General features: G+C 42.7%; 1 protein-coding gene across 1 annotated transcript; it reads right to left on the bottom strand.

Annotated features, from left to right (window-relative positions):
• Window positions 1-35,933: 35,933 nt before the first annotated feature.
• LOC147620211 (uncharacterized) lies at window positions 35,934-67,869 on the bottom strand. The gene is made up of 5 exons (XM_086772600.1): window positions 67,669-67,869; window positions 38,613-38,632; window positions 37,708-38,080; window positions 37,402-37,607; window positions 35,934-36,054 (listed from the first exon to the last, which is right to left on the bottom strand). Exons 1-5 carry the CDS (start codon window positions 67,867-67,869, stop codon window positions 35,949-35,951), a joined length of 906 nt encoding a protein of 301 aa, XP_086628726.1. The 3' UTR covers window positions 35,934-35,948.
• Between the last annotated feature and the right edge of the window lie 4,220 nt (window positions 67,870-72,089).

Below are 72,089 nucleotides of genomic sequence, written 5' to 3'. Positions count from 1 at the left end.
TACGCATGTACCTTATCTGGTCTGGGGCAGCATGGGTGTCCATGTAGCTATACATGTGGACCACACAGTGGGCGGTCGTCCTTTGGTTCTTGTGCGGCCATCGTATGGGGCACCCTTTATTTGCGTATAAGCTTGATCTGATGTCCGTTTTGGATGCTGTAAAATCCTATATTACGATAAAATCGCGTGCAGATTTCAAATTTGGGCTTAGAATTTGAAGATTATAAGTAGAAATGACTCAAATAATAAAATCATTGATTTTTATACCATAAAAACTCATAAATTTATCTATTACATGGACATTTCTTTATTAGTGAAGATGGGTATGTTACATCCTTCCCCCCTTAAAGAAATCAAGATGTCCTCATCTCGTCATGAATTGGGGATAATCCTTTAGGAGTATAGCTTACTTCCCAAGTTGCATCCTCTTCAGGGTAATCTTTCCACTGTACTAGATGTTCTACAAGAGTTCTATTTCGGAGTTGCCTTTCCCTAGAATCTATGATGCTACTGGGCTGTAATTCAAGGACTCCTTAAGTAGGGATTACAACTTGTTCATCATTTTTAAAGGAATATTCTCATGTGAAATCCTTAGAGGGCCCCAAAATGAGCTCAAACTTGCTCTAATGTTGCCCTTGCGTTGGCATGAAATGGTTGTTTTTTTTTTCTCACCCAAAATTATAAGGGTCCTTTGCTCGAGCCTGGGCAGCTCAAAATGTTTGTAATGTGGTGTGCATTGAGTTGTGCACACATCTCACATCCACATCTATCCACATCACATCTCATTCATTCCATCCACATTACATTCCATCCACATTACATCACATCCACATCTATCCATATCTCATCACATCCATTCACATCTCATCACATTCATCCACATCCATCCATTCATTCACATTCACATCCATCCATTCATTCACATGCACATATATCCACATCCATCCATTCATTCACATGCACATCCATCCATTCATTCACATGCACATCTATCCATGTCTCATCACATCCATTCACATTCCATCACATTCATCCACATCCATCCATTCATTCATATTCACATCCATCCATTCATTTTCAAATGCACATCTATCCACATCCATCCATTCATTCACATTCACAACTATCCACATCCATCCATTCATTCACATTCACATCCATCTATATCCATCCGTTCATTCACATGCACATCTATCCACATCCATCCATTCATTCACATTCACATTCCCCACATCCATCCATTCATTCACATCCATCCACATCCATCCATTTATATCCATCCACATCCATCCACATTCATCTATCCACATCCATCCATTCATCCATCCACATCCATCCATTCATTCACATGCACATCTATCCACATCCATCCATTCATTCACATGCACATCTATCACATCATATCTCATTCTCATCCATTTACATCACATCACGTCCTTTCACATATCATCACATCTCATCACATTCTCATCCACATTCACATCCACATCTCATCACATTCTCATCCACATCTCACATCTCATCACATTCACATCCACATATCATCACATCTCATCACATTCTCATCCATTTACATCACATCACATTCTCATCCATTTACATCACATCACGTCCTTTCACATATCATCACATCTCATCACATTCACATCCACATCTATTTACATCTCATCAAATCCACTCACATCGCATTCACATCGCATCACACGCATTCACATTTAGTACCATTTTCTACTTTCAATACCGATGGAACTTTTCTAAGTTTCTTCCAATTGCTTGGCCTAGTTAAAGATACTTTTTCTCGATGGATATTTTCATATTCTTTCTCAAATTTCTCAAGTGATATAATCAATATTCTTCTTCATGGGATTTACAAAAATCAATTCTACCCATATTTTTCAATAAAATTAATAATGCTCAAAATTTCACTTTTGATAAATACTCATAATTTGAATTATGAGTATTTATCAAAATTTTACTTTTGATAAATACTCATAATTTGATAAATACTCATAATTTGAATTATGCCAAAAATTCCTCTTTTACCATTTAATTTCTTGGATCTGAATTATCATGAGAATTCCTCTTTTTGCATAAAATTAATTTATGAAAAATTTCTCTTTTACCATTTAATTACTTGGATCTCAAATATCATGGGAATTCTTCTTTTTGTATAAAAATAAATTTACCAAAATTTACTCTTTTCTCATAATCAATTAATTATGCATAATTACCAAAAAAATTATTTCTCATGAATATAATGAAAATCATTCTTTTTGCATAGGATGTCTAATCCTAGAATATGGTAGGAAGTCCTCTTTTAGCATTATGCATAAAAATAAGATATGTATTATTTTCTAAAAATTTTGCCATAGCTTCGCTGCTGCTATTGCTGATAATTCTCAAATTTCTCTAACGAATAAAAACTTGCAATGGAAATATGATAGTAGTTTCTCTTTTATGCTTAAAATTGAATTATTAATTTAAATCATAATTTTAACCATAATCATAAACTTAATTATGATTATCCCACTAAATTAAGCTAATTCCATTATTTCTCTTTTTCCAAATTGATAGGATAATCTATTTCTCGTTTAGAATCAATCAAAGTAGTTTTTAACTACTTATAAATAATCTAAAAGAAATAACCATTTTTTTGTTAACACAAAATCATAAAAATATCATTTTCTTAATCTCTAGCTTATCAAGCCTAGAGTTTAGCTTTGAATTAAGAGACTATCATTGAGAAGCATCCTTTTTCAAGGGATTTAGCCATAAAGATGGCTATTCTTTAGAGAGAGAGAGATTTACTTAAATAAAGCATTATAATTAAGCATAAAGATTAACTTTCTCTTAATTAAGCATTAAGACTTTAAGGAAAAGCTTGATTTGAATTCAAACAATTATTTAGAAAGCTTCTCAAGCTTGAGAGGGGTTGAGAAGAAGAAAGTCATTGAGATAAATTGGAAAAAACCATAAAATTTGATTTTACCTCCAAGTTTGTATTGATTCTCTATTAGCAGCCAGTGAAGTCCCCGGCCAATCAATTGGTCGACCAAGAGGAGAAGAGTAACTCCAAGAGTTGTTGTAGAGAGAGAGAGAGAGAGAGAGAGAGAGAGGGGGAGCTCCAACCTCCTAAGAGACAGGGAAATTTTAGGGCTAATAGAAAATATAATTATTTTAATATAATATTAGCATGGTATAGCTCCCATATTTTTTTTACAAAAGACTAAGGGTCTATTTATAGGTGAGGGAGGCTACTAACCAAGTCCAACTGGGTTCTATAATTTTCCAGGTTTAGTTTGACTCAATTTGGACAAGATTTGGACCAGTTTGGCTCCCTTTTTTATTTGGTTTAATCCAAGAGAGAGGAGAGATAAAAATATCACAATTTTTTTGAATTAAAAACCCTTCCACATGTGAAAAAGGCTCCTACCTCAAGAGTCCCCCTCTCCTTTACCAAGGTGTCAAAAATATATCATTATTCTAAAATATCTCATCTTTTTAGTAATATCTCATAATTTTTAACTAATAAACCTTGTACTCAGTCAACTCTTCATCTTATGTGAGCATTTACTCATTTTTGGGTATTTTCTTTTATTATTTTGGATTTATCTCATCCCAACACTTAGATCAATCCAATTGGCCCATTGGAACCTTAATTGGACCATAATCTAAAAATTTCTAAAAATGTAAACTCTTAAGCTAAGGTCCCTTATACCATTTTCAATTAATTTCTAATGCACATTGGAAAGTTCATTTTGAACTTCTATGTCAGGGAAATCTATTTTAGACATAGGAGGATTTTTATATCCAAAGATATCTAAATTTTAGATTATCTCTCTCTAGATATTTTCTCTCTCTAGGCTAAAACAGGGTAAAACAAGATCTTTCTCCTATTTCAGAGAGAGGGGAATAATTTCAAGAACAGAAGGGGAGGTTCTTACACCTTTACACCTCAAATGCTGGAGAGAGGAATCTTACATCGTATGACTATGATCAAGTGTACATGAGGAGGTTTTATTGAACCATGATTGGACCATAGGGGTGTGTTGGAAGATAGTTCACCTATGGCCATACTCACACTCATTAAAGAAAAATTATTTGGTGCATTAGGAAGTTTGACATTAGTCATGGGATATTAGTTGTATTTTACACATTAATTGTATTTAGAACATTTGATATATTTAAAGCATTAGGAGTCATTAGATATGTCTAAAGTCATTTTGGGTGAGTAAACATGAGAGAATCTGTTGAAATGTGCAATATGAAATGAATGGGTTATTTGGTTGAGTGTGTGAATATACCCTAGAGGTGCAAGATATTGTGGAAAGATAAGAATGCCACATAAGATATTGTGTGAATGGTAAGAACCACATACAAGAATGTGGAAAAGGAGTTGCCACATGGCATGATGATGTGTAAAGGAGATTAGGTCAATGGCTTTCTATATTAGAAGCCTTACTTTGTATGATTCATATCATATATAATAGAGTACACTATTACAGACGGGTTAATTTTTGACATTTTTTCCAACGGATTTGAACATGTAAAAAAACCACGAAAGTTTCGATATGCACGTCAAAAAAGTGTCGATATAGAACCATCGATATGTGGATCGATATACACGTCGATTTGTGCGTCGATATACTCGTCGAAAAACAATAGTTATTTTTCGACCCACGATCTCGACGCTTATTGACACAGGTTTCGACGCTAACCAACGACACTTATTTCGATGATTATTAGGACACGGGGTTTCGATGGTTATATCAACGGATGTAGGTTTTATTTTTATTTTCAATAATGGTACACTTAGGTGCAGTCCTACACCTCGTGTACCTGTATAATAGTTTTACAAATTACATCACTGTTCTCTACTAAAAGGTCATGAAATGGTAATTTTATTAACTAACAAAAGTTACATAGCTCATAATGGAGCCGATAAAAAGTATACAAAAAGAGACATAGAGCCGAAAAAAAGTACACAAAAAAGGCACGACTCCTATACATTGGACCTAATCATCATCATTGTCGCCAGGGTCTAGCAGTGGTCCCTAGAAAAGAGTATTCAAGGGGCCAAAACTTAGAAATAACAAGTGAGGAAAAAACTAATTGATGGGTGGAAAATGTAGAGGTTTACCATATTCACACACATCTATCCAATTCACGTTGTGGCCCTCTCACTCAAGTTGCTCGAGAGTGGCATACATCCCATGCATTAGGGCATACCTTTCCTCCACATCACTCATAGCACGATCGACCACTCGCGCAGAGCTAGAAGCATGAAGCATGTGTACTTATTTTAAAAAATGAAATGTCCACTATGCCAAAAAAAGTGAGTGATAATATGCTCTCCATTCGCTTCGATGTGCGACCTCCTACTGCTTATACCTTTGGGGATTTACATGGTGCTTTCTACACTCCTCTTCCCAAACCTCTTGTGAGCAATTCCAAGGCTTTTGTCCCCCCTGACTTTACCTTGCATGTGATGTCACTACGCTAGTGCTTCATAATGTTCCATGTGATCTTTTATCCATCTAGGATGGACCTCTTCACTACCTGGTGTTGGCATAAACTCACTTTTGATTTGAATCATGACTCGTTCCTTCTTGATGCTATCAAGTTTATGCCATGTAGTCATGCAGTTCGTGAGCAAAGGCTACATGGCATAACTCGCGGATTTGAGACTTCATCTCGTTGCCAACGTCATCCGAGACCACATTTTCATCCACTACTTGATAGCGGGAAACAAGCCAGGATTGGGGTAGAGAGATTTGTGTCGAAGAGAATGGGATGAGCATGAGCGTGGTGTCTCCTCACAACTCGCAATGGGTGGGCGCTCGTGACGCTGAGGGGAAGAAGTGTCTGTGGAGTCACCACCACGGCAACAACCCGTCGAACGATCTCCTCTTCTACGACTGGAAGTAGTCGAGCGAGCTGTAGGCGGGGTTTGTGTGACATGCCGTGGAGTGTCGGAGAGCGTAGCCACCTACTCGCCGCAGATAACCACTCCTAACTTGGCTTAAACAGCATTCTAGATGGCCTACAATAATGCCCCATATCTCTATGCATAAGCTTAAACCCTAAACCCGGCAGCCAAGGGTGCAATAAACATGAGGTGTCATGAATAAGAGAGCTTACCTTGATAATGTCAAGCTGAAGGAGATGACAACAATACATGAATTTTCTAACAGACGAATTCTTAAAGCTTAAACAAACAAGGCAACATGTGATATTAGAACATTGTTGATACCTTCCACAATATTGCTTAGACAAGCAGGGTGGACAATGCTCCTTTTGGATGATAGCTTCTGAGGACTTTCTACACGCTCCCTACTATTAAAGCCAAAGACAACTTCTCTTTTACAAGATAAGGATAGTGAAAAGATTGAGGGCTCCCCCTCCACTATAACCACCTAATCATGGATAACCACACCTAACTTGACTTAAACAACATTCTAGATGGCCTACAATAATGCCCCATATCTCTATGCATAAACATGAGGTAATAAACATGAGGTTGCATGAATAAGAGAGCTTACCTCGACATTGTTAGCCAAAGGAGAGGAGAACAATGCAAGACCTACAAAACATAACATGAGAAAAATTGATTAATTACACATTTAAACTTCATGCATGCATAGCCTATGCATAAGGCTGTTGCATAAGGCTATTGCATAAGTCTATGAATAAGGGCTTACGCATAAGCCTATTGCATAAGGGCTTATACATAAATCCTAAACCCTAAGCCTATATATAACCCTAGATGCATTAAGCATATATGCATAGAGCAGCATGCATTAAGCCACCACCTGCAATGCTAGATAAGTATGCGAGAAGCCATTCAGCAGTGCTGATAAGCTAATGAAAGAGTGCAGTCTCATACCCGATTAAAGAAGGTTACCGGACAACCAGTCCCCACAAGTAATTCTAGCAACTCCCTTGGGCGACATTCGTTTGAGACATCATTTCAGCCAGTTCACCTCGTGAGGTTACTTCCCATTGAAGACATCATGAAAAAACTTCATGGAATTGCGGCTGTAGGTGATACCTGTAAAACCCACCTTGATATTTTTTTGGTAGGTAGTCGGAGGACTCAAAGTACCCCGCCACACCTGAAAGGGGCCCCGTGAGGGGAAGACGCTAGTTTGAAGGAAAGAAAGAGCTTGCATAGAGGTGAAAACCTAACCAAGAGCTTGCAAGGCTATGCAAAAAGCTTGCATTGAGGTAAACCTAATCAAGAGGCTTCATAGGCCTCTATTGCATAATGGCTTATGCATAAGGCTATTGCATTAAGCCTATTCATAAGGGCTTATAACACTGTTGCGAGCAAAATAGGTAATTGACAAGGGTTACCTAAACAGATTCCCTCCCAAAATGCATGAAATCTAAAAAATGGCTTAAAAACATAGTTTTTTGAAAACACATCTAGAATTCCATGGCGTAAAAACATAGTTTTTCTTATAGCCCTTTTGCTCTTGCATATAGGCAAGAGCTTCCAAGAAAATCCAATGTACAGGAATACGAGTTTCTCAATTATCCTGCACAGTGCGTGCAATGTGCAGATATGTACTCTTGCAAGAGGAATATCTAGCACATGTCGGAAGTTTGGATCTTTCTCATGCCTATTAGGGGCCCATGGCCAATTTGTTTAGTCCATCGTACTTGCATGTTCCATGTAGTATCGGAATGTGTCATTCTCTTAATACAAGCCATACCTACCATATGCCATTCCACGTGAAAATTCCTATATCTTCTACATGAAGTGTTTCTCCTTCATTTTGCCTCCTAATTATGTTAGGTATGTTTGTATTATGGAACACCCAATGGAGGATGTATGTCATGGTCCTCTGTCATCACAACCTACATGATCAAATTGAAAGTGAGATTTCTTTAATGACAAAGTTCATGAAACCAAAAATAAAAAGAATAAATTCATACCTCAAATGACCCAAGGCACCAAATATTGTTCTCTGATTGCACACTAAAATACTTGGGACTTTTTTTTTGTATTGTGTTATCCAATGCCCTATTCATTAATGTGATTGCTATTCTCTTAGTTTTTTTTTGCTTCACATTCATCAAGTTTGATAACAAACTTGAGGACTCCTCTAGCCTCTACCAAGGTCGTTCCAAAAAATTGGACCATTGCATTAGGACCTCAATGGAAGGCTTCTTGGGCCCTTTTATTTGGCAGTTTAAGGAGTCAAACCTTTTCTCTTAAGAAGAAACGTTTTCTAATTAGAAGCTTCAAAACGGCTACTTTATTCGAATTTGAATTTTGGGGGGAAAATGGAATTTAAAATCTAGCGGCGGACAAAACCATATCATGTAACATATCTATGGAAAGCTCTTGATGCGTAGATCACGGATCTATAATCTCCGCTCAAATCGGAGCTTGTATGTAGAAGTTATGGAGGTCCGAAAATTGTAAAATTGCCTCCCCCCCTTTTTGGGGGAAAAAGTGCACCCTTTGACCACTCTTACACCTCTCTTACAAAACCAACATTTCAGTCCACATGGCAACCCCCCATTTGGCTATTCCTTAATCACCTTGATTAGGCTTGGGCAAATTAAAGGGCCCAAGAAGACCCCATTCACTTCCTAATGCCTTTTGTAATATTTTCAAATCAAAGAAAATATTATTGGTCTTATCATATCTTATTTCTTCTCGCCATTATTAAGATAGGTGTCTTCGATGTGAAAAGGCTGACCAAGCTAAGTTCTGATTAGCTTATTGAGCACCACACATTCTCTCCTAACATGATATGGTTTTGGAAGAAGTATAGCCCGAATTCCGTTTTCTTTGTATTTTGAGTTTATTAGCTTGAAAATCTCGAAATACCCCTTTCTCCCTATGCCAACATCATCAAGACATTTTTGTATATCAAGATCTAACACTTGGCTTTTTTTTGTAAACTGTTCTATGAATATTCGCGTACTTTCTTATACTTCTTCTCCCTGAGCATCTGGCCTACCATCTTTAAAGACAAAAGCATGGACTATTGTCTGGCTACTAAATCAAATTCCATGTTTTCTTTATTTGGATGTAGGAGACATCTGAAATGAATTCGTCTTGTAATAAATTTACAAGTTACATGAACTAAATGTTGTATCATAGAAATGTAGAAGTTTATTACCTTGCAACTTGTATTCTTTTCTTGACTCCTCCACCACTCGGATTAAGTTGCTCTATGTTCCTCAGATTCCTTTTTCTTGCTCTCATGCCAATGGGTGTTGCTTTAACATGTGCAACTTGTAATTTCTGGTCAAGCTCATGTATTGTTTTAGATTGAGACTCTATTTTGCACAAGAGTTGTGAACTTCTTTCTTGAAGAGAGGTGTATATTTGTTGCAAATGACTATAATCCAACTATGCTGCACAGTTAAAGTCTTTTAGAACGCTATTAGATTGGCTTAGTGCATTGCAATAACCAATCAGGGTGACCATCGCCAACATATCTAATCAATGAGGTTGGATTTGAGAATGAGGTTGGATTTGAGAATGAGGGTGTGCTTGAGGTTAGAGGATTATTTTGGATGCTTTGATCCATCACACCATAGGTCTATATGCTTTGAGCCTGAAGCTCTCATCTCTTCCTTCTCTCTTCCATTGATTGAAAGCTGGGGATGCTTTCTTTTCTTCAAAGGTGCATATTCTTCTTCAAGATCAATATGCATATGATATGGCTTCCTCTTCTCTCCCATATCAACGCGATGTAACTAAGTTACAATGTAGCACAATGATGAGCTCGCAATAACATGATTTCATGAGAAATGCACTTAAATGCCTAAAATGGAAGGGAAAAGTCACTAGAAGGGAAATCCTTCGCCACAAGGAAATAAACACACTCAAAAAGTGCATTAATGAGAGCTCGTTTACCTATAGATACATATTGCGCCTTTATTCCTTTGATATTTATTATGCACCCATAGGACGACAATATATTCTTGAGCATTAAAGAAGGTCCGGACCACCGTGTTGATTATCTCTCTCTACTAAAATACACAAAAGGGGTTGAAATTCCTTCCTTTTTCTAATTTTTGTGCCACAAAAATAGGGTGACGTGGATTATCTTACAGGGCCCCAAAATAAGTCCCGATTTTCCCTAATGGTAGTGTCATACTAGCTCCTTAGAATCAACCAAGTTTTTGAAGTATAATTTATGTGCTGAATCAAAGTCATAAAAATAGAATTTGTGATGCTAGTGACAATGGCACATAGAGCATTTCAATCCTTTTTGCTCTACGCCAAAACAAAACAAGATATGGTTTTGGTAAAATTATTTGTGTTAGGGATCCGTAATACACTATAGCCTCCTATCAAGCCCAATAACGACAACACTATGGTACGTTGATCTTAACTTGAGCTTCTAGAGTGTATAATCAGGTCCCATCTAACTTTTCTTCAACAATCAGTTATGGTGGTGAAACCCTTGTGATTGTGTTATTTGTAGGTTGAGCTATTTCTCAAAATCTATTACCACAAAGCCACTTGCAAACAAGCCTTGTCTAGAGCTTGCACTCAATACCATGTTTTAAAAATATAACTTGTGCTTTCACACAAACACAAACCAATCTTCCAAGAGACAAAAAACTTAAAGCAAGACAGATGGATAACAATATTGAATTACAATTGCAAACTAAATCACAAATTGATGGTGTGTACCCACATGTGCTCTTTAGCAAAAAGCTTTGATATCGATCCTGGTAGACGTTGCACACGATACTTTCTTAAATGGGTGCTATTATCTATAGAAGGTCCCTTTCATTATAGCATCTACGTGAGAAATGGAACTTTGTATCTCTTATTTATCAATATGCTAGTTTGTTTTCCATCTCTATGTAGTTGGAAATAGCTATTTTTTTACAAGTGTTCAACGATCTAGTGTATGTGGAAGAAGGTCGTTGTGTGATCCGTAGTCATCATGCCATGCATAGTTACTTTTTTATGGGCGTCATGCCAGTTTTTGAGCATTTTAGCAATAAAATACTTGCAAAATTTTAAAATGCCAGTCAAAAATTACACTAAAATACAAAACTACTTGCTATATTCAATTTTGAAGGGCAAGGGTGCCCATCAAAAATCAAGCATGATGCCATGCATTTGGGGTTGTTGCCAAATCTTCCTAGTGGTGGTTTAGTCGGGTCTCTAGAGATGAGGTTTTTCACTATACTACATATACTGTTGCAGACTCTTCTTTAGCCTTTCACCTCAGCAAAGCTCACATAACCTAGTTTGTAGTGTAAAAATCCTAGTTATAATTGAGAAATCCTGGTTAAGGACAAGATACGCTTTTTTTCGGTAAGGGCCAAAATATTAAGGTAGCCTTTATATTGAAGGTGTACATTATAACATACTTTATACGAAGGGTTAGGAATGTGAAGAGTCTTTAAATTAAAGTTTTATTTAAATAATGTCTTTATTTAAATATACATATATATATAATTATTAACATCATTATATCATGTATATAATATATATTATTAGTAGTTACATTTAACATATTAGTAGATAGTAAACTTTAATTACTAATTACAAGGGCACACCCGGGGGGGCCTCAGGAGTTAGCCTGCTACCTTGGGTGCTAGGCTCCTAGCCCTTGAGGCTTGAGGACCCACTCGGCCGAGGCTTGAGCCTTGAAGCTTTGAATCGTTATTCATGACTTGTAAATTGTCAACTTTATTGTGGGCCACGGGCGGGCGGGCGGCCATAGGTTCTGGTTCTTGTAGTCGCGCGACTGCAAGGTCTAGGCTACGACTGGCAAGTCTGCGAGACAGAGAGCAAGGGTGAACTGAGAGAGAGAGAGAGAGAGGGAGAGAGGGATTGATTTAACATTGGTGTTTTAAACATTTCCAAGTTTCGCCTGGGTTGCCCATGGCCTCATGTTCTAACTTTTGCCGCCTACAAATTTGCTACGTTTCTCATGCCCACCGACTGCCGTTGTCAGGTGAAAATCTGAAAAGTGTTTTGGGTCTATGTACATATGGTGTGCATGGTTTACGAATAAGCTTTGCCCTAAATGCCCTGGCAATTGTACAGACTGGGTGGTTTTATGGTTTTTTTTACGAGCTGATGGTGATGCTTGCACGTGAAAGTGTTACGGGAATCCCGAATGTGATGATGGTTGGTCAAATTGGGCTGATTCTGGATGCAGAGATGGCGCTCCATTTTTAGCAAGCGGGTGGTTACTAATTGCAGGGCACCAACTGTGATTGTCTTGTTTGGTAAGTGATGATGCTGCTGACTATGAGCTGTGGGCAGATATTGCAGCATTGATGACCTGAAGTACAAGGAAAAGAAGAGCCCTTGTAGCATGGTTGTGGCCATCATTTTGAAGCTTTAAAAAATATATATATATAATACATGTGGCCACCTTATAAAGAGCCAAGTGGAAGCCTTTGTAGCTGCCAGCGCACCATCGAGAAGGTGGTGGCGAAGACGCGAGAAGGTGAAGAAGGGTCGCCGAGTAGAAGGAGTGAATCGCCTTGCAAGAGAGTCTGCAGCAGCTAGTGAAGAAGGACAGGTAGCCGCCGTGTACCAGGCCAGGTGATCAAAGAGGGCTGCTGGGGCGGCCTTGGGTGTGGGCAGAGCCTGGCTGGGGGTGATCTACAGACACGCGAGAGGGCTGGTGGTGACGAAGAGAAAGTTGCCGCCTAGTGTGAAGGCGGGTGGTACTGCAGGCGCCGACCATGAGGAGAAGCTGGCAGAGATAGAGCGTGGAGCAGTCGAAGGTTGGCCGCCTTATGAAAGGGAAGGCTCTCGGGGGTATGAAGGGAGAGGCCCGCTACAGGTAACCGCCTGGTGACAAAGACAGTGGAGGCGCTACGGAGACAGACGCGCCGAAGGGAAGGCTGTTAGAAAGGGAGTCGGGCGAAGAGGTGTGGTAGCCGCCAGGTGCGAGAGCAGGATAAGCCGTCGTGTGGATGTGCAGGCGCCCTGGTGATAGATGCAGTGAGTGTGGAGAGCAAAACAGAGGCTGAAGGTAGTCGCCTTGGGCTGGTGTAGGCCTTGGGTGATCGTGGCAGAGCTGCAGGCGTAAGGGAACCGCCAGAGAAAGCTGCCTTGTGCACGAAGGCGCTGGTGGATATGCAGGTGCCCTGGTCATAGAAGGCTCTGGGGTGATCGTGCAGGCGCAAGGCGCAAGAGGGAGGGCTCACGACTGGAGGAAGCTGGCGGCTGGGAGACGCCAATTCAGCGAGTACAAGGGCTGATGATTGGAGCAGCAGAGAGAGGGCTGCTGTTAGCAAGGGACTGAAGTTGATGTGGCTTGGACTGGATGCAAGAGGAAGAGGGTGCTGCGTTGAGCAGTTGATGTTGGTGCTGAAGAGATTGTGCAGAGGCTTTGGTGTTAGCGAAGTTGCTGGTCACGACACACAGAGAGTGGGAGCTGCTGAAGTTGAGGGTTAGCTGGTGTGGGCGCCCTCCGAAGAGAGAGGTAGCTGGTTTTGTGTGGGCGATGATTGCAGGCAGAGAGTGGATGCTGAAGAGAGAGAGAGCCTTGGTTTTTTGTGTGTTGGCTGCAGTAGAGGTGCTGATGTGGGCTGGAGACAGGTCGGACTCGCCTACGACACTTGGCAGGCAGCAGCTGGACAGAGAGTAGCCGAGCTACAGAGGAAGTGAAGAAGGGTTGCTGGTGGGGCGCCCTCTGGAGAGTGCAGAGACCGGGAGACAGAGGCTTGGTTGTCAGACGCAAGGGTGTATTTCCTTGGCAGTAAATCCTGGCCAGAGTCCTGGTTTTTGGTGTAATTGCTGAGTTGTACATGGTGTATGGTGCTGTGTATGTTTTTTGCTAGATAATCTATTGTCTATCGTGGTTTTGAGCTATCTTTCTGGTGTGGGTGGGTGGCGAATTGTGGAAAGTGTTCCAGCCGGTGGCTGGTGGTGCCTCCGTTCGTGTGTTGTATTCCAAGTTTGGGAGGTGAAGGGCTATAGAGGCAGGTTCTTTTCTTCTTTTTTTCACCTCACATTCTTCTGGCGCCCCCACAGAGGATAGCTCAGGGATTTCTCTTACGAGGGTGTATGCCCCAGAGTAAGAGATTGAAGGAAGGTGTTTCTGGTTTTTCTTGGGATTTGAAGTGAAGCTTGGGGATCAAGATGATGTTGTATCCAGAGTTTTTTGGTGGTCCAAATGAAGATGTGGCTGATTTTCTGGAAAGGATGGAGGTTGCATGCATAAGCAACCATATCAATGAGCCGGCACAGGTATTGCGGCTGCTGAATATATGTTTGAAGGGAGATGCGAGAGCATGGTCCAGAGCTTATGAGGAGTCATTAAAGGATGCTGAGCCACGCATTGAGATGATTGAGGATGGATTAAAGACTGCACTTTTGAACAGGTTCAAGAAGATTGAAGATCCGGACAGAGTTTGGCATGAGGTGCAAGGGTTGATACAGGGCGAATTGGAGCCAATTGATGATTATGTGAAGAAATTCTCTTTGCTGTGGGAGACTTTGTGCAGGGCTTTGGGAGATGATCAGGTACCTCCGGACATGATGAAGAAGGATCGTTTTATTGCAGGATTGAAGGGAGGCATTTGCTGGAAGGTTGAATTAAAGAAGCCCAGGTCTTATGAGGATGCGGTGGAGATAGCCAAATCAAAGGATTGGAAATTGCAACGGATGAACTAGCTGGGTGGGGATGGTTCCAGTGGGGGCAGTGAGGCCTGAAATGAGAAGGGTAGAAGCAATACCGATGAGAACCGTGCTGGAAAGAGTGCAACCAACAGAATTTCAGGTGAATAATGCCATACCACAGGGGACAAAGGTAGCACCTACAGCTGTTACAACTTCTGATGAAAAGCTTCAACAGGACATGAGGCAAATGGTGGATTGTGAATATTACTTTTGGGCAATTGATAGAGTTAGCTTCCAATTTGAAGCGTCAGTGGAAAAGACTTGTGAACCCGAGAGAGGAGCCCGTCAAAGGGATAGTGACTATTTTATTTGTTCAGGAGTTGCCTGATATATGTCTTGTGGTGAATGTGTGGTACAAAGGGAAGAATCTGGGAGAGGCATACATAGATGGTGGTGCACAAATTTGTGTAATCACACTAGCAGCTGTGGAGAGGCTTGGTCTTAATATTACTGAAGCGTCTGGTTTCCGTATTCGGCTGGCCAATCACCAGAAGGTCAAATGCTTAGGTATGATCAAAGAGTTAGAACTACAGGCTTTTGATGTGAAGGTGCTTGTGGATTGTCATGTTATGCCGGCAGGAATGGGTGCATTCCCCATTATTTTGGGAAGACCATGGCTGAAAGCGGTGAAGGCTGTTCAAGATTGGAGGAAAGGGGGTCATTACTCTGTATGACAGGAGAGGGGATAAAAAGCAGTTTAATATGGATAACCAGAAGCCTGTTAATGATGAAGAGGAAAGTGAAGCTGATTCGAGTGTTGATGATACGACCAGTAGCACCACCACTAGTGAGGGAACAGAAGATACTTCATCCAGTGAGGAGGATGCAGAGATGGATGCCCTGGTTATTGATGAAGAAGTGCTTGGTGATGAGGTTGCCCAACAAGAAGAGGCCATACAGGAAGAATGCGAGGAGGTACAAGTGAATCATGAGCAAAGGTATGCATGTGATGTGAAAGAGTCTACTTTTGAGTCTTTGGATAATGAACCTGTGTGGGATGAGTGGGATATAGAAAGTCTGCAGGATGATGAACCTGAGTTGGAGTTGGATGATCAGATGTGCATTAATGTCAAGAAAGCCACAAGCAGAATTGAGGCTATGAAGGAAGAGCAACACCAGAAGACTATGGATGATGTTGATGCTATGGATGAGACTATGGATGCTGTGATAGATGAATTTCTTATTGGCCTTGATAAAGATGAGGATACAGGAACTGAGGTGGATGCTTTGGCAATGGTGCCTGTTGAAGAGGAGTTTGTTTTTCCCGTAGTGGTTGGCTTTGATGGTGATGCTTCTTATGTTGATGAACAAGAGAGTGTTATGGCACAGCAGGTTTTTCTTGATGAAGCTTTCATCAATTTTTACCCTCAGCAGGAATTGTTTCACTGGTTCTCCAATATTGGTGTTGACCACATCAGTGATTTTGGAATTGAGACGAGGCAGGATGGTGTGTATGTCAAGAGCTTTGTTTCCAGAAGTTCTGGTGATATGTTGTGGGATGTGGGATGGCAAACTATGCCTGTGGAATGTGCGATGGCAAACTATGCCTCTGGAAGATGACAGTGTTTCTTTGATCACATGGAACAGAGATGTTTTGATTACACTGTATGATGCTCAAAGGATTGATGGAGGGAAACGTGGTCGTATGTTTTCTGCTGATCATAAATGATTCAGCAGGCTAGGGGTTGGGCAAAGTATGTCAGGTGAAAATCTGAAAAGTGTTTTGGGTCTGTGTACATATGGTGTGCGTGGTTTACGAATAAGCTTTGCCCTGAATGCCCTGGCAATTGTACAGACTGGTAGTTTTATGGTTTCTTTTACGAGCTGATGCTGATGCTTGCACGTGAAAGTGTTACGGGAACCCCGAATGTGATGATGGTTGGTCAAATTGGGTTGATTCTGGATGTAGAGATGGCGCTCCATTTTTAGCAAGCGGGTGGTTACTAATTGCAGGGCACCGACTGTGATTGTCTTGTTTGGTAAGTGATGATGCTGCTGACTATGAGCTGTGGGCAGATATTGTAGCATTGTATTGGAAAGTTGTAGGCGCGGCGTGATGACCCGAAGTACAAGGAAAAGAAGAGCCCTTGTAGCATGGTTGTGGCCATCATTTTGAAGCTTTAAAAAATATATATATATATATAATACATGTGGCCACCTTATAAAGAGCCAAGTGGAAGCCTTTGTAGCTGCCAGCGCACCATCGAGAAGGTGGTGGCGAAGACGCGAGAAGGTGAAGAAGGGTCGCCGAGTAGAAGGAGTGAATCGCCTTGCAAGAGAGTCTGCAGAGCAGCTGGTGAAGAAGGACAGGTAGCCACCGTGTACCAGGCCAGGTGATCAAAGAGGGCTGCTGGGGCGGCCTTGGGTGTGGGCAGAGCCCAGCTGGGGGTGATCTGTAGACACGCGAGAGGGCTGGTGGTGACGAAGAGAAAGTTGCCGCCTAGTGTGAAGGCGGGTGGTACTGCAGGCGCCGACCATGAGGAGAAGCTGGCAGAGATAGAGCGTGGAGCAGTCGAAGGTTGGCCGCCTTATGAAAGGGAAGGCTCTCGGGGGTATGAAGGGAGAGGCCCGCTACAGGTAACCGCCTGGTGACAAAGACAGTGGAGGCGCTGCGGAGACAGACGCGTCGAAGGGAAGGCTGTTAGAAAGGGAGTCGGGCGAAGAGGTGTGGTAGCCGCCAGATGCGAGAGCAGGATAAGCCGCTGTGTGGATGTGCAGGCGCCCTGATGATAGCTGTAGCGAGTGTGGAGAGCAAAACAGAGGCTGAAGGTAGTCGCCTTGGGCTGGTGTGGGCCTTGGGTGATCGTGGCAGAGCTGCAGGCGTAAGGGAACCACCAGAGAAAGCTGCCTGGTGAGCGAAGGCGCTGGTGGATATGCAAGTGCCCTGGTCATAGAAGGATCTGGGGTGATCGTGCAAGCGCAAGGCGCAAGAGGGAGGGCTCACAACTGGAGGAAGCTGGCGACTGGGAGACGCCAATTCAGCGAGTACAAGGACTGGTGATTGGAGCAGCAGAGAGAGGGCTGCTGTTAGCAAGGGACTGAAGTTGATGTGGCTTGGGCTGGATGCAAGAGGAAGAGGGTGCTGCGTTGAGTAGTTGATGTTGGTGCTGAAGAGATTGTGCAGAGGCTCTGGTGTTAGCGAAGCTGCTGGTCACGACACACAGAGAGTGGGAGCTGCTGAAGTTGAGGGTTAGCTGGTGTGGGCGCCCTCCGAAGAGAGAGGTAGCTGGTTTTGTGTGGGCGATGATTGCAGGCAGAGAGTGGATGCTGACGAGAGAGAGAGAGCCTTGGTTTTTTGTGTGTGCTGGCTGTAGTAGAGGTGCTGATGTGGGCTGTGGAGACAAGTGGGACTCGCCTACGACACTTGGCAGGCAGCAGCAGCTGGACAGGGAGTAGCCGAGCTACAGAGGAAGTGAAGAAGGGTTGCTGGTGGGGCGCCCTCTGGAGAGTGTAGAGACCGGGAGACAGAGGCTTGGTTGTCAGACGCAAGGGTGTATTCCCTTGGTAGTAAATCCTGGCCAGAGTCCTGGTTTTTGGTGTAATTGCTGAGTTGTACATGGTGTATGGTGCTGTGTATGTTTTTTGCTGGATAATCTATTGTCTATCGTGGTTTTGAGCTATCTTTCTGGTGTGGGTGGGTGGCGAATTGTGGAAAGTGTTCCAGTCGGTGGGGGCTGGTGGTGCCTCCGTTCGTGTGTTGTATTCCAAGATTGGGAGGTGAAGGGCTATAGAGGCAAGTTCTTTTCTTCTTTTTTTCACCTCACACCGTCCTCCTCACACCCTATCACCTGTGGTGTAAAACCATTGTTGCTGCCTACACAGTGTACTCACTCAGGTAAATGCTCTTGGGTCTCCATCTCTTTTCAAATTTTGCACATGCATGCGCATTGCCATTATCAATATGTATCTTGCTAATGTATGTATATGAAAGATACATATTGATAGCATTAGGTGTAAGAAAGATGCATATTGATGTTGAAATTTCCATTCCTAATTGGCATGTTTAAGGCCATGTTGTATTTATTAATATGCATCTTGCCATTATCAATATGCATCTTGCTTATGTATGTGCATGCTCCCATATGCAAATGTATACATGCACATAGGTATTTTGACCCATATGCTTTGATCACATAAGAAGTTTTTTTCATAATGGAAAATCAGGTTTCTATTGCGATCCGCACCCACATCAAACCTGAGCTATTGTGGTGTTTCTGAGAAGCCATCATCACTTGTTTTCTTCTTCTAATTTTGTGAGTCTCTTTCACTTTTAGGTAATGCTCTCCATTGTCTCTTCTGCACATGCATGATCAAAATTTTACATTATCAATATACATCTTGCTTATGTATGTGTATGAAATATGCATATTGATAATGAAATTTCCATTCCTATTTGGAATGTTTATGGCTATGTGGTATTTATGGATATGTAGTGTGTTACTTGCATCAAGATGACTGTTAGGTCTAATACACATTCTATCCTCTTGTGCTGGTGGATAAAGATCAATGCTAGGTTATCATGCATGCTGTTGGTGATATCCTTGTGGTAGATGCAACTGATCTCATCTGTTGATCCACTCACATCATGCCTTGCAATCATATCTCATGTGTCTCCATGCTAAGATTCTACCTCATGGCTCAATCGTTCCTTGTGTGTTCATATAACTATCCATAGCATCTATAATGAGGAGGCAGTAATCTACAATGAGATGGTATTTCTCTTTCTAGTGATTGGATGGTGTAGATGCATGGTGCACCTCCTAGCAATGACTAGGGTGGTCACCTATACTGGGGTGCCATACTCATCACAAATGTTGTGCATCCTATGTCATTGGTGCATTGGACCTATGCTCTACTATATACTTGCATTTGATGTTGAAATTTATGTTCCTATTTGGCGTGTTTATGGCTATGTGGTATTTATGGATATGGATTATGTTGTCTTGCATCAAGATCAATGCTAGGTCATAATGCATGCTCTCCTTGATATCTAATACACATTATATCCTCTTGTATTGATGCATAAAGATCAATGCTAGGTTATCATGCATGCTCTTGGTGATATCCTTGGTAGATGCAAGTGATCTCATGTGTTGATCCACTCACATTATGCCTTGCAATGATATCTTGTGTGTCTCCATGCTAAGATTATGCCTTGCCATGGCTCAATTGTTCCCTGTGTGCTCATATAATTACCCATAGCGTCTACAATCAGGAGGTAGTCCTTTACAATATGAGATGATATTTCTCTTTCTAGTGATTAATATGGCGTAGATGCATGGTGCGCTTCCTAGCAATGACCAAGGTGATCACCTTTATTGGGGTGCTTGACTCATCACAAATATCGTGCATCCTATGTCATCGATGCATTAGACCTATGCTCTACTGTATACTTGCATTTGATGTTGAAATTTTCATTCCTATTTGGCATGTTATGGCTATGTGGTATATTTAGATATGGATTGTGTTGTTTTGCATAAAGATGAATGCTAGGTTATAATAAATGGTCTCCCTAATATCTAATACACATTCTATCCTCTTGTGTTCGTGCATAAAGATCAATGCTAGGTTATCATGCATGATCTTGGTGATATCCTTGGTAGATACAAGTGATCTCATGTGTTGATCCACTCACATTATGCCTTGCAATGTCTCTTTTGTTTCTCCTCTCTCTCTCTCTCTCTCTCTCTCTCTCTCTCTCTCTCTCTCTCTCTCTCTCTTACCTTCCATCCTTCTCTTGGCTCTCCTTATCTCTTTCTATCTCTCTCTTGTTGAGAAATTGAGCTCATCCAGTGAGGCGGTGGACACTGATGACCCGCCTGGGAGATAGGCCCCACACTTACACCACTGGCATGGTTGGTGAGATCTTGAGTGATATGCGGCCAGTGGGATAACAGGCTGTGTGACAGCCATTCTAGAGACTGGCATAGTTATAGCGCCAGCTCATTTAGTTGGGTTCACACTATAGAGAACCCGTGTATGTATTGGTTGAGTACCTTTCATATTATGAGTACTCTTATCTTGTATATGGCGTGTTGAGTGTTGAGTGAAGAAGAAGAAGATTTTCAGTCTCACCTTGTGTGTTCTCTATTAGGGTTTTGTGACTGTGTGTGTGTGCTTGCAACAGCTCAAGCTCTCTTTCCCCCTGCATCTATTCATGGTATCAGAGCCTGGTTCGTGCTAAGGGCTGAGCTGCAAGCAAGAGAACCACAGGAAGCAGTACGAGGATAAGAGCTTCAACTACTCTTCCCTATTTGTGTTGGTGACTACACCCTTGTCGGGAGCTCTACGGGAGGCACCGGCAACGATCTCTGATTGAGGAGCTTTCTTCGCGGGAGTAAAGCTATAGGGCAACTATACTGTCCTATCTGTCCTATCGGACACAATTTTCTAGGATGAAAACGCGTTTCGGGCGCGTTTGGACCTCCGTTTTTCAGAAAGCACGCGATTTCGAGCACTGCGGGTAAGTCATCGATTCTCTGCAGAACTCTGTTTTAAGAATTGCAGGAAGACAGATTGACTGTGCAGACACTGTGGGTGCTGCAAAGAGGTCAACAGTTGCCATTGGGTGTATGTATGCACATTGAAGTCACTGGTTGTGACATTTGAGAGTACTACAGTACCGCTGCAGAAAATATAGCAGTTTGTGCAGAAAATCCAAAGTACTGTTTCTGGTAAAATTGTGTGTTTGGCAAGATGTCAAATGATGGGATAACCCAGATTGTGGCTGAGAAGCTTAATAAGAATAACTTCCATGCTTGGACGTTCAGGTTGACGAATTTCCTAATGGGAAAAGGCTATTGAGACTACATAGAAGATAAGCATGAAGAGGCACCGGAGATACCGGACATAAATCCGACTGCTACAGATGTCAAAGAGTTTAAAGACTGGAACCAAGGAGCCAAGAAAGTAATGTATTGGCTCTCCATTAGTATACAGGACACCATGATTGGGCATATTCAGGATGCCAAGTCCCCCAAGGAGGCGTGGGACACCTTGGTTAAACTCTATGAAACAAATACCAAGGCACGCAAGATACAGTTGAAGAATGAACTTCATACTGTGGAAAAAAAGAGCATGTCTGTGAATGACTATGCATTGAAGATAAAGGGTATTGTGGAATCCCTTGCATCTATTGGTGTGTCAGGAGCACTAGGCTACCAGACTCCTCTCTCTCTCTCTCTCTCTCTCTCTCTCTCTCAGCGCGTTGCGGACCTCCGAGCCAGACGGAGACCGAGAGCACTACGCTACATCAGCGCGAGATCGTAGAGATACGGGCTCTCTCTCTCTCTCTCTCAGCGCGCTACGGACCTCCGAGCCAGACGGAGACCGAGAGCACTAGGCTACATCAGCGCAAGATCATAGAGATACGGGCTCGATATCAGCACCATATCCAAGAGCGGCTAGCTCACTTACACTCACATGCTCCGAGGTATTTTTGCCTCGCCCATCGCCTATGTATCACATATTACACCCCCATTATGGTACTAGTTGGAACTAGACAGATCTGCATTGCATTCTTGTATACCCTACGCATATAGGTTGCATACTGAGCCTCTAGCAGTAGTGCTCCATCCATCACACCCCCCCACTAGCTCAGTACTTTCATACTCTATTTCATGTTCATTGTCCTTTTTTTTTTATGGACATCCAGAAGACATTGACAGTTGTACATTGATTTGTCTCATAGGTCAAGTTGCATCATCAAAATATCAATGCTGCCACCAACCAGGCATCTCTGAAGCTCCTGCTTCAAGCAACCACGATAGCATATAAAATGTGCTCCGCCAAGGCCCTATACATTCCATGAGATGATCCTCATGGATGACCTGCTGAGGTGGATGCTATCTCAGCCGTACGGCGGGCCTTCGCAAGCGGCTTGGATGGAGAGTAGTCCCCATCCGAGCGGCTGCGAATCTGCCCACCCGGTGTACTGCAAGAATCACGGATCAGGTGCCAGTGGCTGTGGCCCATGGCGACTGCCTCCCGCTCTGACAGAGCAACCTCGTGTATACATACATATCCAGGGTCGCGTGCTGAGTCTGCCACTATGCGAACGACCAAATGACGAATCCCTGAGGCATCCACACTCCCGGGATCCAAGAAAAAATGAGCCAACTCCCATAGTCGGCCTATCACATCTGTCACCTCCAGATCGCTCACATGATGAGAAAACTCAACTGCCTGAGTCTTCAAAGTGCTAAGAGCGAGCTCTAGAGTCCACTCTCGGTCGCAAGGGCCACATAGAGGGAACGAGAAGGCCACCGCTGAATCAAGTGCCTCCTCCCCGCGGGCCGGAGGTATCACTACATGAACTCGGATGGGTGCTTGCTCATGGGGGCCCTCTGCTCCAAAAAGCCATGTGAAGGCGTAATCAAAAGCCTCCGAGCGCTGTCTAATGCCGAGGCGACTCAGCCGACTGCGGATATATGATATCCGTGAAGCCCGAGTCGGCATGGTAGGTCTCCTCTGAGGTGCTCGAGCGAGGTCGGTGCTCAGCGCGCTCCGGACTACAGGTGAACGCCAGGGGACTGCCAGGGCCTCCCGGGGAGGTGAGGCGGGCGGGGGGGGGAGGAGGGGGGTGGAGAGGGAGCCGCTGCCGAAACCGGAGCGGGGGCGGGAGGAGGCGAAGGTGGAAGCGAGGCGGTGGGAGGGGACAGGGGTGGGGGGGGTGAAGGAGGGGGTGCTGGCATATCCTGGTCCTCGGTCGTCGTCGCAGGGGTCTCCTCTTGGAGGGGAGCAAAGCTATTCCTCACGGGAACCCATTGAGGCTGAGACTGTGGCTGCTGCTGCAGCGGTCTCTGGGCATGTTGCTGTGGCTGTCTCCCTCGGCGGCGCCCCTGTCCAGGCTGCCACTCCAAGGTCTCTGTGGCCTGAGTAGGTGTCCCGGAGGCAGCCTGCCGAGCCGCATCTGTGGGCGGGCCACCAGGGGCCTGCTGCTGTGGTGAGGGTCGGGGTCTCCTACGAGGGCAGGCCTTGGCCAGATGCCCGACTTGCCTGCAAATGAAGCACTGGTTTGGGAGCCCCGAGAACTCCACTCTCTGATCAATCCATCCCCCCCCTATCCTAGGTAGCTGAATGACCTTAGGAAGGGAGGAGATGTCAGACACCAAAACTCTGACCGAAGGTAGCCCAGCTGCTCTGGCCACCACTGAAGCTACTGTGGGGCCAGTCTCTAGTACCGAGCCCACCAATGCTCCTAGCCTAGAGAAGAGCGGAAGATACTCCCGACCGAGTCCAGGGAAGCAGACTGTAACATGGAAAAGGCGCTCTCCCTGCTCAGCCGCTACTGTGTCAAAGCCATGCTGCCAAGGTCTGAAGAAAGCCCGGGCACCCCTGATGTCAAGGGGACTCATGGCAAGGACCTTGGCCACGCTCTGGGCGGTCTCGAACTCGATCTGGTAATGTCCACGGCCCAGTAGCTGTACGTCCAGGATCTTGCCCACATCTGCAAGAAGGCGGGCCTGGAGAAGATCCCGGATCTCCCCTCTGCTGGGGCGAGTGCCAACTATACGGCAGATGGTGGAATGAGCCTGGAGGCGTTCCACCTCTGCGGTGAGGCTCGCTTCCTCTTCTGGCGAAAGAGAAAGCCTGATGGGGGTGTCCTCAGGGGCGGGCGAGGGGGCTGCGGGGGAGTCCCTCTGAGGCGAGGCGGGAGGAGCCTCCATCAGAGTCTGAAGCTATGGCGAAGGCGAGGCGAAAGCGGAGATCCTGCAAGAACCGAGCTGCACACAGCGAGGCGGAAGACGAAGGCCGGAGAAAAAGGAAAAAACCCCCCTGGGGGCGGAAGTCAACAAGAAAAGGGAAGGGGAGGTGAAGCGGCGGAGGAGAAGCCCAAGGGGGGGGGGGGGGGAAGCTGCGCGCAAGAGGGGTGGGGAGGAGAAAGAGCTGGTGGAGGGGGGGGTCGGGGCGCTGCAGAGGGGAGGAGGGCGCGAAAGAAGGGGGGGCGGCTGGCAGTGCAGCGAGGGAGGGGGGCGCAGCAGCGAAGGCAGGGGGGGGCAATAGGAGGGGCGGCGGGCAGAGCAGCGAGGGAGGGGGCGCAGAAGCGAAGGCAGGCGGGGGGGGGGGCAAGGGGAAGGCGCGAGGAGAGATGGGGGCGCGAGGGGACGAGCAGACAGGTAGGCGGGGGGCGCAGGAGTGCAGGTAGCGCAAGCAGGGAGGGGCGGGAGCTTTAGCGAGCAGATTGTGGTCTATGCTGATTTTTGACCTTAAAAAAGTAATTTATGTCCTAATAGACAGCCAAAGTGAAATACATGCTTCCAATGAAGTGATAGCTCAAGTGGTAGAGGTGTTTGACTAGGACCAAGAGGTCTTGGGTTCAAAACTCCACATGGTGTTTCCTTGGCGGCATCACCTATGGGCAGATAAAAAAGTGCCTACGTTTTTTCTCGTCTCAGATTTTCGGATGTACACCTTGTGTTGGGAGAGATTGGCTTCCTAGCACACGGTTTTTCTTGTCTCAGATTTCTGGATGTACAGCTCGTGTTGGGAGAGATTGGCTGCCCAACACATGGTTTTCGTACACAGGCTAATATCAGGACACCATCTTCCCCTCTTACTGCAGCCATTGTCAGAGCATGGAGAAGCATGAGACCATTTTTGCGACAAAGGCTTCCTAGGTCTTGAAAGCACTCCATGTACGGGCAGCTGTCCTATCCAAAAGCTTTGCCATCCACCAATCACTTGCAGTCTCTTTAAGATGCATACCCACATGCCTGAGCATAGATTTCTCAGTAAATTCCTCAGTGCAAAAGGCTATTTCAAATTGCCTTATGAAAGCAAGTGCCTTGGTAGTATCCAACTTTCCATTATAGCTCTCGAATTTAATGTCCTTGTCCTCTGATTTGAACTCTTTGGCCTTCTTGCCATGACGGGCATCTCAACACTCTAATACATCATCCTCTTTGTCATGCCTACGTTGGCAACAATGCCCAGATCTAGGGCTGATTTCCCGCGTAACACCCTCCACTCTAGATGGAACTTTAGGAGCAGGAACATACCTAGAAGGTGGAGATACCACCGACAATGCATGAAGATCTTCTGCATCTCTCAAATGGGCTGAAAACCCCTCATCATTCCCACGAGCTGCATGTCGATGTACATCATCTCCTAAGGCTGCATGCTCCCTCAAATCTATTGCATGGGCTGCAATCCCCCTCAAAACACTTGCTCGGGCTGCATGCCCACTTACATCACTTGCTCGGGCTGCATACCCTCTCACATCATTGGTGCGGTTTGCATGCCCTCTCACATCACTTATGCGGGCTGCATGCCCTCTCACAACATCATCGGAATTCCCTTCACGGGATAGCCTACGAGGCTGCTGTGTGAAGACCCACTTGCCCTCATCATCAGAAACAACTTCGCCACGGCTTTTTAAATAAGCAACAGCCAACTCTCAAGGTTTGTCGATTCCCATCCGTTGGGCAATTGCATCAAAAGTGACCACATCAGCCTTCCATAGCACTCCCACATCAGCCCGAGACAACTCAACATCATCATCTTCCTCCTGTCTAGCTCATAGAGCAAGTCAACCAGCCCTCAAAGGCTGTTTTCAGCAGTCGACCAGCCCTCAGTAGCCACAGAAGAAAGCGATCAGCAGTTGTGCACAAGCCTGCAAACCTCCGATCGGAAGGAAAACTGTCTAGAGCCCACGACCAGCTCTTCCTCCCTGTTTTTAACCTCTGTCCAGCCTCTATTCAAGCTGTAAATCCACCGCGGCCAGCAGTGGAGAACATGCAGAAGGAGTCGGCCAGCTTCTCCCATGCATCCGGTGAACTTTAGTCGTAATGGATGGCTGTAGAAACTTGTCAACAAGTTGAAAACCAGCCGACCAGCCCTCATGCACCCTTTAAAAGCATGTGCCCCCCTCCAATCTGGAGTTTTGTCAATAATAGAGGCTTCCCCGCTGAAAATAGCCCACACGTGTGCTTTTCTAGTCTACAAAGGGGCGCCTACATGAAGGGCCTCCAAATAATGTCCAGTGCCTGGTCTTTGGCCGCCACGTGTATTAAATAAGTCCTGCTCAATGTGTACTCACTTATAAGTTGTCCGGTCACTTATAAGTGAGTGTGAACCTGCACCCGTAATTATTAACATGTGAACTCATAAAGCTATAAATTGAGTTTTTGGGAATACTTCCCACCTGCAAAACACATGTAGACCACCTGTCAATCTCAAACAGGTGTGCACATACACGTCCACAGGGTGCCCAGGCGTCCCCGGCCCCATGGACAACACAGGCAGAAATCTTAGGCATTGTCCAAGCAAACAAGACAAGTCATCCAAAGATAAAATCAAAGTCATGCACACATGAGTGCAGTTATATTGGAAGAAACACCCATCTGCACAGTTGTATCCGACAAAATGTCCAAGGCTCATGATCCTTCCGGAACCTTCCTAGAACATAAATACACAAGATCTCCAAGATAGCTAGATCCAGAGACTTTCATCATGAAAGTCGAAGCAAGAGGCTCAGTCAAGACGAAGGCTCGCATTGGTTGTGTCATGACCCTGTGTTTTTCTCTGGACAAGATGCAGATGTGCACGGGGACATGGTGGACAGTGTGAAATGGCATCAGGTGAGAGTGAAGATGGAAGCCCATGTGTGGACAACCCCATGTGTGAAAGGGGGCAAAGAGATTTTATCTTTGAAGGTTTAAAAACCTTTAAAATCATTTTTTAATGCCATTTATGAAGAAAACGTGGCCCATAAGCTATTTTGGGGCCACGTGTGCTTTTTGGGGCAAAGGAGGGCTGCCAGGAAAAGGAGGCACCTATCTCTGGTTGACGTGTGTGCTTTTCGGAGGAGGGCTGGTCGCCTGAAGGGACACGTGGGCTGCACACAGGAGAGTTTAGGCTAGTCTGTACGGACAGCTATATGGACAGGACAGATTCTGGCGCAGGACAGTTCTGCTGCAGGCGTGTACAGGCAGTGCTGGACAGAGTAGCGCATGTTCTTGTTTATGCGCAAGGGTCTGGACTGCAGGGCCTAGTCGACTGCATGGATGATGCACGTGGGCTGAACTGCAGGTACAAGGCGGCTGGCTGGTCTGCAGAAAAGTACAGCTTTGGATTCCATGTGGTCAGGACTGTTGGCCGACAAGATCTCTACCAGAGGGTGGCAAGTTGCAGGAGAAATAGTAGAAGGGTGGAAGCTGCAGCACATGCTCTCCTTTCTCTCTCTCTTTCTTTCTCTCCCTCTGCTGAAGAGTAGACAAGGGTTGGTTTTCTCTTGACACAAAGGTGGACAAGGGCTGTTTTTCCATGAACATAGACATCATGTCGATGGCGTTCAACTGATGGAACTTTCAGCTTTTCTATGCTTTGGTTTGGGACTGTTTTGGGACAGTTTATGGGCTGTTTTTGTTTGGCTGCAAATTCAGCAATGTACTTGGGTTTTTGGCTGCAAGTACAGGTCATGTGGTTATGTTTCTTGGCATGGGAGTGATGCAAGCTCGCATGGCTGCGTGCTCATGGAGCAGATTGTTTTCTCTTGCTAGAAAGGAACAGTGGGAACTACAGCTATGGGCATCTCTATGTTGCCAGATGTTTCATGAGGGAACAGGTAACTAGATGTATGCCGTTGTTGGCGAGGAAACATGTTTGTGGGTTTCTCCAGGAGATAGGTCACATGCAGGCAGAAGGTACAGGAGTGGACACATGTTTGGTACAGCCTTGCTACCGATAGGACAGGGGACAGGGAATCCATGACAGAGATGGATTTACCCTTGGATGGTAGAGAGGGTTTGTACAGGTGTGTCAACTGTATGGTATGCTGTGCTGTGATGCGAGTTCTCTTTTGAGAGACAGTTTGGGAGTTTGCAATTGTGATGCAGAAGCACTGGATGTGTCAGGGTGTGATGCTGTTCATAGTGTGAGAGGCTATGGATGGTTGTGGCAGCCTTGATCAGGGGAGAAAGCTTCTGTATGCAGACTCAATGTGAGAAGAGTCTTTTGATGTGAACAATGGCTGGACTTGTTTGTGGATGCCGTGTGGAAAAGAAGCCAGATGCAGGTTCTTTGCAGGCTTCAGGAGTTCTACTGGGACGGCTGAGTTCCCAGCCTTATATTGTAATCAAAGCTCTTATAATCAATTAAAGAAATACCGCAAGGGGCGCCACTGCGATTTGGGGCCAATCGGTGTCCGTGTACTATTTGCAGGAGCACTCTAGCTCCCCCTGTTTGTTTTCCTTTTCTAGGTCCTCAATGGCGTTGAAGTGTTTTATGTGCGAGTGTTTGTTCCACCGCCCTTTGCTCTCTGAAGGCCGGTTTACAAGGTTCCGTTTGCCGGGACACATCGTCGACTTTCTCAAGGAGGCGAGTCCGTGGTTGCTTTGGTTGGGACAATCGCCAACTTTCCTAAGGGGGCGAGCTCGTGGTTGTCTCATGAGAGTCACATCAAAAGCTTCAACATGAGGAAAGTGAAAAGGAAGTGCAGGACACAGTGCAGGATTGTGTCTTTGCCTATATGAGGTAAAGAGCAAGAGCTGAAGATGAAGTTCAGGAGAAAAGACACCAAGGACAAGAAGTAGTCGACCAGGAACAAGAAGCAGTTGAAGTGTTATGGTGCAGGAGATGCGTTGAAGGCTATGGCTTTCGACAGTTTGTCACCGGTGGTATCTTCATAGAGGCTTCATGGGTTCGGAAGACAGTTTCCTTCTATGTTTAGCAGTGGTGATCTACTATGCTTCATCGAGGACTTGTGCTTACCACTTGGGTGGAGTGCAAGCAGGTTTTGGGTGCCTGAGGATGTATCAGATGAGGCTCAGATGGAAGTGGAGGAACTTGACGAGGTTCTTATTCCTGAGCATATACTGGCACATAAGGAAAGAAAGGTACAGGGTAAGGTTTCCCGTCGCTATCCTGTGAAGTTCAAGAGCTGTTCACTGATGGATACGAAGTGGATGGAGGAGGTTCACTGATGGATGCAAAGTGGATGGAGGAGGGTGACTTAGCAGATTCACCTCAGGAGTTGCAGCTTTATCTTGATGCCTATGAGTTGGAGTCGACTCTTGTTACGGCTCATTCAGGTTCAGCAGAGCATAGGTCTGGAGCATTGCCTGATGCTCAAGAGGGGGGTAGCACCTCCGCTCCCTTGTTGTTACAGACAGGCTCATTTGTTATCTAGGAGTCGCTTGGTGACATCTTTGTATTCACCCGAAGGTACTGAGGCTGACAGTACATCTGCTTATGGGACTTCTATGATCTTGTGTTCTAGACACATGAGATGATGGTTGAGTATGGTTCACAATCGCGCGCACCTGGAACTATAACTGCAACTATGGATAACTCTATGGAGGACATAAGTCTTGCGAGCAGTCCTAGAGTTGGTTTGGTTCATGGAAATATGGATCGAACTCTGTTTGTGCATGTATGCATACACTTTTTGAGGTAGAGGTATTTTTGTATTCTGGTGCCATTGGATCCTGGTATCATTGAGAATACATTGGGAAATACTCTGCATTGTGTCATCTGCTGCATGTATGTTGGTATGATACATCAAGTACTTTATTATGTGCATGGATGCACCACTGGGTGTGACTCCTGCGGGATGGCCATGAGACATATGTGGGAAAGTACTTAGTGGATGTAGTGTTTGGATGCATTGAATGCTTTCATATGCTCATGTTTTACCTTCAGTCGTGGGTCCTGCGGGATGCCCATGGGCGTAAGGCTTGCGAGCAGCCCTTAGACTGTTACTGTAGAGTAGGTAGAGCATTTTGAGGAGCATATTGTTTGCGAATGCATATGTGTGTCATGCATATGTGTGCCATATGTAGAATGATGCATGGTTTTGTTTTTGGCTAACACCGTTAACGTGTTTCCATTTGGTTTTAGACTTTTGCTGTAGGTTCTGAAGGAACAAGCAAGAGGACAGTGTGGCTTATTGTGCAGGATGATTATTTTATCACCCAGATGCATTGGAAGGCCATTGTTTTTGCCATATGGGGTGTCTTTGCTCATGAGATGCTTTACTGTGCCATTGAGTGCAATCGAGGACGCTTGCCATTTTTCAAGAGGGGGGTATGTCATGACCCTGTGTTTTTCTCTGGACAAGATGCAGATGTGCACGGGGACATGGTGGACAGTGTGAAATGGCATCAGGTGAGAGTGAAAATGGAAGCCCATGTGTGGACAACCCCATGTGTGAAAGGGGGCAAAGAGATTTTATCTTTGAAGGTTTAAAAACCTTTAAAATCATTTTTTAATGCCATTTATGAAGAAAACGTGGCCCATAAGCTATTTTGGGGCCACGTGTGCTTTTTGGGGCAAAGGAGGGGCTGCCAGGAAAAGGAGGCACCTATCTCTGGTTGACGTGTGTGCTTTTCGGAGGAGGGCTGGTCGCCTAAAGGGACACGTGGGCTGCACACAGGAGAGTTCAGGCTGGTCTGTACGGACAGCTGTATGGACAGGACAGATTCTGGCGCAGGACAGTTCTGCTGCAGGCGTGTACAGGCAGCGCTGGACAGAGTAGCGCATGTTCTTGTTTATGCGCAAGGGTCTGGACTGCAGGGCCTAGTCGACTGCATGGATGATGCACGTGGGCTGAACTGCAGGTACAAGGCGGCTGGCTGGTCTGCAGAAAAGTACAGCTTTGGATTCCATGTGGTCAGGACTGTTGGCCGACAAGATCTCTACCAGAGGGTGGCAAGTTGCAGGAGAAATAGTAGAAGGGCGGAAGCTGCAACACATGCTCTCCTTTCTCTCTCTCTTTCTTTCTCTCCCTCTGCTGAAGAGTAGACAAGGGTTGGTTTTCTCTTGACACAAAGGTGGACAAGGGCTGTTTTTCCATGAACATAGACATCATGTCGATGGCGTTCAACTGATGGAACTTTCAGCTTTTCTATGCTTTGGTTTGGGACTGTTTTGGGACAGTTTATGGGCTGTTTTTGTTTGGCTGCAAATTCAGCAATGTACTTGGGTTTTTGGCTGCAAGTACAGGTCATGTGGTTATTTTTCTTGGCATGGGAGTGATGCAAGCTCGCATGGCTGCATGCTCATGGAGCAGATTGTTTTCTCTTGCTAGAAAGGAACAGTGGGAACTACAGCTATGGGCATCTCTATGTTGCCAGATGTTTCATGAGGGAACAGGTAACTAGATGTATGCCGTTGTTGGCGAGGAAACATGTTTGTGGGTTTCTCCAGGAGATAGGCCACATGCAGGCAGAAGGTACAGGAGTGGACACATGTTTGGTACAGCCTTGCTACCGATAGGACAGGGGACAGGGAATCCATGACAGAGATGGATTTACCCTTGGATGGTAGAGAGGGTTTGTACAGGTGTGTCAACTGTATGGTATGCTGTGCTGTGATGCGAGTTCTCTTTTGAGAGACAGTTTGGGAGTTTGCAATTGTGATGCAGAAGCACTGGATGTGTCAGGGTGTGATGCTGTTCATAGTGTGAGAGGCTATGGATGGTTGTGGCAGCCTTGATCAGGGGAGAAAGCTTCTGTATGCAGACTCAATGTGAGAAGAGTCTTTTGATGTGAACAATGGCTGGACTTGTTTGTGGATGCCGTGTGGAAAAGAAGCCAGATGCAGGTTCTTTGCAGGCTTCAGGAGTTCTACTGGGACGGCTGAGTTCCCAGCCTTATATTGTAATCAAAGCTCTTATAATCAATTAAAGAAATACCGCAAGGGGCGCCACTGCGATTTGGGGCCAATCGGTGTCCGTGTACTATTTGCAGGAGCACTCTAGCTCCCCCTGTTTGTTTTCCTTTTCTAGGTCCTCAATGGCGTTGAAGTGTTTTATGTGCGAGTGTTTGTTCCACCGCCCTTTGCTCTCTGAAGGCCGGTTTACAGGTTGGATAGCGGTGGTACTCTGAGAAGATGTAGAGATCGAAGGAAATACATGGTGTTGTTGAATCTACAGGAGCAGGGCTAGGCAATAGAGGACTATTGTGGCTACATGTCACGCTCCATGGCCATACATGTACACCATGTCAGGCTCCACAAGCCACACATGTACTATCATGTTAGGCTACACCAGCCATACATGTACTGTCATGTCAGGCTCCATATGCCACACAGACACACGATGTCAGGCTACACCAGCCATACATGTATGTCATGTCAGGCTCCACATGCCACACATGAACAGTAGAAAAATAGAAGGAATTTTGGGACATCCCCCCGGCTTCTAAGCAGTTGACCACCGCAACTGAAAAGCGTCCAAGTAGGCCTTCAGAAGTACAGGATAATCCGCAAAATAATCCTCGTCTTGCCTGCCTCCGCTTTCTAGTCTAGAGTAAGCTTGGGCGCATTGGTCGAGTTCTTGGAGCCAGAGGGTCCCATGCTCTGTCCTGGGGAAGACCCATCTGGTTCTGGCCTTTTCCCCCCGAGGTGGTAACCTTGGGAGTAGTCGGCTAGGAAGTCTTGGGCTTGACACCATTGTGCTTCATTTCAGCACTCTGCGCAAGCGAGAGTCGTCTTCAAAAATGTGGCTGGCCGAAACATACGCACCTCCCACTGGATTTGCATGTCAAGGCCATATAGAAATTGCCCTTTCTTGTCCATATTAGATAAGCCTGATTGCGTCGAGTTTACCATTATACTTATTGAAATTCATTTTCTCGAGAAAATGATTTGAGGAAGCCGCTGGTGTCAAGCCGTAAGGTATCGCTCATGTTCCACGCGTCGCATGGCTTCGTCTTCACGTTGTGAGATCTCCAATGCATGCATCTGCAACTCAAGCATCGAACTCGGCTGCAGTCGTGACCCTTTGAGAGAATCCCTGTGTAGAGGGTCTGGAATCTGGGCTACGAAAGGAGAGGGAGGAGAAGACGAAAAGCGCGACGATGGAGAAGGGGTGCGTTCTTCCAGAGCCAGTATCTGCGCCTTCTGCTCTTCCAACTTGGTACTCTGGTCTGCGCTTGCTTGCATCATCTGTTGGAACATCTCTTTAACACTCATGCCTAATGTCCTAGCTAGGCTGCCTGGTGCACTTTGGTCCCAAGGTTCTTGGTCTCTCTCGTTGTCGAAGCTTGCTATAGCAAGAAAATGCACCTCCTTTCCGGAGCACAATTTGACCATCAACTATGTGTGCGGGAGACTTCCAGAGGCTTCCGGAGGTTGAAAACCAACCGTACTTCAAGGGACAGGAGTTACTCCGAAAGGGGTGGTCCACCGGAGTTTGAAAACCAACCACACGAGCGAGAAAAAATTTCTCGTTTCTTGCTGAATCTTTACACTTGAAGTTGGCTCTAATACCACTGTAACATGTAGAAGCTTCGGGGAGATCGGTAACTTCAATGCTCAGAAATCAGCACACTTGTCACGACGAAATTAACGCACAAAACTGAATGTAGATGTGCAGAAAAATAGAGAGAGAGAGAGAGAGAGAGAGAGAGAGAGAGAGAGAGAGAGAGAGAGAAAAGGACACAGTATTGGATCCCGAATACCCTCTGTAGGGCCCCCACCACGAATGGTGTATTTGCTTTTATTAGAATGATGCAAAACTGGAAATAAAAGACTGAACCTAAACCTTCTTAGCTGAGAATAATCCTCTGCCCTTGACCTTTAGAATCCACCCTTGCGTTAACTCCTCCTTGGCTGTCCTGGCCCCTTGAGTAGCTTCAGCACTTGGTGAAATATGAGATGAATGACTTGAAATATACCCTGGGTATTTATACCCAGGGTATTTATACCCCCAACTTATGCTGGTCGGCTGGCTATATTTCCCTCCACGACCTGTTTATCTGGCATTAAATTCTGTTTTTTTAGGTGTGTTCACATGGCCACTTGCGCAGGCTGCTGGACAGCCTGCTGGGCTCTGGCTGCCTGCTGCAGTCCAGGCTGCCCAATGGGCTGGCCCAAGGCAAGTTGGCTGCCTGGCCAAGCCCTCTTGGTCTGGCCGATAGCCTGCCCAGCCCCTCCTGGGCTGGTGGGCAAGGGCCATGGACACCTTGGGGTGGCCTAAGGCCTACCCCCTACCCAACCATGGGATATAATCCCCTTTCTAGGGTAGCACTAACAGATGCCCCCTTCTACTTGCAAATCCTACCTGTCTAAACAGCGGTTTGGCATCCAGTGTCATACCAAATACACATAAACACTGACATCATTCTAGAGGGAGACTCTCAACGCGGACTGGCACTGATTCATGTGCAGGACAATGCACACCTGACCTTGGATGCATGTGCAGGACAATGCACACCTGACATCGGACGACTAGAGTGGGACCCTGGCTGACTCGTCCCGGACTGGGCTCACATGGGACCAGTTTTCCACCCCAGGTCCTGCACCTTCTGTACAGATATGTCTACGTGGCATCCAAGTGCGGGATGCACGTGACATAGTTAGTACCTTATTCGAAACCCGTTGCTGTTTCGTGATGATTTAGTCTGTGTGCCGGATTGTGCTAAGATTAGGAGAGAGAGCTCTTATAATTGTCATGACGCTCCTACAACAAGTCATCCGGAGATTCGATGGACTTGTGTTTTTCTTATCATCTTCAGTCCGATGGGCAGACAAAGAGGGTTAAATGGACTATTATTTAAAGCAACAATAAGCACTATATAAATGAGGCTTAGGTTATTATTGATTCATTGTGATTCAGACCTAGACCAAGAGGCTCTCATGCGATGGACATGGATCACATGTAGTCTTGCCAAGGGCCCTTGTGGGCAAGCATTGGTTGTATGGGACGCCAAGGTTGACTGGCATGGACTCTAGGAATGGAACCTTAGGTCCTAGCTCGAGGGAGGTTGCCAACGCAAACCTACAGTTGGCTGGTGAGCTTGCCTGCACCTCTTTTATTTGGTTTCTCTAATCTCAAGGCTCCCCTAACCTTGCTAGATTAGTCCCTAACCGCAAGGGTTAGTGTTAGGTACATAACACTTGCCCCATTTCTCTGCTTCTCACTCAGCTGATCCTCCTACCGCTGCCAGCTTGCACACCCACCAATTCAATTCTCTTGTTTCCCTAGCTCAACTAGCACCTCTTTAAGCACAAAGGTTGAAGCCAGTTCTGATAGTGGTGGAGTAGTGGGGAAGGACTGCCGAAAGAGTACAAACTACGACATTGCCATGTCTTATTCAAAGCAAAAGTGCATTCCTCTAAGCACAGTTTGCTGTGAAACTCCCTTGCATAGATGTCCTTTGATAGATAATCACATTCTTGCAATTATACCTTCATAGGTTCATATTATATCTAAAGTTTTCAAATTGAATGTCGCATACAATCTTCTTGACTTAGAAAATTTTTGAAGAAAAAAAAAGTACAAGAAAAGGCGTCTAGCACAATAATGATCAGATTTCCCGATATCGTGCCAAGAGAAGCTAATTCTCCTAGAGCAATATGCCATTCACTAGATAAGTATGCAAGAGAAAAACAAGGGAATACCATGGGAGCCGCTAATAGCAATCAGGTCGTAAGTACCCGTGATTCTAGCAAGCCATGAGCCCCTCTTGTGACTGCAAGTGAGAAAATGTACCAAAAGAAAGAAAAATAACTATGATTATAATCAGTAAATAGGAGAAAAGGTTTGATTTAGAGGAGACTCAGGTAGGTGAACAAGAAAAGAAGCAGATGTTTGGCTTATCAGAACAATTAGCTGCAGAACAACCTAGAAACTCTCAAGCATAAGTTGTGTGTTGTGGTATAGCTCTTTTATTAAGCAGATCATTAGAGTTATCGTCTAGAACTAGAGTGTACCTCAAGAAACCCGTCTGTAATGCTGAGAGTTCCATTTGAGAAGCCAAACAGACATAATGTTGAAAATATCCCTTGCAAACAACTGCACTAGCAGCAAGACAAGCTAAAGCTATGACCTTTCCTGCTGCAGCAAGGACCATGTGCACTCCTACCATCCTTGCACTTCTCCCATAAATACAGAGAATGTAACAAATGCTCTCCTTGTGTGTACACAGGACTGCCTCTTCCCCCTTGCTAGCACATACACCTCCAAAGCCCATTCATGAGCACATGCAAATCCTTACCTTTCCAGCCACTCTTTTCTTACCTCCTCACGTCTTCCTAGCTCGCAAGCATAGACCCTGTTTCCTTGTTTTTCCACCTAATACTGCTTATAAACTTGGTTTCTCCCATCTTCTTTGCAGTCTTCCTAGTTGTTTAAGATTTGTGCTTTCTCTCCTCTGGTCTCTTCCACACAAGGACCTCTGTGCAATAGAAAATGCACTCTCAGCAGACCATGTCCAGCTGCTTTCCACCACGCTCGATTCTGTCATCTTGATGAATCAAATCAGGGTAGAAAGCCATCTCGTCACCACTTCCAAGATAATTTCCCATCCAACTCGTCAACAAAACAGACAGGGCCAGCTTCAGGTGTGTTTCACTCTGAAGCATTCTACAGCAGCCCAACCCCCCACCCCCGCCCCCCCAAAAAAAAAGTGATTCCATTGTCCATCGACTATGTGGCAGCATGCTTCTTCAAACACTGATGCACTACTTTCAGTGATGAGCTTTTGGTTGTGTAATAAGCTTCCCAAGGAAACCATGATATACATCCACTACTGGTGGCTAGCTAGGCAAGGTGGTGGAATCACCACGTACATCAGTCTCCACTTTGGCATGCAGTAAGCATCCCCACGACATCTCGTGATTGAGATGTAAATTCTAGGGGGTATAGAAAAATGCAGCAGCAGTCAACAGAGGTTTTCAATGCTTGCACAAAGCACATCAAGGTTTGTTACGGTTGTATGTACAAATGAATTTGCTTGGAGAGACGAAGTCTTTATTCTATATTGAAATGCAGAGGTACAAGCAGGAAGGAAATCTGCAAAAGGGTTGTGGGCTCTTACATTGGAATACCCAAGTTTCGAGCCATGACAAGCTCCTCATTACTAAATGGGATAGCAGCGGAGAGAATGACATGATCGGGTAGTCGTTTCCCATCCTCCCCCAGAAGCTGAGATCCATGGTGACCTATGTGCACCCTTGCTCCAGCGTTCTGCAAGTCCTCCACTTTTCTGCTCCAAGAGATGTCAGAACCGCTGACTTGCCAACCCTGCCAAAGAGTACCCATGACTAACTACTCTTTGAGCTCAGTGCATCCAAATCAACTTGAATGTTGTTCAGTGAATTTAAAAGGGTAAAAAGGAGGTCACCTGTTTCAGTGCATAGAATGCAAGGGCAGAAAGCCCGGCTCCTCCGATGCCGATAAAGTGTAGCCACTGCTTGTTTTTCCCGGAGCTTAGCTTTTTGGCCTTCTCAGGAGTCTTGATTGAGCTAGCATTGCCGGTATGTATGGGAAGAACTGTCTCAGCTTGAAATTGGGATCTGTACTGGTAGCTTCGCGGTCGCTCTGGATCTGCTCTCACTGTTGCTCGACCCCTGCAAATGCGAGAACAGCTGGACCGATGCCCATGGAGAGAGACGGCCAAGGTCTTATCGTGGGGGTGGGGGGGGGGGGGGGGGGGTAACACAGGGTGAAACCTCACGGCCCAATGGGAAAGGGATGAACCACACAAGTTCCATGCACTTCACGGGCAAGGGGAATACATGAGTGATCGATCGATCATGTCGCTCCTCTCGACCCCTCTCACGCAAGTTCGAGTAGCTTAACCTTTTCCAAGAGTAGATGCTCCACCTCCACGTTTACGATTGATGACCTCTCAAAAAAGATAATTACAAATTAGTTAGTACATCTGAATTTGAGTTACAATTCATTGTTCAAGTCATACGAATTTTGTGTTTGTTTGTGTAAGTGAAAAAAAAATTCAAACTTAGAGGGAGTTGGCACAGTCCTCTCCAAAATTTTATAAACATAAGAGAACGTGCCCTTCTCTCGTTTACCAAATAACACTCGATATCGAAAGTGGACCAATGATACACCTTCGATGTTAAAAGTGGCCATAAATTTGTTTGAATATAAAAGAAAAAAAATAGAAATATCTTTGTCAGCCTGCGATATTAAAGTCGATAATGCGACGAGTCTCATGTGATATTGGTTCACAATTGCTGATTAATGTAGAGCTATAACCGCTATCAGTGTGCACGAGTTATCTTCAACCTCGTAGCCAAAGCCGTAATCTGCAAAAAAGAAACTTTCAAATCAGCAAACAAAATTAAGATGCATGCAAAACTTCTCCTGCAAAAGTGACTATCAAGGCAGCTTGATCAAATAGCTAAGCCTAAAGAGGACATGCCTGAGAAGCTTGTTCTTGGGATGTTCTCTTCGAGTGCACTGATTGCAACATATGTACAACAGCGCACCAAGTGCCAAAGCACCACACTTGGCATACATATCATGCATAGTCCTCTAAAGCACCGTTTGCCAATCCTCTAAAACGATTATATCATGTCCAAGAAGGGTGCAAACAAGCTTTGACTAGAGCTAGATCTTCCCGTATACAGAGCTCTTCTTGGGAAAGCTTGGTGGAAGCATGGGTAGAATGATACCACATATTGTTGTACTTCATTTTTTGTAGATTACACAGGGGCCTCAAACCAACCAAGCCAAACAAGCAAAGAAGTTCCTTAATGTCAATGCAAGGGTATCCCTCAACGTAATTATGAAGCGCCTCTCTGACTTGCTAAGGCTTTGGTGGTTGAGAACCACAAGATCAATACCCCTTGTGGCATTATCACTATTGCCTATAAAGCCTTTTCAAGTTTTAACTTGTGAACATGATCAAAGATGACAACCAAAGGCTTTCTATACGGAAGTTTCATGATCACCCAAGACAACAAGTTAAGGGTTTCGAGTCCTAAGCTAGCCTTTCTGAAGATTACATGCCTCATGGTTAGATAGAGATTATTAACGATCATTAGTAATCTGTTGTATGTCTTGAAATCTATTAACTAAAGCTCCATCAAGATACACCGTGAACCCCTCTTTTTTGCAATGTCACAAACCAAGGAAGTCTTCCCACTCAGGGAAGCTGCCTTAATCAAGGGGGCTCATAATCTTAATTAGCACTAAATGAACACATAATAACACTGCCAGATGAGCAAAATAGAGTGCATATTATATTGATTTGATGCCTCTTTAAATAGGCTAAGATACATGGGATTAGCTTAGAGTTAATGATGATTGGTACTAATATCTTCCATAATCCTCTCCTTAATTATCTCCACCTCTTGCTTGATTAGTGATCCAAGAATATCTCCTAAAGCAGGTGGATGTAGGTGTGCCTTTTATGGTTGATCTATGAGCTTATTACAAGAGTAAAAAGGGCCAAGACTAATGCCTCAATAACCTTTGAGATTGAACTCTACCAAAGGATGTTCATGTGCGCATGTGATGGAGCATATCCAACACCCTCCTTGACCCATAAATGGAACATAAAAATAAAAACATAATTCAATAGCATAGCTCTACATGAAAAAATGTATGAGTCCTAGGTATTTCTAAGCATAGTGTATCCCTCCAAAGCCCCATCATAACTCAATGAAACATAGTGCCTCATGTGCAATATCATGAGTTGGGCATGGAGACCCAACACTCCCATCATCATCTCCACCTCTTACTTGATTAGCAATCCAAGAATATCTCCAAAGCAAGTGGATGTAGGCGTGCCTTTTATGGTTGATCTATGAGTTTATTACAAGAGTAAAAAGGGCCAATACTAATGCCTCAATAACCTTTGAGATTTAACTCTACCAAGAGGATGTTCATGTGTGCATATGATGGAGCATATCCAACACCCTTCTTGATCTATACATGGAACATGAAAATAAAAAACATAATGCAGTAGCATAGCTCTACATGAAAAAAATGCATGAGTCCTAGGTATTTCTAAGCATACTTTATCCCTCCAAATTCCCATCATAACTCAATGAAACATAGTGCCTCATGTGCACTATCATGAGTTAGACATAGAGGCCCAACACTCCCATCAATCTCCCCTTTCAGGGCTACATGGCCAAGAGAGAGACAATGTGGGCATAGACATATCACAACCTACACCATAGGTGTTATATGCACATTATGTATGCATAGACATATCACAACCTACACCATAGGTGTTATATGCACATTATGTATGCATATACTAGGTGGCTAACCCACATTAGGCTTGTGAGCATGGGAGTGTGGGAACAAGCTTTAGTGGAGCATGGGTTAGGACTAATCTTAAGGTTAGGGTCAGGCATCCAAGGGTCACACATGGGAAATGGAGAGTTAAGAGTCGCTTGAGGGCCCTCCTATATAATAGGGACATGGGGCACACTCAAAGGAGGCTTAGAGGCTTGGGCTTGTGAGGCCAAGGCTATGTTATGCTCTCTTGTGTAGAGGATCATATCTACTCACCTACCATTTCACACTATACCTACATGCTATTGGATTGGAGTTATACCTCTTGATGGTATGGGACATCAAGGTAGAGGTATGATGTATTTCATTGTATTTCATGTGTGCATCCCTTGGGCTCGGGGGTGGTCGGGTGGATGAGTTTATGCCTGATTTATGCATGTTTATGCATAACAATTATCTAGAGAGATCTTAGGGTTTTAACAATAGGTGGTTAGAGGTGATTTACATATGGGTAATGGAGAGCATTACATGGCTTTAAAAATTCCATGATGTCTCTTCATCCATCACTCATAAGATGTGTCTGCATGATTGCATAGTGCAATGTTTGTTTCATGTGTAGAGGTGCTAGCAATGTTTTCTTCACCCTTGTTATTGTAGCATTTTTCTCTGCAAGATGTTCTAGCTTTCTACATGTTGTGCATCAGAGCTTTGGTTTATCCCTATGATAGTAATTTTTCATGAGATGGCCAATCCTACCACAATGAGTACATTGAGGAGGTTTGACATTCTTCTTTTAAGTGAGATATGCTTAATCCACCTGCTTCTCTTCATAAGCTTCATGTCGTAGTTGTTTATTTTTATATTCTCCCATAAGAGAGGACTCCACATCTTGAAATTTTAGATCCTTCAATGGAATTGAGCTTCAAACCTTGAATTTTGTTTTTGAAGACCTAACTTAGCTCAACTCAGCTCGCCATGCCCCGCTCAGCTGATGAAGAATTTATTGAATTTTAATAAGCCTTATGGAAAAGCTTTACACAAAGCCTTACTTAAAGGCTTAAGGCTCAGTCGGGCAGCCAAAAGAAACAAGCTAAAGATATTAGGTACTAATATCTTCCATAATCCTCTCCTTCATTATCTCCCTGATTATCTCCACCTCTTGCTTGATTAGTAAACCAAGAATATCTCCAAAGCAAGTGGATGTAGGCGTGCCTTTTATGGTTGATCTATGAGCTTATTACAAGAGTAAAAAGGGCCAAGACTAATGCCTCAATAACCTTTGAGATTGAACTCTATCAAGAGGATGTTCATGTGTGCATATGATGGAGCATATCCAACACAAGTGGCATACACATAATACATGAAACTAAGTTCCACAAACCCCACAAGCACCGAAATCACCTTGAGAATACACTTCAAAAATTGCAAGGTCATATCCTCTAATCCCCCAAGCAGAAGCAAAGATGAGGATGAGAAAGTAGCCAAAAGGTGCTGCAATGGAGAGGCATTGCACGGGGAGGGGGAAGCAGGATGAGATGAAGATAAGGGAGGGAGGCTGCAGCAGCCATGAGACAAGGTGATGAGAAGCAGTGAGACAAGGCATGCAAGGGAGGGGGCAATGAGGTACGCCATGAGGGAGGGGGCACAGAAGGGACAATGTGGTGAGCAGTCGTGGACCTCCATAGGAAGTTTGTCCACCTTAAAGTGTGTTTTAACCTTCTTTTTTGGCATTTCTTTTTATTTATTACGTTGCCATGTAGCCTTCTATCCTTTCTTTTTTTTCTGCATGGATGTTAGGCTACCCAAGGTAAAAAACTGTTTTTAAAAAAAGTCAAAAGATCTTTAATTTGCCTTATAGCTATTCGCATGATGATCAATGTTTAACTCATTACAACAATATTGATTTTGGACTCGAAGCCCCAACTTCAATTTCCCGTTCCTAAGGATCACAAGGTTAATATTAGCGTGCTACATCATTGGTCCCTGCACACTCCTATCTTAGCTTAATTTTATGAGATCCTCCCATCAGTTTTAGCACTTGCATGTTGAGATATCGAGCTCAACTAATGTTGCAAATATTAATGACGTAGGTGGTTGATAGATTCTGCACTTACGCCATGGCATGGTTGGTGAGATTATGGGCGATATGTCGCTAATGGTTTATAGGTTGTGTGATAGGCCACTTTGGTAAACTATAGTTACGGCATAGTTATAGTGCCAGTTCATGTAGCTGGGTTCACATTATGGACCGAATGTTGTATGTTATGGTAGGAGAGTACTTTCCTTTATAGTATGTACTCTTATCTTTTTTGTTTATGTTTAAAAGAGAAGAGAAGAGGATAGAAGAAAATTTAGCCATCCATCTCTCTTGTGCACTTGTCTTGTGTAGAGTGCTATACAAGACACCGAGCGAATGTAACCGAGTAAGCCCAACACACGAGCGAGTGCAAAAACCATATATGTGTGCTTGTCTTGTGTGGAGTGCTACAAGACACCGAGCAAATGTAACCGAGCAAGCCCAAAACACCGAGCAAGCCCAAAACATGAGCGAGTGCAAAAACCATATATGGCTTGCTAATCCAAAATTAAATTTAGGAAGAGCCAAAAACATACTTTACAGCACTATAAAGTACATATGTGTTTAGGCTATGCCCCACATACGTGCTTAAGATATGGCCCACATAAGTGATTAAAACCATATATGGCTATCCAGCTTTTCTCCACATATGTGCTAAACCAACAATACTTTAAACACATATGTGGGGAATTGATACGTATTGTTATTTTAGTGTCTTAGTTTCCACATGCAACTACAATAAGTTAAATCATGCGATTTAACTTATTCTATAACAACTACGATTTCTTCCTTTTTGCCTTGCCTACAATCCACAATTAAATTTAAGAAGAGCAAAAAACATACTTTACACCATGTTGCTAATAAGTCAAATACTATGGTGGTACCCTCAAGAGTCAAATCCAATGCATAAGCACAAGTTTTCTACACCTGAACAAAAGACATTGTGCTGCCATCTACACTATATCCACCTTCTTGAGAGGCTTCACTTGTTTTTCTCTTAAACACACCTCAATCATTCTTACTATTGGAAAAAGGCATCTCCTTGCCTCTATCTTCACCTCCTCATAGTAATCCTAGAGGGTAAAATTAGATGGCAACACAATGCCATCCAAGATGGCAACAAAGTTAGCCAAAATCTCAAGAGAACGTTTCTAGATTTTGTCCATGACAAGTTCTTGAGGGAGCCATCTGCGGAATATCAAACAAAACACATGATCAATCCCTCATGATAGGAAATTCAAAACAAGAAACAACCCAAGTAGTAGAAAAGAGAAGGAAGATCATAATTGATAATCATGGTCACCTTTAGGAAGAGAAAACATAGCCTTTGTAGACTTGTTTGCTTCAAAAAGAGAAATCCATAGAAACCTAACATCTGTGCTCACATCGTTCATAGCAAGGAGATTAAGCTTCATTAATGAAGCAAAACTATCCTTAATCCATTTCAAAGAGAGTAACGCCCTCCTCCATTCATCACCCAACTTTGGATCCAAAATGTTCAAGATCTGTGAAGATAGCAAAACCATTCTCCAAATCAAGGGTGACAAGTGAATTTCAAGACATCCAGAAGCCATTACCATAAGAATTTTATTACCTTGTCCATCCTCTCAGAGTACTTCCTAGTGAGGTTCTCACTTTCTTTCTTTTCTACCTTTGCATACTCCTAATTTGAAACTCAACTTTTGATAGGACCAAGCTTCTTCTCAATGCATTTTGATATTGCACCTATATTGACAAAATAAGCATGTCCATCAAGCTACACAACACAATCCATCTAATAGTAATTTTTCAATGCATATCCGAACCTACATTATACACAAGTTTTCCAAGATAGCTACGTGTCAAGGGGAATCATGGATCAACTCCCTTGGTGGTTCTCCAACAATTGGCATCTATTGTGTTTACATCCAACTTCGGAAGCTCTCTCAAATAATATTGAGAGTTAGGCTTCCAAATGTTAGCAGTGTTGATGACAATCTCGTCTCTGAGAGTTGGCACCACAAGGGCATGCACGGATAGACTACACAACAATAACAATATGAAAATAAATATATTTGATTAATAACCCCATCAAAAATTTCACAAAAATTCTTGCAAATATATATAATAAGGATTGTCATATTCATTCTCTAAAGTCCCATCAACAACGCAATCTCAATGACTGTGCAAAAGACTCTCACTTGCCAACTTTTGGTGTAAAAAAACTCTTTTATGACTGACTACCATGCGACCGTCCCATGGTTACCCTCCCACACATAAAACATTATTCAATAAGGATTTTCAATTCATCTCTCTGAGCTATGTTATTCTCAAGCTCTTTGTTTACACCCACCATGGATCGTGGTGATATCCGTGTCTCCACTCACACATATTGACTCATCCACAGAGGTGGTAGACACATAAGGAACAATAGGAACATCTGCATACACGGACTCAGGTTCACATGGTACGTTGCCACCACAAGATAGCATACCTTCTACGCAAGAACAAATGTTTCTTTCAGTCATATATGCATGAAACTCCTTTAACATATACCCCCCCTTGATATGTACAAAGGGTTCCAGCATTACATATAGAAACATTTTTAGCCATAGAAACTCCTTTAATATATACCCCCCCTCGATCTGTACAAAGGGTGCCAACTTTACAAAGGGTGCCATATATACCCCCCTTCGATCTGTACAAAGGGTGCCAACTTTACATATAGAAACATTTTCATCTATACAAAGAAAGTGCCTAAAGCATGCAAAAACCTCTGACTTTGCCTTCAACGGATACACCTAGGTGTGCCTAGAGTAATCCATAAAGGTCATAAAGTAGATATATCCCTCGATCGATGGTATCTTCATAGGAACACATATATTAGTATGTATAAACTACAGCCCTTATTGATACATATTTTCAGAATGATGCTCGTTGCATCTTGTCCAAAATGCATCCCTGACATACATGTTTGATAGGGGACTCAAGCTTTGCAAATCTGACACCATCTCTTTTGTTTTGAGGTGCAACAAACTGCCAAAATTTAAGTGACCAAAGTGGGCATGCCATAGCTTTGCGTCACTTTGGAAAGCCAAAATACAACCAAGTGAATTGCACTTACCTTTCTCATGTTGTGGGAAATTTGGATGCTTACTCGTCATCTTAGAGAAGAGACAACCTTGTTGTAGTAAGCTAGCACTCATCGAGAGAAGACTGCCTGTCTTGTTGTCACCATGGAAGTTGTCTATGTTGAGCCTGGGAATTCCATAGGTTGAAGAGCTCCAAGATAGGTTCAAGATAATAGCTCTCTTCATACACCCTCACACTCTCACTAACATCAACAAGGCCTATGGGAGAGAAGAAATGGCACACATACTCTCACACCCACACACAAGCAAAGAACTACCAAGAGGCCAGAGGGCATGGAGCTAGAGAGAGTAAGAGCACAAGGGGCAAGAGATTAGTTCTCAATCCAACCCAATGGAATTTCCCTTTCTCATTAGATAAGTTCACTTATATACAAGTCACTTAGTCTTCGGCATTAAGTCAAGACCACTCACTTTTGGGGACCCAAGTAGACTTTAGTATAATTTTGGTCTAAAGTAGGCATAAGAGTGTGGGGATGTTGGCTTTACATAAGGCCTATCCATCCCTTGTGTTACAACTTAAAGTGCAATTTATGTAAGATTACAACACACTAGAATTAATCCTATCTTGCTTAGGCAAGCATGTACACATGGGGTATGCTGCTTTAAGTCCATATCTACTTCATAGCTTGCATGACCTTGATTTCTTAGGTTTGTTTAGCTTTGTTTATACTTTATTGCTTAATAATGGCTTCTTCTACTCCCTTCACTTAGTGTTGATGTGGCCCATGAGTGTGGAAGTGATGTTGGGTACCCAATATAGTTGAACCTTGGGTTATATTCCCCCTCTCATTTCTAGATCTATGCTTGGGCCTAGGAAATGTAGGTGTGGATGTGGTGAGGCTAAGGAATCATGGAGGGATCATTGTTAGAGGTTTGTTGATGGAGAGGTTATGGATGTTGGAGCAAATACATGTGCCCAGGTGCATACACGTAAGGATGCTTAATTCATATGCTTGAATGGTGCAAGCACTTACTACTTATATGCATCATAAAAGTAAAACTGTATGCACTGTAAGCAAGAGTATCTATAGGGGAGGGCATTCATTATCAAGGCTCCAACCATGGTGCACATAGTGCATGAATGTTAATGTACTGTGCATGAGTGATGTAGAACCATAAAGAGTTTTTGTAATATATACTTCTCCCTCCACAAATACATGTATTGTTTGACACTTTATGCTTGTCCATCTTGACACAAAAAACTTGACTTAGATTCTATGTATGTCCTCTTGAGCACACATGATTTGGACAATGATGAATAATGGGAAAATAAAGAAAACCCTAACACAAAATGTTACAAAGATTGACCAAGACTGACAACTCTCCACCACATTTTGGGCTTTGAGCAGACTCTAAATTGTTTGGGGTTGCAAGTGAATTATTTTTTATCCCTAAAGTTGAGTTGTTGATGATCGAGGACATGCATGTGTTGATGGTGGTGAGCCATTGCATATGTTGTCTAGAAGTGCGTTTGGATCATATTTTCAAACATTACATGCTAGTCTGGCTTGTACTACGATTGATAATGGTAGAAAGCTACATGATTCACATTCGATCCTTCATTGAGATAAAAAATAAAGTGTAATGTACCCCAAAATGTTGGCTGTAGTCGATTAAGATTATTATAAGGTTGAGGAAGCATTACACTATACCAACATCCAGGTCAAGGATCACTACAAGAGTAGGGAGAGTATGCAGGCCCTAAAGTTAAAGAAAGAAAATTAATGCGCTTGATTCAACCTTGGAAAGTTGTAGACATAGTTGGCATCCTAGCATTGGAGTTTGTGAAACTCCAAATGTGACCACCTTCTCTCATGTGGCATGTAAGTGGGCTCAATCCTTGAAGAGCATGGTGTATTGGTATAGATGTTTGAGTAGTAATGTTTTTCTTGGATATTCTTTCTTTGATATTCTTTCTTCACTCTAGTTAATTGCCATACCATCCTTACTTCTATGTAACTTTGTCATTGTATAACCCCCTCGCGCTATGCAGATCGATGTTTATTCCTCCATCTTTGAAAGCACATGTGAATGATAAAGGTAAACATTCTATTTTCCAATAGATTTGCAAGATGGGGATTTAAGAGATTGGCATCCCTCACCCCACTATGTCCCATAGTGCTTTGCTCTTGATGTCAGCCATAACTCCATGATGACCTATCTGTTCACACGTGGTGTATAAGACATTACTATCCTCTTCACATCATCTTTTGGCAAGGTTGATTTTCCCAGAGGATCATATGGGATCACCTATCTCACAACCTTGTGTGCAAAAGATCTGGCCTTTAATGAATTGTTCTCCCTGTGATAAAGTGTAGATGGTCATCTACCACCAACAGACGGATCATCGGTCTCACTCCATGTGTAATAAAGTGTAGATGGTCCCTCGTCTACATTGGTGGAGGGATCACCCGTCCCTTGTCTCACTGGTGAACTTGTTTGGGTTTTCAACCAACGCGCTCGATCTTGACACTTGTTGTTCGGGGTGCTTTTTTGACAATTAATTAGTCTGCCATTACTAGTAGTCTAGCCCTCTTGTCAACTTGAGAGAGGGTTGGGTTCAGATCACCAGATAGCTGTAGCTATCACCTATAGATTCCTATAGGCACTCACTAAATACATTTTCCAAGGAAAGAGTTGCTCTTGGAATTACTAATAATCACCACACTCTGGCGCTCAGTCTCGATGCAACAATTAACAAGGATTAAGATGTACAATTAAGATGTGATCAACAAGGATTGCTATTATATTGTTGAAAGGTGTCATCATACAAATGAAGCTTGGATTACACTAATAGTGAGAGTACAAGTAACCTAGGAAGGCTTAGCTTTTAGGCTCAGATAATAAACAATAAAATCGAGAATCATTCAAACTCTCAAAACCCTTTTAATAAAAAAGTTTATAGGGTTTTTATTTCTATCTAAAATCACTAAGATTAGTTATTATTGTTCGACAAAGGATCCTACTTTGGATTCTCCCCACCATTAGCTGCTCTCATATGAGTTTATGCTCCTTCTTGCCTACAATTGCCGGGTATAGTGATTTGTGTATCTCCTACAGTAACCACACCATGAGCCCATCCATTCCTTATTGAATGGACACTCATTTTTAGTGTGATTGCCTTGACAATAAGGACACTATGTTCCCTCTCTCCTCGGGTATGCTCCAGAATCTCTAGGAAGCACTTTATGTTGCATGAGTTCTCGACTTCTCTTTCCCCATTGGTGCATAATATCCTGAGTCATCTTATACGTCTACAAATTCTTTTTTCTTCCTATTCCTCACTTCTTGTACCCTCGAGTTGAACTCTTTCATGTATAACTCAATTGATTTCTTCAAGGTTGTGGCTCCTCTTCTTCAATCTTTTAAACCTTGTACAATTGAACAATATTCTTAGGTATCAATTAGCTCATGCCTCCGGGGGATAAAGAATAGGGGAAGAAATGAGAAAAGCCATCATCTCATGAGGCCCAAGTGCATAAAGTCTTCATGGTGGTTACTTGTGATAATCAAGTCGTCCACAAAGAGAACAACTATGACATGTTTGCCATCCTTTCTTCATGGTGGTTACTTGTGATAATCAAGTCGTCTTCATGGTGGTTACTTGTGATAATCAAGTCATCCACAGAGAGAACAACTATGACATGTTTGCCATCCTTTCTGAGTATATACAAGCATTAGATGCACTTCTAGAAAAACCAATATTTCTGAAAAAAGTATCTATTCATTGGTACCATGGCCTTGGAGCTTGTTTCAGCCTATATAAAGCCTTCTTCAACCTGCAAACCTTATTTTCTGATCTAGGCAGCTTAAACCTTGACGACTGAGTGACATACACCTCCTCCTTGAGATGTCCATTTCAGAAAAGTTGTTTTTACATCCATTTGAAAAACTAGCCACTTCTTATTAGTAGCCAAGGCAAGTACTGTGCAAATAGTGGTCATTCGAGCTGTTGGGACAAAGGTTTCATTGACATCAAAACCTTTAACCTGTGAAAAACCTTGTGCAACTAGCCTAGCTTTGTATTTATCTAAATGAATCATCGAATTTATACTTAGCTTTACACTCCCACTTGGTGCATATTACCTTTTGTTTTGGTGGCCAATCAACAAGCTCCCAAGTGTTTCTTTTTATACTGTTGTCATACTCTAACTGCATCGTTGTCTTCCACTTTGGATTTACTAAAGCTTCTTCTACATTTGTGGGCTTCTTCATTAAATCCACAAGGCCATATTGACAATGTGTTCATAAGACCTTCTTTGCTTCTCTATTTTCCTTGATCTGTGTAAGCTATTTACTGAAGTTTTTGCAACATCAAGTGGGGGGTTGCGATCATCAAAGAGCTATCTTATCCATGTAGGAAGTGGTTGTCCTTTAGGTGCAGGGGAAGGCTGGTGTGATTTTTGAGAGTCTTCATCATCCAAAAACTCCTCCTCCTTACTTTTCTAGTGCTTGGGTTGGGCACATGGTGGTTTATTTCTCTGTTTGATGATAAAGTGGATGGTTCCCTATTCTCCACTAAATGTGGATGCTCCACAAATACCACATCTTGGCTAACCATTATCTTCTTAGCCTTTGGATCAAATAGTCGATATGCCTTTGACTTTGTACTATATCCAAGGAAGATACATTTCTTGCTTTTGGGCAGCAATCTTAGTTCTATTTGCATGTGGTATATACATGTAACATTCACAACCGACTGTTGGAAAGTGAGAACATGAAGGCTTATTACTCAAATAGGCCTCATATGGTGTGATTCCTTTGAGCTCCTTTGAAACGTACCATATCTTGTTCCATGATCTAAGCATCAAAACTTACAGAAAAATCACATCATACTTCAGAAAACGAAGAGATTTTTAATAAACTATAATCGTTTACAAATCCAAAGTAATAAAAATATTCGTCAATACAAAATCTTAAAATCAGAGAGAATCACCAACAAAAAATCTAGCCAATAGGGCCTTTCTTTGATGCCCATCCACCCAACCACCATGTTGGACGTCTCGCGGCCTATCTCGGGTATGCCTCTTGTAAATCTCGTCCACTCTAGGTTTTACCAAATGGCATAAATCACGTTCTCTGTTCGGCGTTTCCTGTCTAAGGACGGCCGGCCCGAATCTAAAAATCTCTCTCTCTCTCTCTATATCCTACACATAAGCAAAAAAAAAAGCTCACGAGAATTAATAGACTATCATGCACGAAAACGTTAAAGATAGAAATCCATTCTAAAAACATGATCTCGAACCAAATTAGAGAAGATACGTAAAAAAAAACACTGAAAAGTGGTGTCGGAATCATTCGCGAATACCGGCCATCCCATGTAGAATCTCCCAATTATTTGAACACGAACTTTGTTCTTCCTATAATGAACTAACTTTCTTTAATGCGTCTCTCTAAGAAATAAAGTTATCTATACCCTCATGCGAGGCCTTACTGAAAATTAAGGGTCAATTTGGTGTCTGGGCCTCGTTTCGGGTGCTCGTGCAGTTATATTTACTCTGTAAACCCCCATATGAGTTTATTTTAGGCTAAACTACTCACTATGACCCTCTTATACATTATCTAACATGGTTAAGTATAGAATAGAAATTGCTTACAAATGACACCACAAAACATGTATAAAAAGTCCCAAAATTGACCTAAAATCGATATATCTAAAATTACTAAATTTGTGACGAAAATTAATCTTTTATGTCCTCTAAGTATTTCCTACTTTTCAACATTAAATATAAATGCTAAAAATCATCGAGTCAAATGGACCCAAAAATACCTACATAAGAGTACGTTACATTCTCCCGGGGGGTTAAAAAAAATAGCATTGTCCTCAGCACATGAATTAAGGATAGTGAGTCCTCACATGATCCTCGGACAACCAAGTGGCATCTTCAACTGGATATGTTTTCCATTTTATTAGAGATCAACTATGTCCCGATGTTTAAGCTTCCTAACCCTGAGCAATCCAAAATTATCTTTGGTTCTATCTTAAAATTTCCCACTTCTTCCACTCTTGTACTGTCACCAAGTATGTGATTTGGATCAGTCACGTACTTCTTTAATATGCTAATGTGAAATATAGTATGTGCTTTAATTCCTTCTGGAAGTTGTAGTCGATAAGCTTGTGTTCCAATCTTCTTAAGCATCTTGAAAGGTCCTGCATATCTAGGTGCCAATTTCTTAAACTTCCCAAGTCTTAAAGAACTATTCTTTCGTTTCACCTTTAAGAATACCATTTCACCCCTCATTAAATTCTCTTGGCTTTGTTTTCTTGTTTTTGCATAACTCTTTTGATGACTTTGAGCAACGCTTATGCATTCCCTTATGTCTCTTGTTTGCATCTCCATTTCATCAAAGCATCTGTTTACTTATCTCAACCCTCCCAACAGAATCATACCATAATACAGGTGACATGCAATCTTGCCCATATAATGCTTTGAATGGAGACCTTCCAATAGTAGATTGTGGACTGCTATTGTATGCATATTCCACCATATGTAAGTATTCATCCCACTTTCCAAGTTTATCCAAGCAACTCATTCTTAACATGTCCTCCAAGATTTGATTCACTCTTTCTGTTTGCCCATCACTTTGAGGATGATATGCTGTACTCATATTAAGTGATGTCCCAACAGCTTCAAAGAATGCCTGCCAAAAATTTGAAGTGAAACTTCTCAGGAAAGAACGGATATTTATACTATGTCCAAGCACAAGATAGTATATCAAAGACCAAGTAAAACGATCAGATGGATTCCAAACCAATACCTCACATGTTGAAATGCAAGAATGTGAGTGAGAAAAACATGTTGCTCACATTCTTGCATTATAGATATGAAGTAGAGTTATGTTGATCATAAACGCATGCATAATGCATACTTAAGTCATGTTTCATAGAAGGGAAACTTTTACATATGTTTTTCAAAAATTCCTTCAGCTTTCCAAAATAAAATAGGTAATCTTCGACTTCTGAAAATCCAAAATTAGAATCTCCTTTCCAAAATAGGCCACCAAAATAGATTGTCTTCAACTTTGAATGCAAAATCTGATCTTCTTTCCAATTAATCTTCTTCTCAAAAAGGCCCATCTACAAAATGTGAGAATAATCTTGCCCTTCTACTTTCCAAAACAGCCTGTCTGCAGCCTCTCTGCACCATCTATTTTACAGAATGTGAAAATAAATTATATGAAGTTTAAAAACAAACAATTTGAAGCCTATAATTTTAAGCAAACTGGATTCATCCCCGTTGAATCCCATCAACCCTACACATAAACTAAAAAATTAAATAAAAAACCAATTCAATGGTATTTTCTAATTTAAACTAACAAATAGTGCAAATCATACCTTGTGCTTTCACCATAAGTATGGCGACTCGTTTTTGCACTGCTTCTCTATAAGTCAATTGTAGGATTAAAATCATAACTCTCAAGAGACGGGATTTCAATTGTTGACACATGCATGAGGGCATCTAGACTTCTTGTATATAAAGAGTTTCGAAGCTGATCCTTGTTAATGTTCTGAACACTAAATCCTTGTTCACACGCTGTTGTGCTGGCACATTGAAACATGGATATGTGTGCCAATTTAAGTAGCATTGGATACTCAGTAGATGTGGTGGGGTTTCTGTTAATAGATAGCCACATGTCTCGCAAGGTGTTACGAGCTTCCCATTCATAGGGTGCTTAAGCTTTGAAATGTTCATACTTCTTCTTCACTTGCAACTTGTCATCAATAAATAGGATTGATTTCCTTCTCACTTTCTAACAACTTTGCTTCACCATAGTAAGAGGACAAAGTTTTAATTTCTTTAAATCCATAGTTCTTGAATGGCTTTCCTCTTGGAAAGCTAGAAGGTGCTAATGCCTTGAAGCCTTGAACAAAATCCTTATCTGGGAATGTTCTACCAAGCTACCTATCACCAAATTTGAAAATTCCTTTTTGAAATTGAATGCCCTCCTCCAAATCTGTGCCATCCAGATTTCTTTGAATGCTTATGGATCTATACATATTGCCTCGACGAGATGCTCGAAGTGAGACAAGATGACCCATACGAGGTCCATAGTCTCTAGGATAATATGATACCCCATTATGCTATATACAGGATGAACTGCCGTAAAAATATGTGTATCTCAATTTCTACGAGGCCACCTACTACTACTGATATATCAACAAAGCTTCTCTGGAAAGTTTTACTCATTGTAGACAACCTCTCCAAGATATCAACCATGAAATGAATGTTGTAAAAATACTACAGGTTGGCACCTCTTTGGAAAAAATCTGGATTCAATAGTTTAGGATGCTTGCTGCTGAAAGAAAGATTCTCCTGTGTGTAATGAAATATGCAATAGCAAAAGAGATTAAGAGTGGTCTGATTAGTAACTTCCTTTGACGTGTTCATGCTATCTATTATTAACAACCTTTTGTCATTACACATGTACTTGGCATCTTCATGTTCCCTAGTCTTAGCATGCTCAGTAAGGGCATTATGCTGTATATTAATTAAACCAGATTTTCTAGGTTCACTTTTGGAATGAATATCATTCTTGCAATATTTGTAAAAAATCCTAGCAACATTAGTATCAAAATAAGCCCATTCAAATGTGATCATCCAAGCCTCATTCCATGCTTTTATGCATTGCTCTTTCTCTAAATCCTCCTTTAGGGCGGCGGGTGCATCTAAGTCTACCTCAATTGATACTCTTCCTTCCCCATGTCCATGAGACTCTTCACCCATGGACTTTCGCTTCTTCTTGGAGTGCTTAGGGGGTGGCCTTTGTTGAATAAATCGAAGCAAGTTGAACAATGTTCATTGTTTAGGAGATATGTTTCTAGATTTAAAAGAAACTAATCACAATTATATATCCACACATCATGCCTATAGCTATTATAAGATGTGAGTTTGAACATATCATTATACCTATAGATTGCATGAGTTATTTCCCAATCAACATAACATTTTCTATAACACAACATAGATTTAAAGAAATATACACAGGAAATATGTTGAGAGATGTAATCGCGGTGTTGTGTGTATGTGGGAAAGCACCCTAGAGGTGCAAGATATTGTGGTAAGATAAGAATCCCACATGTAATATTGTATGGTGTGTGAGTGTTAACAAAAAGAGTGGAAAAGGGAGTGCCACGTGGATAATGATGTGTAAAGTGGGGTAAGGCTAGACAACCTATATCATTAAATGGTTCATTATGAATGTAATAGAATAGAGATCTTGTGTTGAATGTGCAATCTCTCTCTCTCTCTCATCATGGAGTTTTTAGTGTGGTATAATCCACCTTAATCTTTTGCTTAATCTTGTGTCTATCACCATGATCAATCCCATTTTCGGATTGTTATCATGGTATCCCAGCTTGGGTGGGCTCTTGGTCATGGTGAATATCTATGTATAGTTTTCTTGGTTATGAGTTCATTGATCAAGCATTATTTTCAGTTTATTGTAAGAAAAATTTAGCACACTCATTGTCATTAGTATTGCATTTGGAGAGAGATTATGCTCATGGAGATTCGAAGATTATGGTGCTGCTATGGAAGCTGAAAATGGAGATTTCAGCAAAGATGAAGTCTTGGAAGTTGCCTCATCGCCAAGGAAGGTGCAAATTACAGTTTTTGCAACATTGAAGGTTGGTTTTTTATTGATTTTACCTCATTAAAGTATTGGTGAGTATTGGAGAATGCTCAATGTAAACAGGGTTGCTGATTTCTAGGATGAGGGAATCTCATGGCTCTTGCAAGTTCGCAAAGAGTATGTATTAAGGTGAAAGGCTTATCCAAGCAAGGGGCAAGCATTGTCGGCAAGGAAAGGAGCCCATGAATGTGCACATCAAATGCTGGTTTGATCATAAAATATGAGCAATGTTCGGTGGAAGCAAGAGGAAGCTTTCACAAGGTATATCACCTTGGTTTACAAGAAATCACTTATGAAGAGCACACTAAAATGAATGCATGCGTAAGATGAGCAAACATAAGAAAGCTTATTTGGAAGCCTATGAGCCACAATGGTGGTTATTGAAGGCTCAATATGGAAGACTACCGAGGCAAAATGTTCAGTAGCTACTATTAGAAGAAGGTTTCGAAGCTCATGAAGAGCTCAACACACAAGCTTGTGTAAGAGATTCTGAAGCACAAGGAGAATGCAAGCTTGGCATACTGAAATGCCAATAGAAAGTCTTAAAAAGCAAAGAGAGCAACGAGTTTGCAGAGAAGAAGGCCTCAGAGAGACTGCCCTCGAGTGAGCGCTACAAGAGAGCTACACAGGGAGAAGCGAAGCAGAGGGAGATCCAACAGAGGAAGCCAAGGCTGACACTCTAGACTCTCATAAATCGAAGGATGTAGAGAATCAAAAGGGCAAAGATGAGGAGCTAGAGGCTGGAGGTTATCAAGAAGAGAGAGGTTGAAGTGGCGTTATTTTTTGGTGTTTGAAAAAAAGACTTTCAGAGGCCATGCTGTTGCGACTGCTGCAAGTTGGTAAGTGCAACTGGCCCTGGACATTTACAGTTGCATCCGTAGTTTGTACCAATGGAAGAGAAAGCTACCAGCAAGTAGCCGCAGCACTAAAGGCCAGTACGAGGTGAAGATAGAGGAGCTTACCATCCTCTGAAGAAAGATAGTAGGGAACACTTTGAAGTGTGGAACATCTCCTGCATGTGAATCAGTGGGGTAATGAGATCATTGAGAGGAGGTAGGCGAATGCCTTTAGCAGTAGTTGCAAGAAAATTGGAAGGTTGCAAGCAGGCACAAGAGCAAGCAAGGTGCAGAGGTGCAATAGTGAGAAAAGCTTGGAGTAGCAGCATCAGTCGCCTGAAGGTCGTCCATGAAAGCTTGGAGTAGCAGCATCGGTCGCCTGAAGGTCGTCCATGAAATCTTGGGGGTTCCATGTGTAGGTTGTCTCTGATGCACCATTTGAAGGTTGCAGAGAGAGTTTGACATGTAGTAGTACAGAAGAGAAGGCTTAGCACTATGCATTTGCCAGCAATGATGCGATTTGGCTGCACGTTATAAAAAAAAGAAAACAAAAGAAATTATATTTCTATATTGGTTCTTATTAAAATTAAGAGAGGATTCACACACACCTTCATTAGTTGAAAACTATGAAGAAGTATTGAAACATATTCACACACACAAATATGAACTCAAGAGGTAAATGTTCGAATACAGGTTGCGGGCCAAAATGGATTTTATTTTATTTTTCACCCATGGATCGCCTCGAAATTTCAGCCCAATTTCGGCCAAAAGGTTTTGTATTTTTTCAGCCAGCTTATGGGGATAACCGTACCCAAGCCTGCATGCTCAAAACGAGATGTTTATTCACCCATTGGTATGAGGATTGCCCTGCCTGAGCTCACCGAGAAGCTCAAAATGGTTGTTGTGATGTGTGCATGAGTGATGCACGTGTGAGGTGCATGCGCATGGGTTGGTTTCCACCTGAACTTCTATGTTTAAATCAAACTCAGTGGTTCCACTGTGAGCGAATCGGCTCAAAATGGATTCAATGTCTAAGATGGTAGACACGCGCACACATGTTCGTTTTGATGGACACTCTAATGTATCATTGAGGGGGAGTGTTGAGAGGTAGCAATTGTAATTCTACAATGCTACATTGTGATGGGTGATGGGTGAGTTATGAAACACCACGATTAAGAGGGGGTGTTAAGAGATGCAATCAGAGTGTTGTGTGTATGTGGGAAAGCACCCTAGAGGTGCAAGATATTGTGGTAAGATATGAATGCCACATGTAATATTGTATGGTGTGTGAGTGTTGACCAAAAGAGTGAAAAGGGGAGTGCCATGTGGATGATGATGTGTAAAGTCGGATACGGCTAGAAATCCTATATCAGTGTATGGTTCATTGTGAATTGAATAGAAGAGATATCTTGTGTTAAGTTTGAAATGTCTCTCTCTCTCTCTCTCTAGTCATGGAGTTTTAAGTGTAGTATAATCCACCTTAATCTTATGCTTAATCTTGTTTCTATCATCCGTGATCAATCCCATTTTAGGGTTGTTAACAAAATAAAGCTGATTTGGTAATATTGCCTGGATAGCCTTCTCTTAAGATAGAAAATTGATTTTTTTCTAATGGTTGTTTTGTTTCCAAACCACAACGGAACTTCAACACAAACCCTGAGTCTAATAGGATGCATGACATTTGTGATGAGTCTGCCACCCTAATAAAGGTGACCACCTTGGTCTTTGCTAGGAAGTACACCATGCATCTATGCCATCCCAATCACTAAAAAGAGAAATTCCATCTCATTGTAGATGACTACCTTCTCATTGTAGATGCTATGGGTAATCATATGAGCACAAAGGGAACAATTGAGCCATGGCAATCCATGATTTTAGCATGGAGACACATGAGATATCATTTCAAGGTATAATGTGAGTGGATCAATGCATGCGATCACTTCCATCTACCAAGGATATCACCAAGAGCATGCATGATAACCTAGCATTGAGCTTTATGCACCAACACGAGAGGATAGAATGTGTATTAGATATCAGGGAGACCATTCATTATAACCTAGCATACATCTTGATGCAAGACAACACAATCCATATCTAAAAATACCACATAGCCATAAGCATGCCAAATAGGAACGAATATTTCAACATTAGAGAGAGACAGGGAGGTGAGAGTGAGAAAAGAGAAGGACTTAAGAGTTAGCAAAGAGAGAGAGAGAGAGAGAGAGAGAGAGAGAGAGAGAGAGAGAGAGAAAGAGAAAGAGAGATAGATAGAGAGTGTTGCATGACAAATGAAGATCAATGCAAGGATGCAACAAAAAAGACACTTAGGGCTCTTGAAATGAGTTCCAAGTTGTAGATGAATATGGGAGAGGGCTTGAGAATAATCCCACATGGGAACTTTTGGGAGTTCTAGAATTTTTGTATAAAAGGTGGCCCATTTGAGAGCTAGAGGGCACTCTTTGGTCATTTGGTTGAGAGGCTCATAGAGAGAGCTTGCTCATTAGCTCCTTCTCATGTGCTCTCCCAAGGCTCTCCATCTCCATTCATGCTTCAATCTTGTACTCTCTATTCTCTACATTTTCAATGATATGAGGTTATGGTCTACACACTTGCTAATCTAGATTTCTTAATGATGTTTTGATGCTAAAATCTGATTTGTAGAGTGCATGTGATGAAGCTTGTGCATGAAATGATGTGTAGTTGAGGCTTGTATGATAGCTCTTTGCATGTTAGGTTCTTTGCATAAGTTGCATTTTTATGCTTAAGTGTAGCCTAATCTTGATGCTTTGATTATGTAAGATTGATTGCTTGAGTGATGAAGAAGGATTGAGTAGGACTAGAAGTCATTAGTGTGTGGTTTACTCATCTTCTCCCATTCGGGATAGCCTCTATGCGCTAACCGGGTTGCATTCACGGATTGACAAAGTGTGTGGGTTGGAGTGTAGCCTCCGCTATGCTATGATGTCCCAAACAATGGTGCCACTGCCGGGGAACGCTGTCGTGCCATGGCACGTCTATGGTGTGAAACCATGCATGTGAAGCCATCAAATGCAAATCCAGATGCATGGGGTTAAGTGCCATGACGAGTCATTATATGATGCCTGAGTACATATGTTCATATTGTAAATGAGGTTCAATAAGACGAGCTGAGGCTGAGCCAGGTCTCGAAGCCTCTGTACATGAGTGCGGTGTGAATTATGGAGTTTTATGCATATGGTAGACCTTGTAGTAGGGAACACCCTTCTTAACATGTATGGAAATGCAAAAGTATGTAAGATGTGAGGTTTGGTTTTGAAAGAATGCCCTTTTGAGATATCGTGTCTTGGAATGCCATGATTTCTGTGCTTGCTCAGAATCGATATAATGATCGGGGAAGGTATCAAGCCAAATCTGGTTACATTCGGTAGTGTTCTAAATGCATGCAGTCATGCAGGTCTAATGGAAAAAGGTCCTTGTACCTTGAGGCCATTAGCAATGACTATGGTCTCATCCCAACTCTTGAGCATTACACTTGCATTGTTGATCTCCTTGGCGGGGCAGGCCATGTAGACAAGGCGGTAGCTTTGATTAAGAAAATGCCATTTCATCCTGGTATTGTGAATTGGCATACTGTGTTGGGAGCTTGTCGAACATGAGGCAATGTCGAGCTTGGATGCCATGCCTTCGAACATGCAGTGCGATTGGATGAAAAGGATCCTGCATCTTATATCTGTATGTCTAACATCTATGTAGATGCTGCTATGCAGGAGGATGCGAAAAAGGTTGAGGTAATGAGAATGGAAGACAAGCAAGCGCCAGCTGGAAATGTTTATGCAAGGTGGCGGGTGGCAGCTTGCGTGGTATAAAAAAGAATATTTTTTTTGGAAATTTTCGGATATTATGCAGAATATAAGCAAGCGCAGTCTTTTAAATTGGAAAATCGCGAATTTTGGGCTGCAAAAGGTGGTGGGGCGCCGCTTTCCTTGCGGGAAAATGAGGAAAAACCAGAGATGTGAAGGGAAGGCATATATCGGAGTTCACTGCCTGCAGAAAAGAGGAGAACCAGTGCGCTATCTACCAGAGAATTTCAAATCAAAGCTATATCTACTGTTCATAGCTTGTAGGTGCTAGAATTGAAGAGGGATTTGAGTACTACATTAAGAGATGCTTTCAGTTTTTCCACGTTTTCTTCATTGCGCAGTCTGCAGTGAAGCGACTTTTGAGATTAGCAAAATAAAATCAAAGAAAAAATTCACTTGAATACCTTCAGATAAGTGGGTTTTTATTATTATTATTTTGTTACTACTTCTTGCGATTTAGAAAAAGCGTATAACTCATATATCCTTAAAGGTTTTGGAAAATGAGTTAAAGGCTTTGGAGAATGAGTTAAAGGTTTTGGAACTTGGAGATTTGTGGAATAAAGGTATCAAAAATACATTTAAGCCCTGGGAAGTTGGTTTTACTTTCTACTCGATCGAATTTTGGAATTCATGAGCATGTTATAGTTATGCCGTATGCCATCTTTTGCTTGTGAGATGTTAGAATTTAAAAGCAGGTTTTCAGGTGATAAAGAACATCTTGAAATGATGGAATTGATGACACTGGATGTATGGAATGTAAATGGTCACATGTATGTTGGAAATATTTGAAGGTTATGTTATGCCTACATGTGATTGGTTCGAGGGATTTGGAAAGAGGAGCTAGGGAATCTATGCTTGGAAAGGAACAAGCATTTGGTACACAATTTTTGTGCAATCATCAGGCTGAATTCAAGGATGTATTGAGGTGAATTGACACATGTATATGTCATTAAAAATGGATATGTCCTATGCTCCTTGGAGAATTTTGTGTGTGAGTTTCCTTGTGGAGTTTGGTACCTACTCTCACAGCTAGAAGTCACGTACTTTCCCAGCGACACCGTCCACGTCACGACAGCTCTTTGGTGAACCCGACGTGAAACTGCTGGGGTGAGAGTGTGGTGAAATATACAGGGAAGCTATGGCTGAGAATTCTGAGGATCAGGGGGTTCATTTTGACCCCATAGTTATGCAGATGTTTCAGATGTTTACTATGTACATGCAACAACAGCAAGCTACTGAGAGGGGACAAATTTCCACGACCAAAGCACTACAATCAATTGTGAAAAAGATGGATCAATTTGATGGAAAGGATATCACAAAGTACCTGCGCAATTACATAAAGGAAATGGAGCTAAACAGGGTGACTGAGGAGGATATGGTTCGAAGTTTTGAGCTGGTATGTGTTCCTGAAATAAGAGAGCGCATAAGAGGATTGCAGACAGCACATGGTGGCAGAAATTGGGAGGAGTTCAAGCTTGCTTTAAAGGACGAATATTTCATGGAGGATTCTGAGCGAGTGACCAAACGAACTTTCTTGGAATGGGTCACAAAACCCAAAATGGGAATTTCTGCCACAGAGCTGCTAAGAGAGTTTGAGAAGCGCTATGCCCAGCTGTCAAGGATAGAGCGTACAACTTTGGACAGAGAAAAAACAGAGCTCTTCTTACAAGCAGCTGGGAAAGATCTCCAAGAAAAACTGGAAATTCTCCCCGAGGATAAGGATACAGAGCAGGGACTAAAGAGTCATTGGAATGATGTTGAGGATGCGGTCACTATGCTAGCAAAGCGGCAACGAAGGAGGGATAAAATGGTGATGAGCTCGGGAACTCCTATAACTGCTGTTACCCCTGAGAATCTATTAAAACCAGCTACTACAATCCCAAAGGTAGAAGGGCCGATGGATGAGCTTATTAAGGGCATGCGGGACTTAAAATTGAAGATGTCTAGGATTGAAGAAAAGGGGCTACCATTAGGGCAGGCTTCTATGCAAAGGCCTCAAAGTAAAGAAGGGTGTACATACAGATGCATATGGTGTGATGACCCAGAACATGCAAAGAAAGATTGTGCTAGCTATAAAGAAGCCCTTAAAAATCAACTTGTGTTTTTCAAAGATGGGAAAATCCACCTTACAGAGACTGGACTTCCATTGAGTACAAACTTTGGGAAAGGAGGGATGAAAAAGCTGGTTGAGGATATGGCTGCTAGTCATGCCATCTCAATGGTTGAGGCAGCAACCTATGGATTAAAGGCTGGTCAATCAAAGCAGGGATCTGAGAATGATGAAGATTATGAGAATGAAGATTTTTGGCCATCAACAATGGAATTAATTGCGTCAAAGAAGGTGTCTAAGCAAGCTTTGCATGAGGCAGGTGACTGTATACGTCTTGAGACTCGCTGGGAGGAGCCTGTGGATTCTTTATCTGTTCATGCCTACATTGCTAAATGCCAAAATAATGAGGCACAGGTAGAGGAGAAGCGTAAAAGGGAAAATGAGGAAGGAGGGCCATCAAAAAGAGTTACACGTGGAAGTGAAAAGAAGGATCCTGGGCCATCACATATGCCTCCACTGCATAGCAGACCTCCACAGGAAGTATCAATGGAAGAAGTGCCAGCAAAAATGAAGCATGAGAAGGAGAAGGGTAAAGGGAAAAGTCCACTCTACAAGCTTCAATCTGATATTGAAGCTCCAACACAGATCTCAAAAAGGTGCTTGAAGAGAGGATTCTAAACAGCAGGGTGGAATTTACACTAGGGGAAGTCTTGGGGATTGCAAAGAAAGAATTTCATGATGAGATAATTGATATTATACGAAGAAAAAGGCAGTCCATAATTGAATCTATTCCATCACAAGGGGAGGCAAGCACTTCCAAGACTCATGGAGTACAGGTACAGCAAAAGGAAGAGAGAGAAAATGTGGTGGAATGTAATCACTCTGCTGATGGAGCACGACAAGTGCGCTTTGTGGAAGAGGATGATGAAAAAGAAGTTCTTACAAAGAGTCATTACTCCAGGAGCCATTGGGCAAGAGTAACTACTGAAACCCTTGTCAAGATAGGTGATTTGGAAGAGCCATATGTCGCTCTAATTGATCATGGGTCTGAAATAAATCTTATGGCTAAAAATCTCTACAACAAATGTAAGTGGCCAATGGATGTAGATCATGGGTGGATGATTAAAGCAGCTAATAACTCATCTGGAGAGCTTTATGCAGCATGTCCAAATGTAAGGGTAACTATAGGGGATGTGAAAGATGATCAGAACTTTTTTGTTCAGGAGATGTCATCGTATCCCCTCATCCTTGGGCAACCCTACATTACAGCTGTAAGGATGGAAACAAAGGTTTTGGATGATGGCTCGGCATATGCAAGAATAAGGAGTAAAGATGGCAAAAAAGCTGTTCAGTTTTTGACAGTTTGCATTAACCATGAAAGGAATCGTGAGTCTCTTCGAGCACAGTCACTCCCAAAGATAAACAGAGAATTCATGAATTACAGGGAGATGAGGGATTTTGGCCAGGTGCCATTGTAAAGCGGGATTCCAATGGTGCGAGGAAAAATGAGTTCTCGCAGGACTCAATCAATGTAAATAACTTTTCAGCAAATTTTCAAGGATTCTCTAGCTATGGGTCACTGGTCTTTGTAAAAAGCAAGGATTTGAAGCATGGCATGCATAGACATGTACAAAATGAACAAAAAAGTCTTGAGCAGTGTGGTCTTTTGGAGAAGAATGAGTTTATTTCAGGGGTGCTTGATGAGATATCATTTGTAGATACTATGGATGTGCTTTTTGATATGGGAAGAGCATGCTTACAGGGTGGAAATCAGATGATAGAGGTGTCATCTGTGGAGATGTATGATATAATCCGGGAATTTGAGGGGGTGGAATGTAAAAACATGAATTGCGAGATGGATGCTCATGTTGATACAAAGTACAAAACAGTTGCAAAGAAGGTAAGACCAGTTGCCTTGCCTTTGCCACCTGGAAGCAAGGAGAAAATAGATGAAGCTTCTATGCAACCAAATCTTAGAGATCCGAAGAAAATTGGGCATAAGTTTACACAGGAAACTCTAAAAGAGCTGAAGATTGGTGAGAAGGATTTTCTGTTGCCAGTTGAAAAGAAATCCTTTGAGGAAATGCTTGTGAGACATGGGAAAGCCTTTGCTTTTCAGCCGCATGAGATAGGCTGTGTTGATCCAAGTGTAACAGCACCAATGGTGATCTTTACTGTTCCACATGTGCCCTGGAACCTACGGCCAATTCCAGTGCCAAAGGCTCTCTTGCCAAAGTTGATGGAATTACTAAAAAAAAAGATCAGGATGGGAATTTTGGAGCCATCATGTGCTCCATATTCCAACAGATGGTTTACTGTGCCAAAGAAAAATGGGACATTGCGCTTTATTCAAGACATGCAACCTGTAAACAAAGTCACAATCAGGAATGTGGGAGCAGGTCCGATTGTGGATGAGTTTGCAAAAGCATTTGCAGGGAAAGCTATATACTCTATGGGTGATCTGTATTCGGGATATGATCAGTTCCAGCTGGATATACAAAGCAGGGACTTGACCACAATGAGAACTCCTTTGGGATTAGTAAGGATGTGTACCTTACCACAGGGAGCCACCAACTCAGTGGCACATATGATGAATGGAATGAATAAAGTCTTGCGAGACTTCATGCCATTTCTGGATGATGTGCCAATAAAAGGCTGTGATGAGAAAGACAAAGATGGGGATTTGGATTCAAAAGGGTGCCGCAAGTTTGTGGCAAATCATATAAAGGATTGTGATATGATTCTATCCAGGCTTGAAGAAGTGAATCTTACTTTGTCTGGACTGAAATCAGTGTTTGGAGTTGGTGAAGTGCTAATAGTGGGACATCTTTGTAGCACTAATGGACGCCAACCTTGTCCAGCCAAGATAGATGCAATACAAAGAATGAAAGAGATATGCATTAATGTTACAGAGCTGAGGAGATTTCTTGGCGCATGTGTCTTTTATGTTATTTGGATCCCACATTATGCGCATGTAGCAGATCCTCTTTATCAACTCTTGAGGAAAAATCAAAAATTTTTGTGGAATGTAGCACATACTAAAGCTATGCGGAAGCTGAAATGTTTGCTCCAATCATCACCTACTCTGAGGAAGGCAGATTATGAGTGTGTCAGGCCTGTGATTGTTACAGTTGATACTAGTCCTACTGGGATAGGATGGGCAGTAGGGCAAGATGATGAGGATGATCACAGGTATGTAATCAGATTTGGAGCAAAGGTATTAAGCATCCGACAAAGAAAATATCCGCAGATCAAGAGAGAGTTATGGGAAATAGTCACTGCTCTAAAATGTGAAAAAGAATATCTTATTGGGGCATCTGTACTTGTGGAAACTGATTGCTTGCCACTTCTTGGGATGATAGCAAGTTGTACCACTCCAGATATTGCTATGCTTAGGTGGATTACCTATATCAAGTCACTAAATCCTGAGTTTGAGCATATTGCGGGAAAAGATAATTCAGTTGCAGATATGCTATCAAGAGCCAGGTATGAAGATGAAAAAGAGATGATTAGTGACATTGATGATGTGGGTACAAAGTTCTACACTACTGCATATGCAAAGGGGGACCACATTTGCCTATCAAATGCACTTGAGTCTTTTACTGAGGAAATGTATGAAGGAGATTGGTTGCATATTGGTCAATACTTGAGTACTCTGACAAGACAGGAAAATTGGTCTGACTCAGAATTTAAGAGGATCCGCAGAAAAGCATATGGTTATTTTCTAAAGGATGGGTACCTCTGGAAGCAGAGGAATGTTATGCCACAGAGAGTCATATGTGATAAAGAGACTCAAGGGAAGCTTGTGAAAGAATTCAATGAGAGTCTCTGGGCTGGACATCGAAGTGTGTGGGCCACCTTTACCAAAATAAAGGAAAAATATTGGTGGAAAGGAATGTACAAGGATATTTCCCAATATGTGGAAACATGCATGGTATGTCAAATGTACTCAAATGTGCGACATCGCGATGGATTGCAACCAACCTACCCACCTGCCATGCACTACAAATGGGTAGTGGATCTAGTTACAATGCCTTTGGGAATTTGGCAGATGCGGTACATAGCACTTGCAAGAGAAGATTTGACAAATCAGGTAGAGGGGCGTGCTCTTAGAACAAAGAGTACGGAAACAGTATGCAAATTTCTCTTGGAAGATGTGATTTGCCGGTATGGTTGTGTTGGGAAAATAACAGCTGATAGGGGTGAGCTAGATGTTGAAGAAGCAAGGGAATTCTTCTCTAGAATTGGCATCAAACTGTCCCTAACATGTGCTTACAATCCTGAGGGCAATGGTAAAAGTGAGCGAGGACATCCTCCAATCATTAAAGCTTTGGCTAAGGCATGCAGAGAAAGAATGCGAGACTGGCCAAGACTGCTACCATATGCTTTGTGGGCTGACCGTACAACTCATAGCTCAGTGAGACAGGATACATGCCTGCAGAATTAATGTATGGTCAGAAGCCAGTAATGCCAGTTGAAGAAGTAGTTCTAACTTGGAATGTATTGCCCTGGATGGAAGGATTAAGTAGAGAAGACCTCCTTGCATTGCGAATAAGACAGTTGGAGAGGAGGCCTGAAGATGTAGAGCTTGCTAAAGCTCGCTTGAAAGATGCAAGGTTGAAAAATAAAGAAAGATTTGATAGAAGACACAGACTCCGGTCAAAACCTATTGAAGAAGGTGATTGGGTCCTAATGTATGATAGTAGCCTTGACAACCAATTCACTGTTCAAAGAAAATTTGCAAAAAGATGGTTTGGCCCTTAAATTGTCAAGCATGTGCATGGAAATGCCACGTATACCCTGTGTGAGCTTGATGGAACTGAGATAAAGAATCTTGTAGCAGGTAAAAGGATCAAGATGTTTAAAAGAAGGCATGATAATGATCCTTTTGATTCACAGGGAACTCAGGATGAGAGACTTGACAGCGATAGTATGGGTATGGGTGAAGAGGAAGAGGATGATCTTCCTGGTAATGAAGAAGAAGAAGATGACATCCAGTTATATGTGGATCTTGATGATGATTTGGCACATACCAGAGGATGTGCAGGTTTAGAGGGGGTGGATGTCGTGCCATGGCACGTCTATGGTGTGAAACCATGCATGTGAAGCCATCAAATGCAAATCCAGATGCATGGGGTTAAGTGCCATGACGAGTCATTATATGATGCCTGAGTACATATGTTCATATTGTAAATGAGGTTCAATAAGACGAGCTGAGGCTGAGCCAGGTCTCGAAGCCTCTGTACATGAGTGCGGTGTGAATTATGGAGTTTTATGCATATGGTAGACCTTGTAGTAGGGAACACCCTTCTTAACATGTATGGAAATGCAAAAGTATGTAAGATGTGAGGTTTGGTTTTGAAAGAATGCCCTTTTGAGATATCGTGTCTTGGAATGCCATGATTTCTATGCTTGCTCAGAATCGATATAATGATCGGGGAAGGTATCAAGCCAAATCTGGTTACATTCGGTAGTGTTCTAAATGCATGCAATCATGCAGGTCTAATGGAAAAAGGTCCTTGTACCTTGAGGCCATTAGCAATGACTATGGTCTCATCCCAACTCTTGAGCATTACACTTGCATTGTTGATCTCCTTGGCGGGGCAGGCCATGTAGACAAGGCGGTAGCTTTGATTAAGAAGATGCCATTTCATCCTGGTATTGTGAATTGGCATACTGTGCTGGGAGCTTGTCGAACATGAGGCAATGTCGAGCTTGGATGCCATGCCTTCGAACATGCAGTGCGATTGGATGAAAAGGATCCTGCATCTTATATCTGTATGTCTAACATCTATGTAGATGCTGCTATGCAGGAGGATGCGAAAAAGGTTGAGGTAATGAGAATGGAAGACAAGCAAGCGCCAGCTGGAAATGTTTATGCAAGGTGGCGGGTGGCAGCTTGCGTGGTATAAAAAAGAATATTTTTTTTGGAAATTTTCGGATATTATGCAGAATATAAGCAAGCGCAGTCTTTTAAATTGGAAAATCGCGAATTTTGGGCTGCAAAAGGTGGTGGGGCGCCGCTTTCCTTGCGAGAAAATGAGGAAAAACCAGAGATGTGAAGGGAAGGCATATATCGGAGTTCACTGCCTACAGAAAAGAGGAGAACCAGTGCGCTATCTACCAGAGAATTTCAAATCAAAGCTATATCTACTGTTCATAGCTTGTAGGTGCTAGAATTGAAGAGGGATTTGAGAACAGCGAAGCGACTTTTGAGATTAGCAAAATAAAATCAAAGAAAAAATTCACTTGAATACCTTCAGATAAGTGGGTTTTTTTTATTATTATTTTGTTACTACTTCTTGCGATTTAGAAAAAGCGTATAACTCATATATCCTTAAAGGTTTTGGAAAATGAGTTAAAGGCTTTGGAGAATGAGTTAAAGGTTTTGGAACTTGGAGATTTGTGGAATAAAGGTATCAAAAATACATTTAAGCCCTGGGAAGTTGGTTTTACTTTCTACTCGATCGAATTTTGGAATTCATGAGCATGTTATAGTTATGCCGTATGCCATCTTTTGCTTGTGAGATGTTAGAATTTAAAAGCAGGTTTTCAGGTGATAAAGAACATCTTGAAATGATGGAATTGATGACACTGGATGTATGGAATGTAAATGGTCACATGTATGTTGGAAATATTTGAAGGTTATGTTATGCCTACATGTGATTGGTTCAAGGGATTTGGAAAGAGGAGCCAGGGAATCTATGCTTGGAAAGGAACAAGCACTTGGTACACAATTTTTGTGCAATCATCAGGCTGAATTCAAGGATGTATTGAGGTGAATTGACACATGTATATGTCATTAAAAATGGATATGTCCTATGCTCCTTGGAGAATTTTGTGTGTGAGTTTCCTTGTGGAGTTTGGTACCTACTCTCACAGCTAGAAGTCACGTACTTTCCCAGCGACACCGTCCACGTCACGACAACGCACACCTAAGTTAGTGAAGGGTGTTAACCATTACTTCTTACTAAGTGCTCCATTGATTGCAAAATCGTGGATTAGGGTAGATTAGAGTAGAGTTTGCAAGGGCATTGAGTGTGTGATCTCAAGGGCGCCTTGTGTGTTTTCTGTTTTGATTAGAAGCAAAAAAAAAAAAAAACCCCATTGAGCGGTTGAGGTTTCTCCCGCATTGTTTTTTATGTTTTATTGCCTTTATTTCTTTTCAAGTACCGTCATTATGCTTACATTCATTGTTTTTTTTTTGCCATTTCATGCTTTCATGCTCTTCGTTAACATGTAATTAGTAAAAAATAAATAAAAAAAAGAAAAAAAAGAAAAAGAAAAGAGGTGCGTTGCTAAGCTCTTCCATAGCTTATGCAAGCCCCATATACTCCCAAGCATGAAGTCCGCTTAAGGATGAGAGGAGAGAGGGAAAGAGAAGGGAGAAAGGAAGAGAGGAGAGGTTGAAATCTTGTTTTTTTAATTTTATTTTTGTTATATATCTATATATATATTCTGCCATAAGGCCTAGGGCACCTTCTAGAGTACCTACGCAGGAAAGTGGGACCCAATCGGTAGGCAATTTGACAGATATTGCTGAAACCCTTTCTGAATCCCAATCTGATACCCTTTCCTCCAGAACAACTAGTTCATTGTCCATGGACAATCTAGGGCCGACAAATAGTCATCCCGTAGCCCCAAATAGAACACCCACAAGATCCTTTAATCCATTTGAAGCCGACACCATGGGGTTAACACCTAATGTGAGACTCCAATATGTCTACACAAATGCTCAAGGAGCTGAGATCTTTAGGGATCCATAACAACGGTATCTTGTTAAGATCGCAGACATTTTCTCAGAACTTGATAGAGCACCTCTAGTCAATGACCAGGGTAACATGTACATGGGTGGAGATGGTGTTCACTACGAAGTCACCTACCATCTAGAAAATGTAGACAAATTAGGGGAGTTCTCTAAAACTGAGTTCTTAGACTTATCAAAACTTTCCAGAGCAAGGGAGTCTAGAGATGACTGGCTCATTGAGCCGGACATGCCTGGACCCTCCAATGCCCAGTCCTCAAAGCCATCCATAGATGATTTACTTCTTGTAGATCTAAATTTGGAAAGGGATAGGAAAGGCAAGAGCAAAATGGATCAGGGGGCTGAAAACCAATGGGAGTTTGTACGACAAATTCCAGTGACAAAGGTCTTACAGGATGACCCACTTCAAGAGGTCTATAAGGACTCGTTAGAGGGATATTATGCCACAACTAAATTGCCGGAGCTAGATCTTCCTCTAGCACTGGTGGTGGTAGTTGAGAAGCTTGCAGGACACATGAACAGAATAATTGATAAATGGGCCAATGAATACTGAACCTTAGATTGGAAAGAGATTCGGGAACTCACGTGGAAAGGACAACCATTATTCATGGAAGTGTTCTCAAAAAATACATCCAAACCAGGAGAGACAGCCTTTCTTGGAGAAACTGTTGCTCCTCCCCTACGAGAGTTCACTAGAGAGGGACCTTCAACATCCAAGTGGACCACTGCTAGTAGCCCAACTCTAGCACCAAGATATCATCCTACACCAAATGTGCGACCACTAGTCACACCACAACAACATCTTTCTCACTATAACAATCGGAGGGTAGGGGAGCCAACTCGGCCTCCCATTAATGCACCTCCTGAAATGCGGGTGACAAGATCTTTGGAGGGGTTTGGTGAGGCTGGTAATAGGGTACCCACACCAAGTTTTGATGCATGTGGACCATCTTTCCAAAGAGAGGAACAATTCCCACTGAGAGTGAGAGGCCGTAGGCCCTATGATGAGTATTCAAGACAAGTAAGGCCATCAACTCTTCAGAAACTGGTAAAGAAGTATGAAGGGTCGGGAGATCCATACGACCATGTAGCAGCATTTAGGCAAGCAGTTCGAGCTGAGCAAGTGGCTGATAAGCATACTCAAATTGAAGGATTTGGACTCACTCTTGAGGGAAAAGCCCTGGCTTGGTTTCAGGCACTAGAGGCTTCAGACAAATCTTCTTTACGAGTTTTGGAAGAGAGATTCATTGCTGCTTTTTCCTTGATGGGAATTCAACATGACACGGTAGCACACATCTACTCTTTCAAGCAAGGCGAAAATGAAAGTGTTAGAGATTGTGTAAATAGAATGAAGCAGTACATTAATCGTTGCCCAGAAGATGAGAAGCCCGCCCAAAGTCGATTAATTTCTCTCTTCTTAAAAGGACTCAAAAATTCAACACTGCATACACATCTCTATGCGAAGAAGCATACAAATTTCAATGAGTGTTGCCATGATGCTATGGATTTCACCGATAACTTCAAGATGGTTCTGGCCCAGAGGTGAAACCTAGAGATCAGTGGGGTGATGACCAAAGTTCAGGGTCTAGCGCGCTAGTAAATCCAGACCAGATAACTAACCTAGTACTATGGAGATTGGGACAGACCTATCGTCCACCCTTGCAGCCACAACAACAGCAGCAGAGAATGAGGAGTGTACTTCCTACCGATCCTCATCTTTGTGGAGCATGTGGCGGTAACCATAAAACAGAGGAATGTAATACCTTTTCTCCTCTAGTCACAAACCAACCCACAAAAAAGTGGTGCCAAGCCTGTGCTTGGAACTTTACCCACACCACACAGGAATGTACTCGCATTGCGAGAATGAGACAGGAACGTGAGCAGCCAAGGGGTGGAGTGGCTCCACAAATGTATCAACAGTATACTAATTTTGAACGTAAGCCACCGATGGCACAAGAGCAAGCACGACCTGTTCTTGGTGCTCAACCTCCTGCTCCAGGGACTGCTCCTGTGAGGGTTGTTGACTACGACAATTCAAATATGTGTAGAGACTTGGTAAACCCAGGCTATGTGGAAGAGGAATACGCATCATATTCATCCAAAGAAAATATCTTTGAAAGTCCCGCATACCCAAGCCCAGCACTGGACACTCAACCAGGGGAACAAAACTCTTTAATGTTG

The sequence above is a fragment of the Cibotium barometz genome, chromosome 32, assembly GCF_041138505.1.
Source record: "Cibotium barometz isolate CiBa-2024 chromosome 32, ASM4113850v1, whole genome shotgun sequence".
In the NCBI taxonomy this organism is placed as follows: domain Eukaryota; kingdom Viridiplantae; phylum Streptophyta; class Polypodiopsida; order Cyatheales; family Cibotiaceae; genus Cibotium; species Cibotium barometz.
The sequence above is the reverse complement of the archived record's forward strand: the minus strand, read 5'-3'. Positions and strand labels throughout refer to the sequence as shown.

Coding starts and splice junctions, on each gene's coding strand:
- LOC147620211 (XM_086772600.1), bottom strand. CDS start 67,869: ATGGCATCCAAGCTCGACATTGCCTCATGTTCGACAAGCTCCCAGCAC. Junction 38,633..67,668: donor TCATTGCTAATGGCCTCAAG/GTACAAGGACCT, acceptor TCTTTTTTGCAG/ATTACGGCTTTGGCTACGAG. Junction 37,608..37,707: donor CATTCTATGCACTGAAACAG/GTGACCTCCTTT, acceptor ACTCTTTGGCAG/GGTTGGCAAGTCAGCGGTTC.